The sequence below is a fragment of the Narcine bancroftii genome, chromosome 1, assembly GCF_036971445.1.
Source record: "Narcine bancroftii isolate sNarBan1 chromosome 1, sNarBan1.hap1, whole genome shotgun sequence".
Classification (NCBI taxonomy): Eukaryota; Metazoa; Chordata; class Chondrichthyes; order Torpediniformes; family Narcinidae; genus Narcine; species Narcine bancroftii.
Genome location: NC_091469.1, coordinates 430,412,867 through 430,484,955, shown reverse-complemented (window position 1 = coordinate 430,484,955; position 72,089 = coordinate 430,412,867).

Genomic DNA, 72,089 nt, shown 5'->3' with positions numbered 1-72,089 from the left:
CATCATCTCCAGAGAGGCAGTAACACACTTGGTCACTTCCAGGTTTCAGTGAGTTGTTGACATCATCTCCACAGAGTCAGTCCCACACCTGGCCACTTCCCAGTTTCAGTGAACTGTTGAAACCATCTCCACAGAGCCAGTCCCACAACTGGTCACTTCCCAGTTTCAGTGAACTGTTGACACCATCTCCACAGAGCCAGTCCCACACCTGGTCACTTCCCAGTTTCAGTGAACTGTTGACACCATCTCCACAGAGCCAGTCCCACACCTGGTCACTTCCCAGTTTCAGTGAACTGTTGACACCATCTCCACAGAGCCAGTCCCACACCTGGTCACTTCCCAGTTTCAGTGAAATGTTGACACCATCTCCACAGAGCCAGTCACACACCTGGTCACTTCCCAGTATCAGTGAACTGTTGATACCATCTCCACAGAGCCAGTCCCACACCTGGTCACTTCCCAGTTTCATTGAACTGTTAACATCATCTCCACAGAGCCAGTCCCACACCTGGTCACTTCCCAGTTTCAGTGAACTGTTGACACCATCTCCACAGAGCCAGTCCCACACCTGGTCACTTCCCAGTTTCAGTGAACTGTTGACACCATCTCCACAGAGCCAGTCCCACACCTGGTCACTTCCCAGTTTCATTGAACTGTTGACATCATCTCCACAGAGCCAGTCCCACACCTGGTCACTTCCCAGTTTCAGTGAACTGTTAACGCCATCTCCACAGAGCCAGTCCTACACCTGGTCACTTCCCAGTTTCAGTGAACTGTTGAAACAATCTCCACAGAGGCAGTTCCACACCTGGTCACTTCCCAGTTTCAGTAAACTGTTGATACCATCTCCACAGAGCCAGTCCCACACCTGGTCACTTCCCAGTTTCAGTGAACTGTTGACACCATCTCCACAGAGCCAGTCCCACACCTGGTCACTTCTCAGTTTCAGTGAACTGTTGACACCATCTCCACAGAGCCAGTCCCACACCTGGTCACTTCCCAGTATCAGTGATCTGTTGACACAATCTCCACAGAGCAAGTCCCACACCTGGTCACTTCCCAGTTTCAGTGAACTGTTAACGCCATCTCCACAGAGCCAGTCCCACACCTGGCCACTTCCCAGTTTCAGTGAACTGTTGAAACCATCTCCACAGAGCCAGTCCCACAACTGATCACTTCCCAGTTTCAGTGAACTGTTGACACCATCTCCACAGAGCCAGTCCCACACCTGGTCACTTCCCAGTTATAGTGAACTGTTGACAAAATCTCCACAGAGCCAGTCCCACACCTGTTCACTTCCCAGTTTCAGTGAACTGTTGACACCATCTCCACAGAGCCAGTCCCACACATGGTCACTTCCCAGTTTCAGTGAACTGTTGACACTATCTCCACAGAGCCAGTCCCACACCTGTTCACTTCCCAGTTTCAGTGAACTGTGGACAACATCTTCACAGAGCCAGACCCACACCTGGTCACTTCCCAGTTTCAGTGAACTGTTGACACCATCTCCACAGAGCCAGTTCCACACCTGGTCACTTCCCAGTTTCAGTGAACTGTTGACACCATCTCCACAGAGCCAGTCCCACACCTGGTCACTTCCCAGTTTCAGTGATCTGTTGACACCATCTCCACAGAGTCAGTCCCACACCTGGTCACTTCCCAGTTTCAGTGAACTGTTGACACCATCTCCACAGAGCCAGTCACACACCTGGTCACTTTCCAGTTTCAGAGAACTGTTGACACCATCTCCACAGAGCCAGTCCCACACCTGGTCACTTCCCAGTTTCAGTGAGCTGTTGACATCATCTCCAGAGAGGCAGTCACACACCTGGTCACTTCCCAGTTTCAGTGAGCTGTTGACATCATCTCCAGAGAGGCAGTAACACACTTGGTCACTTCCAGGTTTCAGTGAGTTGTTGACATCATCTCCACAGAGTCAGTCACACACCTGGTCACTTCCCAGTTTCAGTGAGCTGTTGACATCATCTCCAGAGAGGCAGTAACACACTTGGTCACTTCCAGGTTTCAGTGAGTTGTTGACATCATCTCCACAGAGTCAGTCCCACACCTGGCCACTTCCCAGTTTCAGTGAACTGTTGAAACCATCTCCACAGAGCCAGTCCCACAACTGGTCACTTCCCAGTTTCAGTGAACTGTTGACACCATCTCCACAGAGCCAGTCCCACACCTGGTCACTTCCCAGTTTCAGTGAACTGTTGACACCATCTCCACAGAGCCAGTCCCAAACCTGGTCACTTCCCAGTATCAGTGAACTGTTGACACCATCTCCACAGAGCCAATCCCAAACCTGGTCACCTCCCAGTTTCAGTGAACTGTTGACACCATCTCCACAGAGCCAGTCCCACACATGGTCACTTCCCAGTTTCAGTGAACTGTTGACACCATCTCCACAGAGCCAGTCCCACATCTGGTAACTTCCCAGTTTCAGTGAACTGTTGACACCTACTCCACAGAGCCAGTCCCACACCTGGTCACTTCCCAGTTTCAGAGAACTGTTGACACCATCTCCACAGAGCCGGTCCCACACCTGGTCACTTCCCAGTTTCAGTGAACTGTTGACACCATCTCCACAGAGCCAGTCCCACACCTGGTCACTTCTCAGTTTCAGTGAACTGTTGACACCATCTCCACAGAGCCAGTCACACACCTGGTCACTTCCCAGTATCAGTGAACTGTTGACACCATCTCCACAGAGCCAGTCACACACCTGGTCACTTCCCAGTTTCATTGAACTGTTGATATCATCTCCACAGAGCCAGTCCCACACCTGGTCACTTCCCAGTTTCAGTGAACTGTTGACACCATCTCCACAGAGCAAGTCCCACACCTGGTCACTTCCCAGTTTCAGTGAACTGTTAACGCCATCTCCACAGAGCCAGTCCCACACCTGGCCACTTCCCAGTTTCAGTGAACTGTTGAAACCATCTCCACAGAGCCAGTCCCACCACTGGTCACTTCCCAGTTTCAGTGAACTGTTGACACCATCTCCACAGAGCCAGTCCCACACCTGGTCACTTCCCAGTTATAGTGAACTGTTGACAAAATCTCCACAGAGCCAGTCCCACACCTGTTCACTTCCCAGTTTCAGTGAACTGTTGACACCATCTCCACAGAGCCAGTCCCACACATGGTCACTTCCCAGTTTCAGTGAACTGTTGACACTATCTCCACAGAGCCAGTCCCACACCTGTTCACTTCCCAGTTTCAGTGAACTGTGGACAACATCTTCACAGAGCCAGACCCACACCTGGTCACTTCCCAGTTTCAGTGAACTGTTGACACCATCTCCACAGAGCCAGTTCCACACCTGGTCACTTCCCAGTTTCAGTGAACTGTTGACACCATCTCCACAGAGCCAGTCCCACACCTGGTCACTTCCCAGTTTCAGTGATCTGTTGACACCATCTCCACAGAGTCAGTCCCACACCTGGTCACTTCCCAGTTTCAGTGAACTGTTGACACCATCTCCACAGAGCCAGTCCCACACCTGGTCACTTCCCAGTTTCAGTGAGCTGTTGACATCATCTCCAGAGAGGCAGTCACACACCTGGTCACTTCCCAGTTTCAGTGAGCTGTTGACATCATCTCCAGAGAGGCAGTAACACACTTGGTCACTTCCAGGTTTCAGTGAGTTGTTGACATCATCTCCACAGAGTCAGTCACACACCTGGTCACTTCCCAGTTTCAGTGAGCTGTTGACATCATCTCCAGAGAGGCAGTAACACACTTGGTCACTTCCAGGTTTCAGTGAGTTGTTGACATCATCTCCACAGAGTCAGTCCCACACCTGGCCACTTCCCAGTTTCAGTGAACTGTTGAAACCATCTCCACAGAGCCAGTCCCACAACTGGTCACTTCCCAGTTTCAGTGAACTGTTGACACCATCTCCACAGAGCCAGTCCCACACCTGGTCACTTCCCAGTTTCAGTGAACTGTTGACACCATCTCCACAGAGCCAGTCCCACACCTGGTCACTTCCCAGTTTCAGTGAACTGTTGACACCATCTCCACAGAGCCAGTCCCACACCTGGTCACTTCCCAGTTTCAGTGAAATGTTGACACCATCTCCACAGAGCCAGTCACACACCTGGTCACTTCCCAGTATCAGTGAACTGTTGATACCATCTCCACAGAGCCAGTCCCACACCTGGTCACTTCCCAGTTTCATTGAACTGTTAACATCATCTCCACAGAGCCAGTCCCACACCTGGTCACTTCCCAGTTTCAGTGAACTGTTGACACCATCTCCACAGAGCCAGTCCCACACCTGGTCACTTCCCAGTTTAAGTGAACTGTTGACACCATCTCCACAGAGCCAGTCCCACACCTGGTCACTTCCCAGTTTCATTGAACTGTTGACATCATCTCCACAGAGCCAGTCCCACACCTGGTCACTTCCCAGTTTCAGTGAACTGTTAACGCCATCTCCACAGAGCCAGTCCTACACCTGGTCACTTCCCAGTTTCAGTGAACTGTTGAAACAATCTCCACAGAGGCAGTTCCACACCTGGTCACTTCCCAGTTTCAGTAAACTGTTGATACCATCTCCACAGAGCCAGTCCCACACCTGGTCACTTCCCAGTTTCAGTGAACTGTTGACACCATCTCCACAGAGCCAGTCCCACACCTGGTCACTTCTCAGTTTCAGTGAACTGTTGACACCATCTCCACAGAGCCAGTCCCACACCTGGTCACTTCCCAGTATCAGTGATCTGTTGACACAATCTCCACAGAGCAAGTCCCACACCTGGTCACTTCCCAGTTTCAGTGAACTGTTAACGCCATCTCCACAGAGCCAGTCCCACACCTGGCCACTTCCCAGTTTCAGTGAACTGTTGAAACCATCTCCACAGAGCCAGTCCCACAACTGATCACTTCCCAGTTTCAGTGAACTGTTGACACCATCTCCACAGAGCCAGTCCCACACCTGGTCACTTCCCAGTTATAGTGAACTGTTGACAAAATCTCCACAGAGCCAGTCCCACACCTGTTCACTTCCCAGTTTCAGTGAACTGTTGACACCATCTCCACAGAGCCAGTCCCACACATGGTCACTTCCCAGTTTCAGTGAACTGTTGACACTATCTCCACAGAGCCAGTCCCACACCTGTTCACTTCCCAGTTTCAGTGAACTGTGGACAACATCTTCACAGAGCCAGACCCACACCTGGTCACTTCCCAGTTTCAGTGAACTGTTGACACCATCTCCACAGAGCCAGTTCCACACCTGGTCACTTCCCAGTTTCAGTGAACTGTTGACACCATCTCCACAGAGCCAGTCCCACACCTGGTCACTTCCCAGTTTCAGTGATCTGTTGACACCATCTCCACAGAGTCAGTCCCACACCTGGTCACTTCCCAGTTTCAGTGAACTGTTGACACCATCTCCACAGAGCCAGTCACACACCTGGTCACTTTCCAGTTTCAGAGAACTGTTGACACCATCTCCACAGAGCCAGTCCCACACCTGGTCACTTCCCAGTTTCAGTGAGCTGTTGACATCATCTCCAGAGAGGCAGTCACACACCTGGTCACTTCCCAGTTTCAGTGAGCTGTTGACATCATCTCCAGAGAGGCAGTAACACACTTGGTCACTTCCAGGTTTCAGTGAGTTGTTGACATCATCTCCACAGAGTCAGTCACACACCTGGTCACTTCCCAGTTTCAGTGAGCTGTTGACATCATCTCCAGAGAGGCAGTAACACACTTGGTCACTTCCAGGTTTCAGTGAGTTGTTGACATCATCTCCACAGAGTCAGTCCCACACCTGGCCACTTCCCAGTTTCAGTGAACTGTTGAAACCATCTCCACAGAGCCAGTCCCACAACTGGTCACTTCCCAGTTTCAGTGAACTGTTGACACCATCTCCACAGAGCCAGTCCCACACCTGGTCACTTCCCAGTTTCAGTGAACTGTTGACACCATCTCCACAGAGCCAGTCCCACACCTGGTCACTTCCCAGTTTCAGTGAACTGTTGACACCTACTCCACAGAGCCAGTCCCACACCTGGTCACTTCCCAGTTTCAGAGAACTGTTGACACCATCTCCACAGAGCCAGTCCCACACCTGGTCACTTCCCAGTTTCAGTGAAATGTTGACACCATCTCCACAGAACCAGTCACACACCTGGTCACTTCCCAGTATCAGTGAACTGTTGATACCATCTCCACAGAGCCAGTCCCACACATGGTCACTTCCCAGTTTCATTGAACTGTTAACATCATCTCCACAGAGCCAGTCCCGCACCTGGTCACTTCCCAGTTTCAGTGAACTGTTGACACCATCTCCACAGAGCCAGTCCCACACCTGGTCACTTCCCAGTTTCAGTGAACTGTTGACACCATCTAAACAGAGCCAGTCCCACACCTGGTCACTTCCCAGTTTCATTGAACTGTTGACATCATCTCCACAGAGCCAGTCCCACACCTGGTCACTTCCCAGTTTCAGTGAACTGTTAACGCCATCTCCACAGAGCCAGTCCTACACCTGGTCACTTCCCAGTTTCAGTGAACTGTTGAAACAATCTCCACAGAGGCAGTTCCACACCTGGTCACTTCCCAGTTTCAGTAAACTGTTGATACCATCTCCACAGAGCCAGTCCCACACCTGGTCACTTCCCAGTTTCAGTGAACTGTTGACACCATCTCCACAGAGCCAGTCCCACACCTGGTCACTTCTCAGTTTCAGTGAACTGTTGACACCATCTCCACAGAGCCAGTCCCACACCTGGTCACTTCCCAGTATCAGTGATCTGTTGACACAATCTCCACAGAGGCAGTCCCACACCTGGTCACTTTCAAGTTTCAGTGAACTGTTGACACCATCTCCACAGAGCCAGTCCCACACCTGGTCACTTCCCAGTTTCAGTGAACGGTTGACACCATCTCCACAGAGCCAGTCCCACACCTGGTCACTTCTCAGTTTCAGTGAACTGTTGACACCATCTCCACAGAGCCAGTGCCACACCTGGTCACTTCCCAGTTTCAGTGAACTGTTGACACCATCTCCACAGAGCCAGTCCCACACCTGGTCACTTCCCAGTTTCAGTGAACTGTTGACACCATCTCCACAGAGCCAGTCCCACACCTGGTCACTTCCCAGTTTCAGAGAACTGTTGACACCATCTCCACAGAGCCAGTCACACACCTGGTCACTTCCCAGTTTCAGTGAAATGTTGACACCATCTCCACAGAGTCAGTCCCACACCTGGTCACTTCCCAGTTTCAGAGAACTGTTGACACCTACTCCACAGAGCCAGTCCCACACCTGGTCACTTCCCAGTTTCAGAGAACTGTTGACACCATCTCAACAGAGCCAGTCCCACACCTGGTCACTTCCCAGTTTCAGTGAACTGTTGACAACATCTCCACAGAGCCAGTTCCACACCTGGTCACTTCCCAGTTTCAGAGAACTGATGACAACATCTCCACAGAGCCAGTCCCACACCTGTTCACTTCCCATTTTCAGTGAACTGTTGACACCATCTCCACAGAGCCAGTCCCACACCTGGTCACTTCCCAGTTTCAGTGAACTGTTGACACTATCTCCACAGAGCCAGTCCCACACCTGTTCACTTCCCAGTTTCAGTGAACTGTGGACAACATCTCCACAGAGCCAGACCCACACCTGGTCACTTCCCAGTTTCAGTGAACTGTTGACACCATCTCCACGGAGCCAGTTCCACACCTGGTCACTTCCCAGTTTCAGTGAACTGTTGACACCATCTCCACAGAGCCAGTCACACACCTGGTCACTTCCCAGTTTCAGTGATCTGTTGACACCATCTCCACAGAGTCAGTCCCACACCTGGTCACTTCCCAGTTTCAGTGAACTGTTGACACCATCTCCAGAGAGCCAGTCCCACACCTGGTCACTTCCCAGTATCAGTGAACTGTTGACACCATCTCCACAGAGCCAGTCCCAAACCTGGTCACTTCCCAGTATCAGTGAACTGTTGACACCATCTCCACAGAGCCAATCCCAAACCTGGTCACCTCCCAGTTTCAGTGAACTGTTGACACCATCTCCACAGAGCCAGTCCCACACATGGTCACTTCCCAGTTTCAGTGAACTGTTGACACCATCTCCACAGAGCCAGTCCCACATCTGGTAACTTCCCAGTTTCAGTGAACTGTTGACACCTACTCCACAGAGCCAGTCCCACACCTGGTCACTTCCCAGTTTCAGAGAACTGTTGACACCATCTCCACAGAGCCGGTCCCACACCTGGTCACTTCCCAGTTTCAGTGAACTGTTGACACCATCTCCACAGAGCCAGTCCCACACCTGGTCACTTCTCAGTTTCAGTGAACTGTTGACACCATCTCCACAGAGCCAGTCACACACCTGGTCACTTCCCAGTATCAGTGAACTGTTGACACCATCTCCACAGAGCCAGTCACACACCTGGTCACTTCCCAGTTTCATTGAACTGTTGATATCATCTCCACAGAGCCAGTCCCACACCTGGTCACTTCCCAGTTTCAGTGAACTGTTGACACCATCTCCACAGAGCAAGTCCCACACCTGGTCACTTCCCAGTTTCAGTAAACTGTTAACGCCATCTCCACAGAGCCAGTCCCACACCTGGCCACTTCCCAGTTTCAGTGAACTGTTGAAACCATCTCCACAGAGCCAGTCCCACAACTGGTCACTTCCCAGTTTCAGTGAACTGTTGACACCATCTCCACAGAGCCAGTCCCACACCTGGTCACTTCCCAGTTATAGTGAACTGTTGACACAATCTCCACAGAGCCAGTCCCACACCTGTTCACTTCCCAGTTTCAGTGAACTGTTGACACCATCTCCACAGAGCCAGTCCCACACCTGGTCACTTCCCAGTTTCAGTGAACTGTTGACACTATCTCCACAGAGCCAGTCCCACACCGGTTCACTTCCCAGTTTCAGTGAACTGTGGACAACATCTTCACAGAGCCAGACCCACACCTGGTCACTTCCCAGTTTCAGTGAACTGTTGACACCATCTCCACAGAGCCAGTTCCACACCTGGTCACTTCCCAGTTTCAGTGAACTGTTGACACCATCTCCACAGAGCCAGTCCCACACCTGGTCACTTCCCAGTTTCAGTGATCTGTTGACACCATCTCCACAGAGTCAGTCCCACACCTGGTCACTTCCCAGTTTCAGTGAACTGTTGACACCATCTCCACAGAGCCAGTCACACACCTGGTCACTTTCCAGTTTCAGAGAACTGTTGAAACCATCTCCACAGAGCCAGTCCCACACCTGGTCACTTCCCAGTTTCAGTGAGCTGTTGACATCATCTCCAGAGAGGCAGTCACACACCTGGTCACTTCCCAGTTTCAGTGAGCTGTTGACATCATCTCCAGAGAGGCAGTAACACACTTGGTCACTTCCAGGTTTCAGTGAGTTGTTGACATCATCTCCACAGAGTCAGTCACACACCTGGTCACTTCCCAGTTTCAGTGAACTGTTGACACCATCTCCACAGAGCCAGTTCCACACCTGGTCACTTCCCAGTTTCAGTGATCTGTTGACACCATCTCCACAGAGCCAGTCCCATAACCTGGTCACTTCCCAGTTTCACTGAACTGTTGACACCATCTCCACAGAGCCAGTCCCACACATGGTCACTTCTCAGTTACAGTGAACTGTTGACACCATCTCCACAGAGCCAGTCCCACACCTGGTCACTTCCCAGTGTCAGTGAACTGTTGACACCATCTCCACAGAGCCAGTCACACGCCTGGTCACTTCTCAGTTACAGTGAACTGTTGACACTATCTCCACAGAGGCAGTTCCACACCTGGTCACTTCGCAGTTTCAGTGAACTGTTGACACCATCTCCACACAGCCAGTCCCACACCTGGTCACTTCTCAGTTTCAGTGAACTGCTGACACCATCTCCACAGAGCCAGTCCCACACCTGGTCACTTCCCAGTTTCATTGAACTGTTGACATCATCTCCACAGAGCCAGTCCCACACCTGGTCACTTCCCAGTTTCATTGAACTTTTGACATCATCTCCACAGAGCCAGTCCCACACCTGGTCACTTCCCAGTTTCAGTGAACTGTTAACGCCATCTCCACAGAGCCAGTCCCACACCTGGTCACTTCCCAGTTTCAGAGAACTGTTGACATCATCTCCACAGAGGCAGTCCCACACCTGGTCACTTCCCAGTTTCAGTGAACTGTTGACACCATCTCCACAGAGCCAGTCCCACGCCTGGTCACTTCTCAGTTTCAGTGAACTGTTGACACCATCTCCACAGAGCCAGTCCCACACCTGGTCACTTCCCAGTTTCAGTGAACTGTTGACACCATCTCCACAGAGCCAGTCCCACATCTGGTCAATTCCCAGTTTCAGTGAACTGTTGACACCTACTCCACAGAGCCAGTCCCACACCTGGTCACTTCCCAGTTTCAGAGAACTGTTGACACCATCTCCACAGAGCCAGTCCCACACCTGGTCACTTCCCAGTTTCAGTGAACTTTTGACACCATCTCCACAGAGCCAGTCCCACACCTGGTCACTTCTCAGTTTCAGTGAACTGTTGACACCATCTCCACAGAGCCAGTCACACACCTGGTCACTTCCCAGTATCAGTGAACTGTTGACACCATCTCCACAGAGCGAGTCCGACACCTGGTCACTTCCCAGTTTCATTGAATTGTTGAAATCATCTCCACAGAGCCAGTCCCACACCTGGTCACTTCCCAGTTTCAGTGAACTGTTGACACCATCTCCACAGAACCAGTCCCACACCTGGTCACTTCCCAGTTTCAGTGAACTGTTAACGCCATCTCCAAAGAGCCAGTCCCACACCTGGTCACTTCCCAGTTTCAGTGAACAGATGAAACCATCTCCACAGAGCCAGTCCCACAACTAGTCACTTCCCAGTTTCAGTGAACTGTTGACACCATCTCCACAGAGCCAGTCCCACACTTGGTCACTTCTCAGATTCAGTGAACTGTTGACACCATCTCCAGAGAGCCAGTCACACACCTGGTCGCTTCCCAGTTTCAGTGAACTGTTGACACCATCTCCACAGAGCCAGTCCCACACCTGGTCACTTCCCAGTATCAGTGAACTGTTGACACCATCTCCACAGAGCCAATCCCAAACCTGGTCACCTCCCAGTTTCAGTGAACTGTTGACACCATCTCCACAGAGCCAGTCCCACACATGGTCACTTCCCAGTTTCAGTGAACTGTTGACACCATCTCCACAGAGCCAGTCCCACATCTGGTAACTTCCCAGTTTCAGTGAACTGTTGACACCTACTCCACAGAGCCAGTCCCACACCTGGTCACTTCCCAGTTTCAGAGAACTGTTGACACAATCTCCACAGAGCCGGTCCCACACCTGGTCACTTCCCAGTTTCAGTGAATTGTTGACACCATCTCCACAGAGCCAGTCCCACACCTGGTCACTTCTCAGTTTCAGTGAACTGTTGACACCATCTCCACAGAGCCAGTCACACACCTGGTCACTTCCCAGTATCAGTGAACTGTTGACACCATCTCCACAGAGCGAGTCCCACACCTGGTCACTTCCCAGTTTCATTGAACTGTTGATATCATCTCCACAGAGCCAGTCCCACACCTGGTCACTTCCCAGTTTCAGTGAACTGTTGACACCATCTCCACAGAGCCAGTCCCACACCTGGTCACTTCCCAGTTTCAGTGAACTGTTGACACCATCTCCACAGAGCCAGTCCCACACCTGGCCACTTCCCAGTTTCAGTGAACTGTTGAAACCATCTCCACAGAGCCAGTCCCACAACTGGTCACTTCACAGTTTCAGTGAACTGTTCACACCATCTCCACAGATCCAGTCCCACACATGGTCACTTCCCAGTTTCAGTGAACTGTTGACACCATCTCCACAGAGCCAGTCCCACATCTGGTAACTTCCCAGTTTCAGTGAAGTGTTGACACCTACTCCACAGAGCCAGTCCCACACCTGGTCACTTCCCAGTTTCAGAGAACTGTTGACACCATCTCCACAGAGCCGGTCCCACACCTGGTCACTTCCCAGTTTCAGTGAACTGTTGACACCATCTCCACAGAGCCAGTCCCACACCTGGTCACTTCTCAGTTTCAGTGAACTGTTGACACCATCTCCACAGAGCCAGTCACACACCTGGTCACTTCCCAGTATCAGTGAACTGTTGACACCATCTCCACAGAGCCAGTCACACACCTGGTCACTTCCCAGTTTCATTGAACTGTTGATATCATCTCCACAGAGCAAGTCCCACACCTGGTCACTTCCCAGTTTCAGTGAACTGTTGACACCATCTCCACAGAGCAAGTCCCACACCTGGTCACTTCCAAGTTTCATTGAACTGTTGATATCATCTCCACAGAGCCAGTCCCACACCTGGTCACTTCCCAGTTTCAGTGAACTGTTGACACCATCTCCACAGAGCAAGTCCCACACCTGGTCACTTCCCAGTTTCAGTGAACTGTTAACGCCATCTCCACAGAGCCAGTCCCACACCTGGCCACTTCCCAGTTTCAGTGAACTGTTGAAACCATCTCCACAGAGCCAGTCCCACAACTGGTCACTTCCCAGTTTCAGTGAACTGTTGACACCATCTCCACAGAGCCAGTCCCACACCTGGTCACTTCCCAGTTATAGTGAACTGTTGACACAATCTCCACAGAGCCAGTCCCACACCTGTTCACTTCCCAGTTTCAGTGAACTGTTGACACCATCTCCACAGAGCCAGTCCCACACCTGGTCACTTCCCAGTTTCAGTGAACTGTTGACACTATCTCCACAGAGCCAGTCCCACACCTGTTCACTTCCCAGTTTCAGTGAACTGTGGACAACATCTTCACAGAGCCAGACCCACACCTGGTCACTTCCCAGTTTCAGTGAACTGTTGACACCATCTCCACAGAGCCAGTTCCACACCTGGTCACTTCCCAGTTTCAGTGAACTGTTGACACCATCTCCACAGAGCCAGTCCCACACCTGGTCACTTCCCAGTTTCAGTGATCTGTTGACACCATCTCCACAGAGTCAGTCCCACACCTGGTCACTTCCCAGTTTCAGTGAACTGTTGACACCATCTCCACAGAGCCAGTCACACACCTGGTCACTTTCCAGTTTCAGAGAACTGTTGACACCATCTCCACAGAGCCAGTCCCACACCTGGTCACTTCCCAGTTTCAGTGAGCTGTTGACATCATCTCCAGAGAGGCAGTCCTACACCTGGTCACTTCCCAGTTTCAGAGAACTGTTGACACCATCTCCACAGAGCCAGTCACACACCTGGTCACTTCCCAGTTTCAGTGAACTGTTGACACCATCTCCACAGAGTCAGTCCCACACCTGGTCACTTCCCAGTTTCAGAGAACTGTTGACACCTACTCCACAGAGCCAGTCCCACACCTGGTCACTTCCCAGTTTCAGAGAACTGTTGACACCATCTCAACAGAGCCAGTCCCACACCTGGTCACTTCCCAGTTTCAGTGAACTGTTGACAACATCTCCACAGAGCCAGTTCCACACCTGGTCACTTCCCAGTTTCAGAGAACTGATGACAACATCTCCACAGAGCCAGTCCCACACCTGTTCACTTCCCAGTTTCAGTGAACTGTTGACACCATCTCCACAGAGCCAGTCCCACACCTGGTCACTTCCCAGTTTCAGTGAACTGTTGACACTATCTCCACAGAGCCAGTCCCACACCTGTTCACTTCCCAGTTTCAGTGAACTGTGGACAACATCTCCACAGAGCCAGACCCACACCTGGTCACTTCCCAGTTTCAGTGAACTGTTGACACCATCTCCACGGAGCCAGTTCCACACCTGGTCACTTCCCAGTTTCAGTGAACTGTTGACACCATCTCCACAGAGCCAGTCACACACCTGGTCACTTCCCAGTTTCAGTGATCTGTTGACACCATCTCCACAGAGTCAGTCCCACACCTGGTCACTTCCCAGTTTCAGTGAACTGTTGACACCATCTCCAGAGAGCCAGTCCCACACCTGGTCACTTCCCAGTATCAGTGAACTGTTGACACCATCTCCACAGAGCCAGTCCCAAACCTGGTCACTTCCCAGTATCAGTGAACTGTTGACACCATCTCCACAGAGCCAATCCCAAACCTGGTCACCTCCCAGTTTCAGTGAACTGTTGACACCATCTCCACAGAGCCAGTCCCACACATGGTCACTTCCCAGTTTCAGTGAACTGTTGACACCATCTCCACAGAGCCAGTCCCACATCTGGTAACTTCCCAGTTTCAGTGAACTGTTGACACCTACTCCACAGAGCCAGTCCCACACCTGGTCACTTCCCAGTTTCAGAGAACTGTTGACACCATCTCCACAGAGCCGGTCCCACACCTGGTCACTTCCCAGTTTCAGTGAACTGTTGACACCTTCTCCACAGAGCCAGTCCCACACCTGGTCACTTCTCAGTTTCAGTGAACTGTTGACACCATCTCCACAGAGCCAGTCACACACCTGGTCACTTCCCAGTATCAGTGAACTGTTGACACCATCTCCACAGAGCCAGTCACACACCTGGTCACTTCCCAGTTTCATTGAACTGTTGATATCATCTCCACAGAGCCAGTCCCACACCTGGTCACTTCCCAGTTTCAGTGAACTGTTGACACCATCTCCACAGAGCAAGTCCCACACCTGGTCACTTCCCAGTTTCAGTGAACTGTTAACGCCATCTCCACAGAGCCAGTCCCACACCTGGCCACTTCCCAGTTTCAGTGAACTGTTGAAACCATCTCCACAGAGCCAGTCCCACAACTGGTCACTTCCCAGTTTCAGTGAACTGTTGACACCATCTCCACAGAGCCAGTCCCACACCTGGTCACTTCCCAGTTATAGTGAACTGTTGACACAATCTCCACAGAGCCAGTCCCACACCTGTTCACTTCCCAGTTTCAGTGAACTGTTGACACCATCTCCACAGAGCCAGTCCCACACCTGGTCACTTCCCAGTTTCAGTGAACTGTTGACACTATCTCCACAGAGCCAGTCCCACACCGGTTCACTTCCCAGTTTCAGTGAACTGTGGACAACATCTTCACAGAGCCAGACCCACACCTGGTCACTTCCCAGTTTCAGTGAACTGTTGACACCATCTCCACAGAGCCAGTTCCACACCTGGTCACTTCCCAGTTTCAGTGAACTGTTGACACCATCTCCACAGAGCCAGTCCCACACCTGGTCACTTCCCAGTTTCAGTGATCTGTTGACACCATCTCCACAGAGTCAGTCCCACACCTGGTCACTTCCCAGTTTCAGTGAACTGTTGACACCATCTCCACAGAGCCAGTCACACACCTGGTCACTTTCCAGTTTCAGAGAACTGTTGAAACCATCTCCACAGAGCCAGTCCCACATCTGGTCACTTCCCAGTTTCAGTGAGCTGTTGACATCATCTCCAGAGAGGCAGTCACACACCTGGTCACTTCCCAGTTTCAGTGAGCTGTTGACATCATCTCCAGAGAGGCAGTAACACACTTGGTCACTTCCAGGTTTCAGTGAGTTGTTGACATCATCTCCACAGAGTCAGTCACACACCTGGTCACTTCCCAGTTTCAGTGAACTGTTGACACCATCTCCACAGAGCCAGTTCCACACCTGGTCACTTCCCAGTTTCAGTGATCTGTTGACACCATCTCCACAGAGCCAGTCCCATAACCTGGTCACTTCCCAGTTTCACTGAACTGTTGACACCATCTCCACAGAGCCAGTCCCACACATGGTCACTTCTCAGTTACAGTGAACTGTTGACACCATCTCCACAGAGCCAGTCCCACACCTGGTCACTTCCCAGTGTCAGTGAACTGTTGACACCATCTCCACAGAGCCAGTCACACGCCTGGTCACTTCTCAGTTACAGTGAACTGTTGACACTATCTCCACAGAGGCAGTTCCACACCTGGTCACTTCGCAGTTTCAGTGAACTGTTTACACCATCTCCACACAGCCAGTCCCACACCTGGTCACTTCTCAGTTTCAGTGAACTGCTGACACCATCTCCACAGAGCCAGTCCCACACCTGGTCACTTCCCAGTTTCATTGAACTGTTGACATCATCTCCACAGAGCCAGACCCACACCTGGTCACTTCCCAGTTTCATTGAACTGTTGACATCATCTCCACAGAGCCAGTCCCACACCTGGTCACTTCCCAGTTTCAGTGAACTGTTAACGCCATCTCCACAGAGCCAGTCCCACACCTGGTCACTTCCCAGTTTCAGAGAACTGTTGACATCATCTCCACAGAGGCAGTCCCACACCTGGTCACTTCCCAGTTTCAGTGAACTGTTGACACCATCTCCACAGAGCCAGTCCCACGCCTGGTCACTTCTCAGTTTCAGTGAACTGTTGACACCATCTCCACAGAGCCAGTCCCACACCTGGTCACTTCCCAGTTTCAGTGAACTGTTGACACCATCTCCACAGAGCCAGTCCCACATCTGGTCAATTCCCAGTTTCAGTGAACTGTTGACACCTACTCCACAGAGCCAGTCCCACACCTGGTCACTTCCCAGTTTCAGAGAACTGTTGACACCATCTCCACAGAGCCAGTCCCACACCTGGTCACTTCCCAGTTTCAGTGAACTTTTGACACCATCTCCACAGAGCCAGTCCCACACCTGGTCACTTCTCAGTTTCAGTGAACTGTTGACACCATCTCCACAGAGCCAGTCACACACCTGGTCACTTCCCAGTATCAGTGAACTGTTGACACCATCTCCACAGAGCGAGTCCGACACCTGGTCACTTCCCAGTTTCATTGAATTGTTGAAATCATCTCCACAGAGCCAGTCCCACACCTGGTCACTTCCCAGTTTCAGTGAACTGTTGACACCATCTCCACAGAACCAGTCCCACACCTGGTCACTTCCCAGTTTCAGTGAACTGTTAACGCCATCTCCACAGAGCCAGTCCCACACCTGGTCACTTCCCAGTTTCAGTGAACAGTTGAAACCATCTCCACAGAGCCAGTCCCACAACTAGTCACTTCCCAGTTTCAGTGAACTGTTGACACCATCTCCACAGAGCCAGTCCCACACTTGGTCACTTCTCAGATTCAGTGAACTGTTGACACCATCTCCAGAGAGCCAGTCACACACCTGGTCGCTTCCCAGTTTCAGTGAACTGTTGACACCATCTCCACAGAGCCAGTCCCACACCTGGTCACTTCCCAGTATCAGTGAACTGTTGACACCATCTCCACAGAGCCAATCCCAAACCTGGTCACCTCCCAGTTTCAGTGAACTGTTGACACCATCTCCACAGAGCCAGTCCCACACATGGTCACTTCCCAGTTTCAGTGAACTGTTGACACCATCTCCACAGAGCCAGTCCCACATCTGGTAACTTCCCAGTTTCAGTGAACTGTTGACACCTACTCCACAGAGCCAGTCCCACACCTGGTCACTTCCCAGTTTCAGAGAACTGTTGACACAATCTCCACAGAGCCGGTCCCACACCTGGTCACTTCCCAGTTTCAGTGAATTGTTGACACCATCTCCACAGAGCCAGTCCCACACCTGGTCACTTCTCAGTTTCAGTGAACTGTTGACACCATCTCCACAGAGCCAGTCACACACCTGGTCACTTCCCAGTATCAGTGAACTGTTGACACCATCTCCACAGAGCGAGTCCCACACCTGGTCACTTCCCAGTTTCATTGAACTGTTGATATCATCTCCACAGAGCCAGTCCCACACCTGGTCACTTCCCAGTTTCAGTGAACTGTTGACACCATCTCCACAGAGCCAGTCCCACACCTGGTCACTTCCCAGTTTCAGTGAACTGTTGACACCATCTCCACAGAGCCAGTCCCACACCTGGCCACTTCCCAGTTTCAGTGAACTGTTGAAACCATCTCCACAGAGCCAGTCCCACAACTGGTCACTTCACAGTTTCAGTGAACTGTTCACACCATCTCCACAGATCCAGTCCCACACATGGTCACTTCCCAGTTTCAGTGAACTGTTGACACCATCTCCACAGAGCCAGTCCCACATCTGGTAACTTCCCAGTTTCAGTGAAGTGTTGACACCTACTCCACAGAGCCAGTCCCACACCTGGTCACTTCCCAGTTTCAGAGAACTGTTGACACCATCTCCACAGAGCCGGTCCCACACCTGGTCACTTCCCAGTTTCAGTGAACTGTTGACACCATCTCCACAGAGCCAGTCCCACACCTGGTCACTTCTCAGTTTCAGTGAACTGTTGACACCATCTCCACAGAGCCAGTCACACACCTGGTCACTTCCCAGTATCAGTGAACTGTTGACACCATCTCCACAGAGCCAGTCACACACCTGGTCACTTCCCAGTTTCATTGAACTGTTGATATCATCTCCACAGAGCCAGTCCCACACCTGGTCACTTCCCAGTTTCAGTGAACTGTTGACACCATCTCCACAGAGCAAGTCCCACACCTGGTCACTTCCAAGTTTCATTGAACTGTTGATATCATCTCCACAGAGCCAGTCCCACACCTAATCACTTCCCAGTTTCAGTGAACTGTTGACACCATCTCCACAGAGCAAGTCCCACACCTGGTCACTTCCCAGTTTCAGTGAACTGTTAACGCCAACTCCACAGAGCCAGTCCCACACCTGGCCACTTCCCAGTTTCAGTGAACTGTTGAAACCATCTCCACAGAGCCAGTCCCACAACTGGTCACTTCCCAGTTTCAGTGAACTGTTGACACCATCTCCACAGAGCCAGTCCCACACCTGGTCACTTCCCAGTTATAGTGAACTGTTGACACAATCTCCACAGAGCCAGTCCCACACCTGTTCACTTCCCAGTTTCAGTGAACTGTTGACACCATCTCCACAGAGCCAGTCCCACACCTGGTCACTTCCCAGTTTCAGTGAACTGTTGACACTATCTCCACAGAGCCAGTCCCACACCTGTTCACTTCCCAGTTTCAGTGAACTGTGGACAACATCTTCACAGAGCCAGACCCACACCTGGTCACTTCCCAGTTTCAGTGAACTGTTGACACCATCTCCACAGAGCCAGTTCCACACCTGGTCACTTCCCAGTTTCAGTGAACTGTTGACACCATCTCCACAGAGCCAGTCCCACACCTGGTCACTTCCCAGTTTCAGTGATCTGTTGACACCATCTCCACAGAGTCAGTCCCACACCTGGTCACTTCCCAGTTTCAGTGAACTGTTGACACCATCTCCACAGAGCCAGTCACACACCTGGTCACTTTCCAGTTTCAGAGAACAGTTGACACCATCTCCACAGAGCCAGTCCCACACCTGGTCACTTCCCAGTTTCAGTGAGCTGTTGACATCATCTCCAGAGAGGCAGTCACACACCTGGTCACTTCCCAGTTTCAGTGAGCTGTTGACATCATCTCCAGAGAGGCAGTAACACACTTGGTCACTTCCAGGTTTCAGTGAGTTGTTGACATCATCTCCACAGAGTCAGTCACACACCTGGTCACTTCCCAGTTTCAGTGAACTGTTGACACCATCTCCACAGAGCCAGTTCCACACCTGGTCACTTCCCAGTTTCAGTGATCTGTTGACACCATCTCCACAGAGCCAGTCCCATACCTGGTCACTTCCCAGTTTCACTGAACTGTTGACACCATCTCCACAGAGCCAGTCCCACACATGGTCACTTCTCAGTTACAGTGAACTGTTGACACCATCTCCACAGAGCCAGTCCCACACCTGGTCACTTCCCAGTGTCTGTGAACTGTTGACACCATCTCCACAGAGCCAGTCCCACGCCTGGTCACTTCTCAGTTACAGTGAACTGTTGACACTATCTCCACAGAGGCAGTCCCACACCTGGTCACTACTCAGTTTCAGTGAACTGTTGACACCATCTCCACAGAGCCAGTCCCACACCTGGTCACTTCTCAGTTTCAGTGTACAGTTGACACCATCTCCACAGAGCCAGTCACACACCTGGTCACTTCCCAGTATCAATGAACTGTTGACACCATCTCCACAGAGCGAGTCCCACACCTGGTCACTTCCAAGTTTCATTGAACTGTTGACATCATCTCCACAGAGCCAGTCCCACACCTGGTCACTTCCCAGTTTCAGTGAACTGTTGACACCATCTCCACAGAGCCAATCCCAAACCTGGTCACCTCCCAGTTTCAGTGAACTGTTGACACCATCTCCACAGAGCCAGTCCCACACATGGTCACTTCCCAGTTTCAGTGAACTGTTGACACCATCTCCACAGAGCGAGTCCGACACCTGGTCACTTCCCAGTTTCATTGAATTGTTGAAATCATCTCCACAGAGCCAGTCCCACACCTGGTCACTTCCCAGTTTCAGTGAACTGTTGACACCATCTCCACAGAACCAGTCCCACACCTGGTCACTTCCCAGTTTCAGTGAACTGTTAACGCCATCTCCACAGAGCCAGTCCCACACCTGGTCACTTCCCAGTTTCAGTGAACAGTTGAAACCATCTCCACAGAGCAAGTCCCACAACTAGTCACTTCCCAGTTTCAGTGAACTGTTGACACCATCTCCACAGAGCCAGTCCCACACTTGGTCACTTCTCAGATTCAGTGAACTGTTGACACCATCTCCAGAGAGCCAGTCACACACCTGGTCGCTTCCCAGTTTCAGTGAACTGTTGACACCATCTCCACAGAGCCAGTCCCACACCTGGTCACTTCCCAGTATCAGTGAACTGTTGACACCATCTCCACAGATCCAATCCCAAACCTGGTCACCTCCCAGTTTCAGTGAACTGTTGACACCATCTCCACAGAGCCAGTCCCACACATGGTCACTTCCCAGTTTCAGTGAACTGTTGACACCATCTCCACAGAGCCAGTCCCACATCTGGTAACTTCCCAGTTTCAGTGAACTGTTGACACCTACTCCACAGAGCCAGTCCCACACCTGGTCACTTCCCAGTTTCAGAGAACTGTTGACACAATCTCCACAGAGCCGGTCCCACACCTGGTCACTTCCCAGTTTCAGTGAACTGTTGACACCATCTCCACAGAGCCAGTCCCACACCTGGTCACTTCTCAGTTTCAGTGAACTGTTGACACCATCTCCACAGAGCCAGTCACACACCTGGTCACTTCCCAGTATCAGTGAACTGTTGACACCATCTCCAGAGAGCGAGTCCCACACCTGGTCACTTCCCAGTTTCATTGAACTGTTGATATCATCTCCACAGAGCCAGTCCCACACCTGGTCACTTCCCAGTTTCAGTGAACTGTTGACACCATCTCCACAGAGCCAGTCCCACACCTGGTCACTTCCCAGTTTCAGTGAACTGTTGACACCATCTCCACAGAGCCAGTCCCACACCTGGCCACTTCCCAGTTTCAGTGAACTGTTGAAACCATCTCCACAGAGCTAGTCCCACAACTGGTCACTTCCCAGTTTCAGTGAACTGTTGACACCATCTCCACAGAGCCAGTCCCACACCTGGTCACTTCCCAGTTTCAGTGAACTGTTGACACCATCTCCACAGAGCCAGTCCCACACCTGGTCACTTCCCAGTTTCAGTGAACTGTTGACACCTACTCCACAGAGCCAGTCCCACACCTGGTCACTTCCCAGTTTCAGTGAACTGTTGACACCATCTCCACAGAGCCAGTCCCACACCTGGTCAGTTCCCAGCTTCAGTGAACTGTTGACACCATCTCCACAGAGCCAGTCCCACACCTGGTCACTTCTCAGTTTCAGTGTACAGTTGACACCATCTCCACAGAGCCAGTCCCACACCTGGTCACTTCCAAGTTTCATTGAACTGTTGACATCATCTCCACAGAGCCAGTCCCACACCTGGTCACTTCCCAGTTTCAGTGAACTGTTGACACCATCTCCATAGAGCCAGTCCCACACCTGGTCACTTCCCAGTTTAAGTGAACTGTTGACACCATCTCCACAGAGCCAGTCTCACACCTGGTCACTTCCCAGTTTCAGTGAACTGTTAACGCCATCTCCACAGAGCCAGTCCTACACCTGGTCACTTCCCAGTTTCAGTGAACTGTTGAAACAATCTCCACAGAGGCAGTTCCACACCTGGTCACTTCCCAGTTTCAATAAACTGTTGATACCATCTCCACAGAGCCAGTCCCACACCTGGTCACTTCCCAGTTTCAGTGAACTGTTGACACCATCTCCACAGAGCCAGTCCCACACCTGGTCACTTCTCAGTTTCAGTGAACTGTTGACACCATCTCCACAGAGCCAGTCCCACACCTGGTCACTTCCCAGTATCAGTGATCTGTTGACACAATCTCCACAGAGTCAGTCCCACACCTGGTCACTTTCAAGTTTCAGTGAACTGTTGACACCATCTCCACAGAGCCAGTCCCACACCTGGTCACTTCCCAGTTTCAGTGAACGGTTGACACCATCTCCACAGAGCCAGTCCCACACCTGGTCACTTCTCAGTTTCAGTGAACTGTTGACACCATCTCCACAGAGCCAGTGCCACACCTGGTCACTTCCCAGTTTCAGTGAACTGTTGACACCATCTCCACAGAGCCAGTCCCACACCTGGTCACTTCCCAGTTTCAGTGAACTGTTGACACCATCTCCACAGAGCCAGTCCCACACCTGGTCACTTCCCAGTTTCAGAGAACTGTTGACACCATCTCCACAGAGCCAGTCACACACCTGGTCACTTCCCAGTTTCAGTGAACTGTTGACACCATCTCCACAGAGTCAGTCCCACACCTGGTCACTTCCCAGTTTCAGAGAACTGTTGACACCTACTCCACAGAGCCAGTCCCACACCTGGTCACTTCCCAGTTTCAGAGAACTGTTGACACCATCTCAACAGAGCCAGTCCCACACCTGGTCACTTCCCAGTTTCAGTGAACTGTTGACACCATCTCCACAGAGCCAGTTCCACACCTGGTCACTTCCCAGTTTCAGAGAACTGATGACAACATCTCCACAGAGCCAGTCCCACACCTGTTCACTTCCCAGTTTCAGTGAACTGTTGACACCATCTCCACAGAGCCAGTCCCACACCTGGTCACTTCCCAGTTTCAGTGAAATGTTGACACTATCTCCACAGAGCCAGTCCCACACCTGTTCACTTCCCAGTTTCAGTGAACTGTGGACAACATCTCCACAGAGCCAGACCCACACCTGGTCACTTCCCAGTTTCAGTGAACTGTTGACACCATCTCCACGGAGCCAGTTCCACACCTGGTCACTTCCCAGTTTCAGTGAACTGTTGACACCATCTCCACAGAGCCAGTCACACACCTGGTCACTTCCCAGTTTCAGTGATCTGTTGACACCATCTCCACAGAGTCAGTCCCACACCTGGTCACTTCCCAGTTTCAGTGAACTGTTGACACCATCTCCAGAGAGCCAGTCCCACACCTGGTCACTTCCCAGTATCAGTGAACTGTTGACACCATCTCCACAGAGCCAGTCCCAAACCTGGTCACTTCCCAGTATCAGTGAACTGTTGACACCATCTCCACAGAGCCAATCCCAAACCTGGTCACCTCCCAGTTTCAGTGAACTGTTGACACCATCTCCACAGAGCCAGTCCCACACATGGTCACTTCCCAGTTTCAGTGAACTGTTGACACCATCTCCACAGAGCCAGTCCCACATCTGGTAACTTCCCAGTTTCAGTGAACTGTTGACACCTACTCCACAGAGCCAGTCCCACACCTGGTCACTTCCCAGTTTCAGAGAACTGTTGACACCATCTCCACAGAGCCGGTCCCACACCTGGTCACTTCCCAGTTTCAGTGAACTGTTGACACCATCTCCACAGAGCCAGTCCCACACCTGGTCACTTCTCAGTTTCAGTGAACTGTTGACACCATCTCCACAGAGCCAGTCACACACCTGGTCACTTCCCAGTATCAGTGAACTGTTGACACCATCTCCACAGAGCCAGTCACACACCTGGTCACTTCCCAGTTTCATTGAACTGTTGATATCATCTCCACAGAGCCAGTCCCACACCTGGTCACTTCCCAGTTTAAGTGAACTGTTGACACCATCTCCACAGAGCAAGTCCCACACCTGGTCACTTCCCAGTTTCAGTGAACTGTTAACGCCATCTCCACAGAGCCAGTCCCACACCTGGCCACTTCCCAGTTTCAGTGAACTGTTGAAACCATCTCCACAGAGCCAGTCCCACCACTGGTCACTTCCCAGTTTCAGTGAACTGTTGACACCATCTCCACAGAGCCAGTCCCACACCTGGTCACTTCCCAGTTATAGTGAACTGTTGACAAAATCTCCACAGAGCCAGTCCCACACCTGTTCACTTCCCAGTTTCAGTGAACTGTTGACACCTTCTCCACAGAGCCAGTCCCACACATGGTCACTTCCCAGTTTCAGTGAACTGTTGACACTATCTCCACAGAGCCAGTCCCACACCTGTTCACTTCCCAGTTTCAGTGAACTGTGGACAACATCTTCACAGAGCCAGACCCACACCTGGTCACTTCCCAGTTTCAGTGAACTGTTGACACCATCTCCACAGAGCCAGTTCCACACCTGGTCACTTCCCAGTTTCAGTGAACTGTTGACACCATCTCCACAGAGCCAGTCCCACACCTGGTCACTTCCCAGTTTCAGTGATCTGTTGACACCATCTCCACAGAGTCAGTCCCACACCTGGTCACTTCCCAGTTTCAGTGAACTGTTGACACCATCTCCACAGAGCCAGTCCCACACCTGGTCACTTCCCAGTTTCAGTGAGCTGTTGACATCATCTCCAGAGAGGCAGTCACACACCTGGTCACTTCCCAGTTTCAGTGAGCTGTTGACATCATCTCCAGAGAGGCAGTAACACACTTGGTCACTTCCAGGTTTCAGTGAGTTGTTGACATCATCTCCACAGAGTCAGTCACACACCTGGTCACTTCCCAGTTTCAGTGAGCTGTTGACATCATCTCCAGAGAGGCAGTAACACACTTGGTCACTTCCAGGTTTCAGTGAGTTGTTGACATCATCTCCACAGAGTCAGTCCCACACCTGGCCACTTCCCAGTTTCAGTGAACTGTTGAAACCATCTCCACAGAGCCAGTCCCACAACTGGTCACTTCCCAGTTTCAGTGAACTGTTGACACCATCTCCACAGAGCCAGTCCCACACCTGGTCACTTCCCAGTTTCAGTGAACTGTTGACACCATCTCCACAGAGCCAGTCCCACACCTGGTCACTTCCCAGTTTCAGTGAACTGTTGACACCATCTCCACAGAGCCAGTCCCACACCTGGTCACTTCCCAGTTTCAGTGAAATGTTGACACCATCTCCACAGAGCCAGTCACACACCTGGTCACTTCCCAGTATCAGTGAACTGTTGATACCATCTCCACAGAGCCAGTCCCACACCTGGTCACTTCCCAGTTTCATTGAACTGTTAACATCATCTCCACAGAGCCAGTCCCACACCTGGTCACTTCCCAGTTTCAGTGAACTGTTGACACCATCTCCACAGAGCCAGTCCCACACCTGGTCACTTCCCAGTTTCAGTGAACTGTTGACACCATCTCCACAGAGCCAGTCCCACACCTGGTCACTTCCCAGTTTCATTGAACTGTTGACATCATCTCCACAGAGCCAGTCCCACACCTGGTCACTTCCCAGTTTCAGTGAACTGTTAACGCCATCTCCACAGAGCCAGTCCTACACCTGGTCACTTCCCAGTTTCAGTGAACTGTTGAAACAATCTCCACAGAGGCAGTTCCACACCTGGTCACTTCCCAGTTTCAGTAAACTGTTGATACCATCTCCACAGAGCCAGTCCCACACCTGGTCACTTCCCAGTTTCAGTGAACTGTTGACACCATCTCCACAGAGCCAGTCCCACACCTGGTCACTTCTCAGTTTCAGTGAACTGTTGACACCATCTCCACAGAGCCAGTCCCACACCTGGTCACTTCCCAGTATCAGTGATCTGTTGACACAATCTCCACAGAGCAAGTCCCACACCTGGTCACTTCCCAGTTTCAGTGAACTGTTAACGCCATCTCCACAGAGCCAGTCCCACACCTGGCCACTTCCCAGTTTCAGTGAACTGTTGAAACCATCTCCACAGAGCCAGTCCCACAACTGATCACTTCCCAGTTTCAGTGAACTGTTGACACCATCTCCACAGAGCCAGTCCCACACCTGGTCACTTCCCAGTTATAGTGAACTGTTGACAAAATCTCCACAGAGCCAGTCCCACACCTGTTCACTTCCCAGTTTCAGTGAACTGTTGACACCATCTCCACAGAGCCAGTCCCACACATGGTCACTTCCCAGTTTCAGTGAACTGTTGACACTATCTCCACAGAGCCAGTCCCACACCTGTTCACTTCCCAGTTTCAGTGAACTGTGGACAACATCTTCACAGAGCCAGACCCACACCTGGTCACTTCCCAGTTTCAGTGAACTGTTGACACCATCTCCACAGAGCCAGTTCCACACCTGGTCACTTCCCAGTTTCAGTGAACTGTTGACACCATCTCCACAGAGCCAGTCCCACACCTGGTCACTTCCCAGTTTCAGTGATCTGTTGACACCATCTCCACAGAGTCAGTCCCACACCTGGTCACTTCCCAGTTTCAGTGAACTGTTGACACCATCTCCACAGAGCCAGTCACACACCTGGTCACTTTCCAGTTTCAGAGAACTGTTGACACCATCTCCACAGAGCCAGTCCCACACCTGGTCACTTCCCAGTTTCAGTGAGCTGTTGACATCATCTCCAGAGAGGCAGTCACACACCTGGTCACTTCCCAGTTTCAGTGAGCTGTTGACATCATCTCCAGAGAGGCAGTAACACACTTGGTCACTTCCAGGTTTCAGTGAGTTGTTGACATCATCTCCACAGAGTCAGTCACACACCTGGTCACTTCCCAGTTTCAGTGAGCTGTTGACATCATCTCCAGAGAGGCAGTAACACACTTGGTCACTTCCAGGTTTCAGTGAGTTGTTGACATCATCTCCACAGAGTCAGTCCCACACCTGGTCACTTCCCAGTTTCAGTGAACTGTTGACACCATCTCCACAGAGCCAGTTCCACACCTGGTCACTTCCCAGTTTCAGAGAACTGATGACAACATCTCCACAGAGCCAGTCCCACACCTGTTCACTTCCCAGTTTCAGTGAACTGTTGACACCATCTCCACAGAGCCAGTCCCACACCTGGTCACTTCCCAGTTTCAGTGAAATGTTGACACTATCTCCACAGAGCCAGTCCCACACCTGTTCACTTCCCAGTTTCAGTGAACTGTGGACAACATCTCCACAGAGCCAGACCCACACCTGGTCACTTCCCAGTTTCAGTGAACTGTTGACACCATCTCCACGGAGCCAGTTCCACACCTGGTCACTTCCCAGTTTCAGTGAACTGTTGACACCATCTCCACAGAGCCAGTCACACACCTGGTCACTTCCCAGTTTCAGTGATCTGTTGACACCATCTCCACAGAGTCAGTCCCACACCTGGTCACTTCCCAGTTTCAGTGAACTGTTGACACCATCTCCAGAGAGCCAGTCCCACACCTGGTCACTTCCCAGTATCAGTGAACTGTTGACACCATCTCCACAGAGCCAGTCCCAAACCTGGTCACTTCCCAGTATCAGTGAACTGTTGACACCATCTCCACAGAGCCAATCCCAAACCTGGTCACCTCCCAGTTTCAGTGAACTGTTGACACCATCTCCACAGAGCCAGTCCCACACATGGTCACTTCCCAGTTTCAGTGAACTGTTGACACCATCTCCACAGAGCCAGTCCCACATCTGGTAACTTCCCAGTTTCAGTGAACTGTTGACACCTACTCCACAGAGCCAGTCCCACACCTGGTCACTTCCCAGTTTCAGAGAACTGTTGACACCATCTCCACAGAGCCGGTCCCACACCTGGTCACTTCCCAGTTTCAGTGAACTGTTGACACCATCTCCACAGAGCCAGTCCCACACCTGGTCACTTCTCAGTTTCAGTGAACTGTTGACACCATCTCCACAGAGCCAGTCACACACCTGGTCACTTCCCAGTATCAGTGAACTGTTGACACCATCTCCACAGAGCCAGTCACACACCTGGTCACTTCCCAGTTTCATTGAACTGTTGATATCATCTCCACAGAGCCAGTCCCACACCTGGTCACTTCCCAGTTTAAGTGAACTGTTGACACCATCTCCACAGAGCAAGTCCCACACCTGGTCACTTCCCAGTTTCAGTGAACTGTTAACGCCATCTCCACAGAGCCAGTCCCACACCTGGCCACTTCCCAGTTTCAGTGAACTGTTGAAACCATCTCCACAGAGCCAGTCCCACCACTGGTCACTTCCCAGTTTCAGTGAACTGTTGACACCATCTCCACAGAGCCAGTCCCACACCTGGTCACTTCCCAGTTATAGTGAACTGTTGACAAAATCTCCACAGAGCCAGTCCCACACCTGTTCACTTCCCAGTTTCAGTGAACTGTTGACACCATCTCCACAGAGCCAGTCCCACACATGGTCACTTCCCAGTTTCAGTGAACTGTTGACACTATCTCCACAGAGCCAGTCCCACACCTGTTCACTTCCCAGTTTCAGTGAACTGTGGACAACATCTTCACAGAGCCAGACCCACACCTGGTCACTTCCCAGTTTCAGTGAACTGTTGACACCATCTCCACAGAGCCAGTTCCACACCTGGTCACTTCCCAGTTTCAGTGAACTGTTGACACCATCTCCACAGAGCCAGTCCCACACCTGGTCACTTCCCAGTTTCAGTGATCTGTTGACACCATCTCCACAGAGTCAGTCCCACACCTGGTCACTTCCCAGTTTCAGTGAACTGTTGACACCATCTCCACAGAGCCAGTCCCACACCTGGTCACTTCCCAGTTTCAGTGAGCTGTTGACATCATCTCCAGAGAGGCAGTCACACACCTGGTCACTTCCCAGTTTCAGTGAGCTGTTGACATCATCTCCAGAGAGGCAGTAACACACTTGGTCACTTCCAGGTTTCAGTGAGTTGTTGACATCATCTCCACAGAGTCAGTCACACACCTGGTCACTTCCCAGTTTCAGTGAGCTGTTGACATCATCTCCAGAGAGGCAGTAACACACTTGGTCACTTCCAGGTTTCAGTGAGTTGTTGACATCATCTCCACAGAGTCAGTCCCACACCTGGCCACTTCCCAGTTTCAGTGAACTGTTGAAACCATCTCCACAGAGCCAGTCCCACAACTGGTCACTTCCCAGTTTCAGTGAACTGTTGACACCATCTCCACAGAGCCAGTCCCACACCTGGTCACTTCCCAGTTTCAGTGAACTGTTGACACCATCTCCACAGAGCCAGTCCCACACCTGGTCACTTCCCAGTTTCAGTGAACTGTTGACACCATCTCCACAGAGCCAGTCCCACACCTGGTCACTTCCCAGTTTCAGTGAAATGTTGACACCATCTCCACAGAGCCAGTCACACACCTGGTCACTTCCCAGTATCAGTGAACTGTTGATACCATCTCCACAGAGCCAGTCCCACACCTGGTCACTTCCCAGTTTCATTGAACTGTTAACATCATCTCCACAGAGCCAGTCCCACACCTGGTCACTTCCCAGTTTCAGTGAACTGTTGACACCATCTCCACAGAGCCAGTCCCACACCTGGTCACTTCCCAGTTTCAGTGAACTGTTGACACCATCTCCACAGAGCCAGTCCCACACCTGGTCACTTCCCAGTTTCATTGAACTGTTGACATCATCTCCACAGAGCCAGTCCCACACCTGGTCACTTCCCAGTTTCAGTGAACTGTTAACGCCATCTCCACAGAGCCAGTCCTACACCTGGTCACTTCCCAGTTTCAGTGAACTGTTGAAACAATCTCCACAGAGGCAGTTCCACACCTGGTCACTTCCCAGTTTCAGTAAACTGTTGATACCATCTCCACAGAGCCAGTCCCACACCTGGTCACTTCCCAGTTTCAGTGAACTGTTGACACCATCTCCACAGAGCCAGTCCCACACCTGGTCACTTCTCAGTTTCAGTGAACTGTTGACACCATCTCCACAGAGCCAGTCCCACACCTGGTCACTTCCCAGTATCAGTGATCTGTTGACACAATCTCCACAGAGCAAGTCCCACACCTGGTCACTTCCCAGTTTCAGTGAACTGTTAACGCCATCTCCACAGAGCCAGTCCCACACCTGGCCACTTCCCAGTTTCAGTGAACTGTTGAAACCATCTCCACAGAGCCAGTCCCACAACTGATCACTTCCCAGTTTCAGTGAACTGTTGACACCATCTCCACAGAGCCAGTCCCACACCTGGTCACTTCCCAGTTATAGTGAACTGTTGACAAAATCTCCACAGAGCCAGTCCCACACCTGTTCACTTCCCAGTTTCAGTGAACTGTTGACACCATCTCCACAGAGCCAGTCCCACACATGGTCACTTCCCAGTTTCAGTGAACTGTTGACACTATCTCCACAGAGCCAGTCCCACACCTGTTCACTTCCCAGTTTCAGTGAACTGTGGACAACATCTTCACAGAGCCAGACCCACACCTGGTCACTTCCCAGTTTCAGTGAACTGTTGACACCATCTCCACAGAGCCAGTTCCACACCTGGTCACTTCCCAGTTTCAGTGAACTGTTGACACCATCTCCACAGAGCCAGTCCCACACCTGGTCACTTCCCAGTTTCAGTGATCTGTTGACACCATCTCCACAGAGTCAGTCCCACACCTGGTCACTTCCCAGTTTCAGTGAACTGTTGACACCATCTCCACAGAGCCAGTCACACACCTGGTCACTTTCCAGTTTCAGAGAACTGTTGACACCATCTCCACAGAGCCAGTCCCACACCTGGTCACTTCCCAGTTTCAGTGAGCTGTTGACATCATCTCCAGAGAGGCAGTCACACACCTGGTCACTTCCCAGTTTCAGTGAGCTGTTGACATCATCTCCAGAGAGGCAGTAACACACTTGGTCACTTCCAGGTTTCAGTGAGTTGTTGACATCATCTCCACAGAGTCAGTCACACACCTGGTCACTTCCCAGTTTCAGTGAGCTGTTGACATCATCTCCAGAGAGGCAGTAACACACTTGGTCACTTCCAGGTTTCAGTGAGTTGTTGACATCATCTCCACAGAGTCAGTCCCACACCTGGCCACTTCCCAGTTTCAGTGAACTGTTGAAACCATCTCCACAGAGCCAGTCCCACAACTGGTCACTTCCCAGTTTCAGTGAACTGTTGACACCATCTCCACAGAGCCAGTCCCACACCTGGTCACTTCCCAGTTTCAGTGAACTGTTGACACCATCTCCACAGAGCCAGTCCCACACCTGGTCACTTCCCAGTTTCAGTGAACTGTTGACACCTACTCCACAGAGCCAGTCCCACACCTGGTCACTTCCCAGTTTCAGAGAACTGTTGACACCATCTCCACAGAGCATGTCCCACACCTGGTCACTTCCCAGTTTCAGTGAAATGTTGACACCATCTCCACAGAGCCAGTCACACACCTGGTCACTTCCCAGTATCAGTGAACTGTTGATACCATCTCCACAGAGCCAGTCCCACACCTGGTCACTTCCCAGTTTCATTGAACTGTTAACATCATCTCCACAGAGCCAGTCCCACACCTGGTCACTTCCCAGTTTCAGTGAACTGTTGACACCATCTCCACAGAGCCAGTCCCACACCTGGTCACTTCCCAGTTTCAGTGAACTGTTGACACCATCTAAACAGAGCCAGTCCCACACCTGGTCACTTCCCAGTTTCATTGAACTGTTGACATCATCTCCACAGAGCCAGTCCCACACCTGGTCACTTCCCAGTTTCAGTGAACTGTAAACGCCATCTCCACAGAGCCAGTCCTACACCTGGTCACTTCCCAGTTTCAGTGAACTGTTGAAACAATCTCCACAGAGGCAGTTCCACACCTGGTCACTTCCCAGTTTCAGTAAACTGTTGATACCATCTCCACAGAGCCAGTCCCACACCTGGTCACTTCCCAGTTTCAGTGAACTGTTGACACCATCTCCACAGAGCCAGTCCCACACCTGGTCACTTCTCAGTTTCAGTGAACTGTTGACACCATCTCCACAGAGCCAGTCCCACACCTGGTCACTTCCCAGTATCAGTGATCTGTTGACACAATCTCCACAGAGTCAGTCCCACACCTGGTCACTTTCAAGTTTCAGTGAACTGTTGACACCATCTCCACAGAGCCAGTCCCACACCTGGTCACTTCCCAGTTTCAGTGAACGGTTGACACCATATCCACAGAGCCAGTCCCACACCTGGTCACTTCTCAGTTTCAGTGAACTGTTGACACCATCTCCACAGAGCCAGTGCCACACCTGGTCACTTCCCAGTTTCAGTGAACTGTTGACACCATCTCCACAGAGCCAGTCCCACACCTGGTCACTTCCCAGTTTCAGTGAACTGTTGACACCATCTCCACAGAGCCAGTCCCAAACCTGGTCACTTCCCAGTTTCAGAGAACTGTTGACACCATCTCCACAGAGCCAGTCACACACCTGGTCACATCCCAGTTTCAGTGAACTGTTGACACCATCTCCACAGAGTCAGTCCCACACCTGGTCACTTCCCAGTTTCAGAGAACTGTTGACACCTACTCCACAGAGCCAGTCCCACACCTGGTCACTTCCCAGTTTCAGAGAACTGTTGACACCATCTCAACAGAGCCAGTCCCACACCTGGTCACTTCCCAGTTTCAGTGAACTGTTGACACCATCTCCACAGAGCCAGTTCCACACCTGGTCACTTCCCAGTTTCAGAGAACTGATGACAACATCTCCACAGAGCCAGTCCCACACCTGTTCACTTCCCAGTTTCAGTGAACTGTTGACACCATCTCCACAGAGCCAGTCCCACACCTGGTCACTTCCCAGTTTCAGTGAACTGTTGACACTATCTCCACAGAGCCAGTCCCACACCTGTTCACTTCCCAGTTTCAGTGAACTGTGGACAACATCTCCACAGAGCCAGACCCACACCTGGTCACTTCCCAGTTTCAGTGAACTGTTGACACCATCTCCACGGAGCCAGTTCCACACCTGGTCACTTCCCAGTTTCAGTGAACTGTTGACACCATCTCCACAGAGCCAGTCACACACCTGGTCACTTCCCAGTTTCAGTGATCTGTTGACACCATCTCCACAGAGTCAGTCCCACACCTGGTCACTTCCCAGTTTCAGTGAACTGTTGACACCATCTCCAGAGAGCCAGTCCCACACCTGGTCACTTCCCAGTATCAGTGAACTGTTGACACCATCTCCACCGAGCCAGTCCCAAACCTGGTCACTTCCCAGTATCAGTGAACTGTTGACACCATCTCCACAGAGCCAATCCCAAACCTGGTCACCTCCCAGTTTCAGTGAACTGTTGACACCATCTCCACAGAGCCAGTCCCACACATGGTCACTTCCCAGTTTCAGTGAACTGTTGACACCATCTCCACAGAGCCAGTCCCACATCTGGTAACTTCCCAGTTTCAGTGAACTGTTGACACCTACTCCACAGAGCCAGTCCCACACCTGGTCACTTCCCAGTTTCAGAGAACTGTTGACACCATCTCCACAGAGCCGGTCCCACACCTGGTCACTTCCCAGTTTCAGTGAACTGTTGACACCATCTCCACAGAGCCAGTCCCACACCTGGTCACTTCTCAGTTTCAGTGAACTGTTGACACCATCTCCACAGAGCCAGTCACACACCTGGTCACTTCCCAGTATCAGTGAACTGTTGACACCATCTCCACAGAGCCAGTCACACACCTGGTCACTTCCCAGTTTCATTGAACTGTTGATATCATCTCCACAGAGCCAGTCCCACACCTGGTCACTTCCCAGTTTCAGTGAACTGTTGACACCATCTCCACAGAGCAATTCCCACACCTGGTCACTTCCCAGTTTCAGTGAACTGTTAACGCCATCTCCACAGAGCCAGTCCCACACCTGGCCACTTCCCAGTTTCAGTGAACTGTTGAAACCATCTCCACAGAGCCAGTCCCACAACTGGTCACTTCCCAGTTTCAGTGAACTGTTGACACCATCTCCACAGAGCCAGTCCCACACCTGGTCACTTCCCAGTTATAGTGAACTGTTGACACAATCTCCACAGAGCCAGTCCCACACCTGTTCACTTCCCAGTTTCAGTGAACTGTTGACACCATCTCCACAGAGCCAGTCCCACACCTGGTCACTTCCCAGTTTCAGTGAACTGTTGACACTATCTCCACAGAGCCAGTCCCACACCGGTTCACTTCCCAGTTTCAGTGAACTGTGGACAACATCTTCACAGAGCCAGACCCACACCTGGTCACTTCCCAGTTTCAGTGAACTGTTGACACCATCTCCACAGAGCCAGTTCCACACCTGGTCACTTCCCAGTTTCAGTGAACTGTTGACACCATCTCCACAGAGCCAGTCCCACACCTGGTCACTTCCCAGTTTCAGTGATCTGTTGACACCATCTCCACAGAGTCAGTCCCACACCTGGTCACTTCCCAGTTTCAGTGAACTGTTGACACCATCTCCACAGAGCCAGTCACACACCTGGTCACTTTCCAGTTTCAGAGAACTGTTGAAACCATCTCCACAGAGCCAGTCCCACACCTGGTCACTTCCCAGTTTCAGTGAGCTGTTGACATCATCTCCAGAGAGGCAGTCACACACCTGGTCACTTCCCAGTTTCAGTGAGCTGTTGACATCATCTCCAGAGAGGCAGTAACACACTTGGTCACTTCCAGGTTTCAGTGAGTTGTTGACATCATCTCCACAGAGTCAGTCACACACCTGGTCACTTCCCAGTTTCAGTGAACTGTTGACACCATCTCCACAGAGCCAGTTCCACACCTGGTCACTTCCCAGTTTCAGTGATCTGTTGACACCATCTCCACAGAGCCAGTCCCATAACCTGGTCACTTCCCAGTTTCACTGAACTGTTGACACCATCTCCACAGAGCCAGTCCCACACATGGTCACTTCTCAGTTACAGTGAACTGTTGACACCATCTCCACAGAGCCAGTCCCACACCTGGTCACTTCCCAGTGTCAGTGAACTGTTGACACCATCTCCACAGAGCCAGTCACACGCCTGGTCACTTCTCAGTTACAGTGAACTGTTGACACTATCTCCACAGAGGCAGTTCCACACCTGGTCACTTCGCAGTTTCAGTGAACTGTTGACACCATCTCCACACAGCCAGTCCCACACCTGGTCACTTCTCAGTTTCAGTGAACTGCTGACACCATCTCCACAGAGCCAGTCCCACACCTGGTCACTTCCCAGTTTCATTGAACTGTTGACATCATCTCCACAGAGCCAGTCCCACACCTGGTCACTTCCCAGTTTCATTGAACTGTTGACATCATCTCCACAGAGCCAGTCCCACACCTGGTCACTTCCCAGTTTCAGTGAACTGTTAACGCCATCTCCACAGAGCCAGTCCCACACCTGGTCACTTCCCAGTTTCAGAGAACTGTTGACATCATCTCCACAGAGGCAGTCCCACACCTGGTCACTTCCCAGTTTCAGTGAACTGTTGACACCATCTCCACAGAGCCAGTCCCACGCCTGGTCACTTCTCAGTTTCAGTGAACTGTTGACACCATCTCCACAGAGCCAGTCCCACACCTGGTCACTTCCCAGTTTCAGTGAACTGTTGACACCATCTACACAGAGCCAGTCCCACATCTGGTCAATTCCCAGTTTCAGTGAACTGTTGACACCTACTCCACAGAGCCAGTCCCACACCTGGTCACTTCCCAGTTTCAGAGAACTGTTGACACCATCTCCACAGAGCCAGTCCCACACCTGGTCACTTCCCAGTTTCAGTGAACTTTTGACACCATCTCCACAGAGCCAGTCCCACACCTGGTCACTTCTCAGTTTCAGTGAACTGTTGACACCATCTCCACAGAGCCAGTCACACACCTGGTCACTTCCCAGTATCAGTGAACTGTTGACACCATCTCCACAGAGCGAGTCCGACACCTGGTCACTTCCCAGTTTCATTGAATTGTTGAAATCATCTCCACAGAGCCAGTCCCACACCTGGTCACTTCCCAGTTTCAGTGAACTGTTGACACCATCTCCACAGAACCAGTCCCACACCTGGTCACTTCCCAGTTTCAGTGAACTGTTAACGCCATCTCCACAGAGCCAGTCCCACACCTGGTCACTTCCCAGTTTCAGTGAACAGTTGAAACCATCTCCACAGAGCCAGTCCCACAACTAGTCACTTCCCAGTTTCAGTGAACTGTTGACACCATCTCCACAGAGCCAGTCCCACACTTGGTCACTTCTCAGATTCAGTGAACTGTTGACACCATCTCCAGAGAGCCAGTCACACACCTGGTCGCTTCCCAGTTTCAGTGAACTGTTGACACCATCTCCACAGAGCCAGTCCCACACCTGGTCACTTCCCAGTATCAGTGAACTGTTGACACCATCTCCACAGAGCCAATCCCAAACCTGGTCACCTCCCAGTTTCAGTGAACTGTTGAAACCATCTCCACAGAGCCAGTCCCACACATGGTCACTTCCCAGTTTCAGTGAACTGTTGACACAATCTCCACAGAGCCAGTCCCACATCTGGTAACTTCCCAGTTTCAGTGAACTGTTGACACCTACTCCACAGAGCCAGTCCCACACCTGGTCACTTCCCAGTTTCAGAGAACTGTTGACACAATCTCCACAGAGCCGGTCCCACACCTGGTCACTTCCCAGTTTCAGTGAATTGTTGACACCATCTCCACAGAGCCAGTCCCACACCTGGTCACTTCTCAGTTTCAGTGAACTGTTGACACCATCTCCACAGAGCCAGTCACACACCTGGTCACTTCCCAGTATCAGTGAACTGTTGACACCATCTCCACAGAGCGAGTCCCACACCTGGTCACTTCCCAGTTTCATTGAACTGTTGATATCATCTCCACAGAGCCAGTCCCACACCTGGTCACTTCCCAGTTTCAGTGAACTGTTGACACCATCTCCACAGAGCCAGTCCCACACCTGGTCACTTCCCAGTTTCAGTGAACTGTTGACACCATCTCCACAGAGCCAGTCCCACACCTGGCCACTTCCCAGTTTCAGTGAACTGTTGAAACCATCTCCACAGAGCCAGTCCCACAACTGGTCACTTCACAGTTTCAGTGAACTGTTCACACCATCTCCACAGATCCAGTCCCACACATGGTCACTTCCCAGTTTCAGTGAACTGTTGACACCATCTCCACAGAGCCAGTCCCACATCTGGTAACTTCCCAGTTTCAGTGAAGTGTTGACACCTACTCCACAGAGCCAGTCCCACACCTGGTCACTTCCCAGTTTCAGAGAACTGTTGACACCATCTCCACAGAGCCGGTCCCACACCTGGTCACTTCCCAGTTTCAGTGAACTGTTGACACCATCTCCACAGAGCCAGTCCCACACCTGGTCACTTCTCAGTTTCAGTGAACTGTTGACACCATCTCCACAGAGCCAGTCACACACCTGGTCACTTCCCAGTATCAGTGAACTGTTGACACCATCTCCACAGAGCCAGTCACACACCTGGTCACTTCCCAGTTTCATTGAACTGTTGATATCATCTCCACAGAGCCAGTCCCACACCTGGTCACTTCCCAGTTTCAGTGAACTGTTGACACCATCTCCACAGAGCAAGTCCCACACCTGGTCACTTCCAAGTTTCATTGAACTGTTGATATCATCTCCACAGAGCCAGTCCCACACCTGGTCACTTCCCAGTTTCAGTGAACTGTTGACACCATCTCCACAGAGCAAGTCCCACACCTGGTCACTTCCCAGTTTCAGTGAACTGTTAACGCCATCTCCACAGAGCCAGTCCCACACCTGGCCACTTCCCAGTTTCAGTGAACTGTTGAAACCATCTCCACAGAGCCAGTCCCACAACTGGTCACTTCCCAGTTTCAGTGAACTGTTGACACCATCTCCACAGAGCCAGTCCCACACCTGGTCACTTCCCAGTTATAGTGAACTGTTGACACAATCTCCACAGAGCCAGTCCCACACCTGTTCACTTCCCAGTTTCAGTGAACTGTTGACACCATCTCCACAGAGCCAGTCCCACACCTGGTCACTTCCCAGTTTCAGTGAACTGTTGACACTATCTCCACAGAGCCAGTCCCACACCTGTTCACTTCCCAGTTTCAGTGAACTGTGGACAACATCTTCACAGAGCCAGACCCACACCTGGTCACTTCCCAGTTTCAGTGAACTGTTGACACCATCTCCACAGAGCCAGTTCCACACCTGGTCACTTCCCAGTTTCAGTGAACTGTTGACACCATCTCCACAGAGCCAGTCCCACACCTGGTCACTTCCCAGTTTCAGTGATCTGTTGACACCATCTCCACAGAGTCAGTCCCACACCTGGTCACTTCCCAGTTTCAGTGAACTGTTGACACCATCTCCACAGAGCCAGTCACACACCTGGTCACTTTCCAGTTTCGGAGAACTGTTGACACCATCTCCACAGAGCCAGTCCCACACCTGGTCACTTCCCAGTTTCAGTGAGCTGTTGACATCATCTCCAGAGAGGCAGTCACACACCTGGTCACTTCCCAGTTTCAGTGAGCTGTTGACATCATCTCCAGAGAGGCAGTAACACACTTGGTCACTTCCAGGTTTCAGTGAGTTGTTGACATCATCTCCACAGAGTCAGTCACACACCTGGTCACTTCCCAGTTTCAGTGAACTGTTGACACCATCTCCACAGAGCCAGTTCCACACCTGGTCACTTCCCAGTTTCAGTGATCTGTTGACACCATCTCCACAGAGCCAGTCCCATACCTGGTCACTTCCCAGTTTCACTGAACTGTTGACACCATCTCCACAGAGCCAGTCCCACACATGGTCACTTCTCAGTTACAGTGAACTGTTGACACCATCTCCACAGAGCCAGTCCCACACCTGGTCACTTCCCAGTGTCTGTGAACTGTTGACACCATCTCCACAGAGCCAGTCCCACGCCTGGTCACTTCTCAGTTACAGTGAACTGTTGACACTATCTCCACAGAGGCAGTCCCACACCTGGTCACTACTCAGTTTCAGTGAACTGTTGACACCATCTCCACAGAGCCAGTCCCACACCTGGTCACTTCTCAGTTTCAGTGTACAGTTGACACCATCTCCACAGAGCCAGTCACACACCTGGTCACTTCCCAGTATCAATGAACTGTTGACACCATCTCCACAGAGCGAGTCCCACACCTGGTCACTTCCAAGTTTCATTGAACTGTTGACATCATCTCCACAGAGCCAGTCCCACACCTGGTCACTTCCCAGTTTCAGTGAACTGTTGACACCATCTCCACAGAGCCAATCCCAAACCTGGTCACCTCCCAGTTTCAGTGAACTGTTGACACCATCTCCACAGAGCCAGTCCCACACATGGTCACTTCCCAGTTTCAGTGAACTGTTGACACCATCTCCACAGAGCGAGTCCGACACCTGGTCACTTCCCAGTTTCATTGAATTGTTGAAATCATCTCCACAGAGCCAGTCCCACACCTGGTCACTTCCCAGTTTCAGTGAACTGTTGACACCATCTCCACAGAACCAGTCCCACACCTGGTCACTTCCCAGTTTCAGTGAACTGTTAACGCCATCTCCACAGAGCCAGTCCCACACCTGGTCACTTCCCAGTTTCAGTGAACAGTTGAAACCATCTCCACAGAGCAAGTCCCACAACTAGTCACTTCCCAGTTTCAGTGAACTGTTGACACCATCTCCACAGAGCCAGTCCCACACTTGGTCACTTCTCAGATTCAGTGAACTGTTGACACCATCTCCAGAGAGCCAGTCACACACCTGGTCGCTTCCCAGTTTCAGTGAACTGTTGACACCATCTCCACAGAGCCAGTCCCACACCTGGTCACTTCCCAGTATCAGTGAACTGTTGACACCATCTCCACAGATCCAATCCCAAACCTGGTCACCTCCCAGTTTCAGTGAACTGTTGACACCATCTCCACAGAGCCAGTCCCACACATGGTCACTTCCCAGTTTCAGTGAACTGTTGACACCATCTCCACAGAGCCAGTCCCACATCTGGTAACTTCCCAGTTTCAGTGAACTGTTGACACCTACTCCACAGAGCCAGTCCCACACCTGGTCACTTCCCAGTTTCAGAGAACTGTTGACACAATCTCCACAGAGCCGGTCCCACACCTGGTCACTTCCCAGTTTCAGTGAACTGTTGACACCATCTCCACAGAGCCAGTCCCACACCTGGTCACTTCTCAGTTTCAGTGAACTGTTGACACCATCTCCACAGAGCCAGTCACACACCTGGTCACTTCCCAGTATCAGTGAACTGTTGACACCATCTCCACAGAGCGAGTCCCACACCTGGTCACTTCCCAGTTTCATTGAACTGTTGATATCATCTCCACAGAGCCAGTCCCACACCTGGTCACTTCCCAGTTTCAGTGAACTGTTGACACCATCTCCACAGAGCCAGTCCCACACCTGGTCACTTCCCAGTTTCAGTGAACTGTTGACACCATCTCCACAGAGCCAGTCCCACACCTGGCCACTTCCCAGTTTCAGTGAACTGTTGAAACCATCTCCACAGAGCTAGTCCCACAACTGGTCACTTCCCAGTTTCAGTGAACTGTTGACACCATCTCCACAGAGCCAGTCCCACACCTGGTCACTTCCCAGTTTCAGTGAACTGTTGACACCATCTCCACAGAGCCAGTCCCACACCTGGTCACTTCCCAGTTTCAGTGAACTGTTGACACCTACTCCACAGAGCCAGTCCCACACCTGGTCACTTCCCAGTTTCAGAGAACTGTTGACACCATCTCCACAGAGCCAGTCCCACACCTGGTCACTTCCCAGTATCAGTGAACTGTTAACATCATCTCCACAGAGCCAGTCCCACACCTGGTCACTTCCCAGTTTCATTGAACTGTTAACATCATCTCCACAGAGCCAGTCCCACACCTGGTCACTTCCCAGTTTCAGTGAACTGTTGACACCATCTCCACAGAGCCAGTCCCACACCTGGTCACTTCCCAGTTTCAGTGAACTGTTAACGCCATCTCCACAGAGCCAGTCCCACACCTGGTCACTTCCCAGTTTCAGTGAACTGTTGACACCATCTCCACAGAGCCAGTCCCACACCTGGTCACTTCCCAGTTTCATTGAACTGTTGACATCATCTCCACAGAGCCAGTCCCACACCTGGTCACTTCCCAGTTTCAGTGAACTGTTGACACCATCTCCACAGAGCCAGTCCCACACCTGGTCACTTCCCAGTTTCAGTGAACTGTTAACGCCATCTCCACAGAGCCAGTCCCACACCTGGTCACTTCCCAGTATCAGTGAACTGTTAACATCATCTCCACAGAGCCAGTCCCACACCTGGTCACTTCCCAGTTTCATTGAACTGTTAACATCATCTCCACAGAGCCAGTCCCACACCTGGTCACTTCCCAGTTTCAGTGAACTGTTGACACCATCTCCACAGAGCCAGTCCCACACCTGGTCACTTCCCAGTTTCAGTGAACTGTTGACACCATCTCCACAGAGCCAGTCCCACACATGGTCACTTCCCAGTTTCAGTGAACTGTTGACACCATCTCCACAGAGCCAGTCCCACATCTGGTAACTTCCCAGTTTCAGTGAACTGTTGACACCTACTCCACAGAGCCAGTCCCACACCTGGTCACTTCCCAGTTTCAGAGAACTGTTGACACAATCTCCACAGAGCCGGTCCCACACCTGGTCACTTCCCAGTTTCAGTGAACTGTTGACACCATCTCCACAGAGCCAGTCCCACACCTGGTCACTTCTCAGTTTCAGTGAACTGTTGACACCATCTCCACAGAGCCAGTCACACACCTGGTCACTTCCCAGTATCAGTGAACTGTTGACACCATCTCCACAGAGCGAGTCCCACACCTGGTCACTTCCCAGTTTCATTGAACTGTTGATATCATCTCCACAGAGCCAGTCCCACACCTGGTCACTTCCCAGTTTCAGTGAACTGTTAACGCCATCTCCACAGAGCCAGTCCCACACCTGGTCACTTCCCAGTTTCAGTGAACTGTTGACACCATCTCCACAGAGCCAGTCCCACACCTGGTCACTTCCCAGTTTCAGTGAACTGTTGAAACCATCTCCACAGAGCTAGTCCCACAACTGGTCACTTCCCAGTTTCAGTGAACTGTTGACACCATCTCCACAGAGCCAGTCCCACACCTGGTCACTTCCCAGTTTCAGTGAACTGTTGACACCATCTCCACAGAGCCAGTCCCACACCTGGTCACTTCCCAGTTTCAGTGAACTGTTGACACCTACTCCACAGAGCCAGTCCCACACCTGGTCACTTCCCAGTTTCAGAGAACTGTTGACACCATCTCCACAGAGCCAGTCCCACACCTGGTCACTTCCCAGTATCAGTGAACTGTTAACATCATCTCCACAGAGCCAGTCCCACACCTGGTCACTTCCCAGTTTCATTGAACTGTTAACATCATCTCCACAGAGCCAGTCCCACACCTGGTCACTTCCCAGTTTCAGTGAACTGTTGACACCATCTCCACAGAGCCAGTCCCACACCTGGTCACTTCCCAGTTTCAGTGAACTGTTAACGCCATCTCCACAGAGCCAGTCCCACACCTGGTCACTTCCCAGTTTCAGTGAACTGTTGACACCATCTCCACAGAGCCAGTCCCACACCTGGTCACTTCCCAGTTTCATTGAACTGTTGACATCATCTCCACAGAGCCAGTCCCACACCTGGTCACTTCCCAGTTTCAGTGAACTGTTGACACCATCTCCACAGAGCCAGTCCCACACCTGGTCAGTTCCCAGCTTCAGTGAACTGTTAACGGCATCTCCACAGAGCCAGTCCCACACCTGGTCACTACTCAGTTTCAGTGAACTGTTGACACCATCTCCACAGAGCCAGTCCCACACCTGGTCACTTCTCAGTTTCAGTGTACAGTTGACACCATCTCCACAGAGCCAGTCACACACCTGGTCACTTCCCAGTATCAATGAACTGTTGACACCATCTCCACAGAGCGAGTCCCACACCTGGTCACTTCCAAGTTTCAGTGAACTGTTGACATCATCTCCACAGAGCCAGTCCCACACCTGGTCACTTCCCAGTTTCAGTGAACTGTTGACACCATCTCCACAGAGCCAGTCCCACACCTGGCCACTTCCCAGTTTCAGTGAACTGTTGAAACCATCTCCACAGAGCTAGTCCCACAACTGGTCACTTCCCAGTTTCAGTGAACTGTTGACACCATCTCCACAGAGCCAGTCCCACACCTGGTCACTTCCCAGTTTCAGTGAACTGTTGACACCATCTCCACAGAGCCAGTCCCACACCTGGTCACTTCCCAGTTTCAGTGAACTGTTGACACCTACTCCACAGAGCCAGTCCCACACCTGGTCACTTCCCAGTTTCAGAGAACTGTTGACACCATCTCCACAGAGCCAGTCCCACACCTGGTCACTTCCCAGTATCAGTGAACTGTTAACATCATCTCCACAGAGCCAGTCCCACACCTGGTCACTTCCCAGTTTCATTGAACTGTTAACATCATCTCCACAGAGCCAGTCCCACACCTGGTCACTTCCCAGTTTCAGTGAACTGTTGACACCATCTCCACAGAGCCAGTCCCACACCTGGTCACTTCCCAGTTTCAGTGAACTGTTAACGCCATCTCCACAGAGCCAGTCCCACACCTGGTCACTTCCCAGTTTCAGTGAACTGTTGACACCATCTCCACAGAGCCAGTCCCACACCTGGTCACTTCCCAGTTTCATTGAACTGTTGACATCATCTCCACAGAGCCAGTCCCACACCTGGTCACTTCCCAGTTTCAGTGAACTGTTGACACCATCTCCACAGAGCCAGTCCCACACCTGGTCAGTTCCCAGCTTCAGTGAACTGTTAACGGCATCTCCACAGAGCCAGTCCCACACCTGGTCACTACTCAGTTTCAGTGAACTGTTGACACCATCTCCACAGAGCCAGTCCCACACCTGGTCACTTCTCAGTTTCAGTGTACAGTTGACACCATCTCCACAGAGCCAGTCACACACCTGGTCACTTCCCAGTATCAATGAACTGTTGACACCATCTCCACAGAGCGAGTCCCACACCTGGTCACTTCCAAGTTTCATTGAACTGTTGACATCATCTCCACAGAGCCAGTCCCACACCTGGTCACTTCCCAGTTTCAGTGAACTGTTGACACCATCTCCACAGAGCCAGTCCCACACCTGGTCACTTCCCAGTTTAAGTGAACTGTTGACACCATCTCCACAGAGCCAGTCTCACACCTGGTCACTTCCCAGTTTCAGTGAACTGTTAACGCCATCTCCACAGAGCCAGTCCTACACCTGGTCACTTCCCAGTTTCAGTGAACTTTTGAAACAATCTCCACAGAGGCAGTTCCACACCTGGTCACTTCCCAGTTTCAGTGAACTGTTAACGCCATCTCCACAGAGCCAGTCCTACACCTGGTCACTTCCCAGTTTCAGTGAACTGTTGATACCATCTCCACAGAGCCAGTCCCACACCTGGTCACTTCCCAGTTTCAGTGAACTGTTGACACCATCTCCACAGAGCCAGTCCCACACCTGGTCATTTCTCAGTTACAGTGAACTGTTGACATCATCTCCACAGAGTCAGTCCCACACCTGGTCACTTCCCAGTTTCAGTGAAATGTTGACACCATCTCCACAGAGCCAGTCCCACACCTGGTCACTTCCCAGTTTCAGTGAACTGTTGACACCATCACCACAGAGCCAGTCCCACACCTGGTCACTTCCCAGTTTCAGTGAACTGTTGACACCATCTCCACAGAGCCAGTCCCACACCTGGTCAGTTCCCAGTTTCGGTGAACTGTTGACACCATCTCTACAGAGCCAGTCCCACACATGATCACTTCCCAGTTTCAGAGAACTGTTGACACAATCTCCACAGAGCCAGTCCCACACCTGGTCACTTCACAGTTTCAGAGAACCGTTGACATCATCTCCACAGAGCCAGTCCCACATCTGGTCACTTCCCAGTTTCAGTGAACTGTTGACACCTACTCCAAGGAGCCAGTCCCACACCTGGTCACTTCCCAGTTTCAGTGAACTGTTGACACCATCTCCACAGAGCCAGTCCCACACCTGGTCACTTCCCAGTTTCAGTGAACTGTTGACACCATCTCCACAGAGCCAGTCCCACACCTGGTCACTTCTCAGTTTCAGTGAACTTTTGACACCATCTCCACAGAGCCAGTCACACACCTGGTCACTTCCCAGTATCAGTGAACTGTTGACACCATCTCCACAGAGCGAGTCCCACACCTGGTCACTTCCCAGTTTCAGTGAACTGTTGAAACCATCTCCACAGAGCCAGTCCCACAACTGGTCACTTCCCAGTTTCAGTGAACTGTTGACACCATTTCCACAGAGCCAGTCCCACACCTGGTCACTTCTCAGTTTCAGTGAACTATTAACGCCATCTCCACAGAGCCAGTCCAACACCTGGTCACTTCCCAGTTTCAGCGAACTGTTTAAACCATCTCCACAGAGCCAGTCCCACAACTGGTCACTTCCCAGTTTCAGTGAACTGTTGACACCATCTCCACAGAGCCAGTCCCACACCTGGTCACTTCTCAGATTCAGTGAACTGTTGACACCATCTCCACAGAGCCAGTCACACACCTGGTCACTTCCCAGTTTCAGTGAAATGTTGACACCATCTCCACAGAGCCAATCCCACACCTGGTCACCTCCCAGTTTCAGTGAACTGTTGACACCATCTCCACAGAGCCAGTCCCACACCTGGTCACTTCCCAGTATCAGTGAACTGTTGACACCATCTCCACAGAGCCAATCCCACACCTGGTCACCTCCCAGTTTCAGTGAACTGTTGACACCATCTCCACAGAGCCAGTCCCACACCTGGTCACTTCCCAGTTTCAGTGAACTGTTGACACCATCTCCACAGAGCCAGTCCCACATCTGGTCACTTCCAAGTTTCAGTGAACTGTTGACACCATCTCCACAGAGCCAGTCCCACACCTGGTCACTTCCCAGTTTCAGAGAACTGTTGACACCATCTCCACAGAGCCAGTCCAACACCTGGTCACTTCCCAGTTTCAGTGAACTGTTGACACCATCTCCACAGAGCCAGGACCACACCTGGTCACTTCCCAGTATCAGTGAACTGTTGACACCATCTCCACAGAGCCAGTCCCACGCCTGGTCACTTCTCAGTTACAGTGAACTGTTGACACCATCTCCACAGAGCCAGTCCCACACCTGGTCACTTCCCAGTGTCAGTGAACTGTTGACACCATCTCCACAGAGCCAGTCCCACGCCTGGTCACTTCCCAGTTTCAGAGAACTGTTGACATCATCTCCACAGAGGCAGTCCCACACCTGGTCACTTCCCAGTTTCAGTGAACTGTTGACACCATCTCCACAGAGCCAGTCCCACACCTGGTCACTTCCCAGTTTCAGTGAACTGTTAACGCCATCTCCACAGAGCCAGTCCCACACCTGGTCACTTCCCAGTTTCAGAGAACTGTTGACATCATCTCCACAGAGGCAGTCCCACACCTGGTCACTTCCCAGTTTCAGTGAACTGTTGACACCATCTCCACAGAGCCAGTCCCACGCCTGGTCACTTCTCAGTTTCAGTGAACTGTTGACACCATCTCCACAGAGCCAGTCCCACACCTGGTCACTTCCCAGTTTCAGTGAACTGTTGACACCATCTCCACAGAGCCAGTCCAACACCTGGTCACTTCCCAGTTTCAGTGAACTGTTGACACCATCTCCACAGAGCCAGGACCACACCTGGTCACTTCCCAGTATCAGTGAACTGTTGACACCATCTCCACAGAGCCAGTCCCACGCCTGGTCACTTCTCAGTTACAGTGAACTGTTGACACCATCTCCACAGAGCCAGTCCCACACCTGGTCACTTCCCAGTGTCAGTGAACTGTTGACACCATCTCCACAGAGCCAGTCCCACGCCTGGTCACTTCCCAGTTTCAGAGAACTGTTGACATCATCTCCACAGAGGCAGTCCCACACCTGGTCACTTCCCAGTTTCAGTGAACTGTTGACACCATCTCCACAGAGCCAGTCCCACACCTGGTCACTTCCCAGTTTCAGTGAACTGTTAACGCCATCTCCACAGAGCCAGTCCCACACCTGGTCACTTCCCAGTTTCAGAGAACTGTTGACATCATCTCCACAGAGGCAGTCCCACACCTGGTCACTTCCCAGTTTCAGTGAACTGTTGACACCATCTCCACAGAGCCAGTCCCACGCCTGGTCACTTCTCAGTTTCAGTGAACTGTTGACACCATCTCCACAGAGCCAGTCCCACACCTGGTCACTTCCCAGTTTCAGTGAACTGTTGACACCATCTCCACAGAGCCAGTCCCACATCTGGTCAATTCCCAGTTTCAGTGAACTGTTGACACCTACTCCACAGAGCCAGTCCCACACCTGGTCACTTCCCAGTTTCAGAGAACTGTTGACACCATCTCCACAGAGCCAGTCCCACACCTGGTCACTTCCCAGTTTCAGTGAACTGTTGACACCATCTCCACAGAGCCAGTCCCACACCTGGTCACTTCTCAGTTTCAGTGAACTGTTGACACCATCTCCACAGAGCCAGTCACACACCTGGTCACTTCCCAGTATCAGTGAACTGTTGACACCATCTCCACAGAGCGAGTCCGACACCTGGTCACTTCCCAGTTTCATTGAATTGTTGACATCATCTCCACAGAGCCAGTCCCACACCTGGTCACTTCCCAGTTTCAGTGAACTGTTGACACCATCTCCACAGAACCAGTCCCACACCTGGTCACTTCCCAGTTTCAGTGAACTGTTAACGCCATCTCCACAGAGCCAGTCCCACACCTGGTCACTTCCCAGTTTCAGTGAACAGTTGAAACCATCTCCACAGAGCCAGTCCCACAACTAGTCACTTCCCAGTTTCAGTGAACTGTTGACACCATCTCCACAGTGCCAGTCCCACACTTGGTCACTTCTCAGATTCAGTGAACTGTTGACACCATCTCCAGAGAGCCAGTCACACACCTGGTCGCTTCCCAGTTTCAGTGAACTGTTGACACCATCTCCACAGAGCCAGTCCCACACCTGGTCACTTCCCATTATCAGTGAACTGTTGACACCATCTCCACAGAGCCAATCCCAAACCTGGTCACCTCCCAGTTTCAGTGAACTGTTGACACCATCTCCACAGAGCCAGTCCCACACATGGTCACTTCCCAGTTTCAGTGAACTGTTGACACCATCTCCACAGAGCCAGTCCCACATCTGGTAACTTCCCAGTTTCAGTGAACTGTTGACACCTACTCCACAGAGCCAGTCCCACACCTGGTCACTTCCCAGTTTCAGAGAACTGTTGACACAATCTCCACAGAGCCGGTCCCACACCTGGTCACTTCCCAGTTTCAGTGAACTGTTGACACCATCTCCACAGAGCCAGTCCCACACCTGGTCACTTCTCAGTTTCAGTGAACTGTTGACACCATCTCCACAGAGCCAGTCACACACCTGGTCACTTCCCAGTATCAGTGAACTGTTGACACCATCTCCACAGAGCGAGTCCCACACCTGGTCACTTCCCAGTTTCATTGAACTGTTGATATCATCTCCACAGAGCCAGTCCCACACCTGGTCACTTCCCAGTTTCAGTGAACTGTTGACACCATCTCCACAGAGCCAGTCCCACACCTGGTCACTTCCCAGTTTCAGTGAACTGTTGACACCATCTCCACAGAGCCAGTCCCACAACTGGTCACTTCCCAGTTTCAGTGAACTGTTGACACCATCTCCACAGAGCCAGTCCCACACCTGGTCACTTCCCAGTTTCAGTGAACTGTTGACACCATCTCCAAAGAGCCAGTCCCACACCTGGTCACTTCCCAGTTTCAGTGAACTGTTGACACCTACTCCACAGAGCCAGTCCCACACCTGGTCACTTCCCAGTTTCAGAGAACTGTTGAGACCATCTCCACAGAGCCAGTCCCACACCTGGTCACTTCCCAGTTTCAGTGAAATGTTGACACCATCTCCACAGAGCCAGTCACACACCTGGTCACTTCCCAGTATCAGTGAACTGTTGATACCATCTCCACAGAGCCAGTCCCACACCTGGTCACTTCCCAGTTTCATTGAACTGTTAACATCATCTCCACAGAGCCAGTCCCACACCTGGTCACTTCCCAGTTTCAGTGAACTGTTGACACCATCTCCACAGAGCCAGTCCCACACCTGGTCACTTCCCAGTTTCAGTGAACTGTTAACGCCATCTCCACAGAGCCAGTCCCACACCTGGTCACTTCCCAGTTTCATTGAACTGTTGACATCATCTCCACAGAGCCAGTCCCACACCTGGTCACTTCCCAGTTTCAGTGAACTGTTGACACCATCTCCACAGAGCCAGTCCCACACCTGGTCACTTCCCAGTTTAAGTGAACTGTTGACACCATCTCCACAGAGCCAGTCTCACACCTGGTCACTTCCCAGTTTCAGTGAACTGTTAACGCCATCTCCACAGAGCCAGTCCTACACCTGGTCACTTCCCAGTTTCAGTGAACTGTTGAAACAATCTCCACAGAGGCAGTTCCACACCTGGTCACTTCCCAGTTTCAGTAAACTGTTGATACCATCTCCACAGAGCCAGTCCCACTCCTGGTCACTTCCCAGTTTCAGTGAACTGTTGACACCATCTCCACAGAGCCAGTCCCACACCTGGTCATTTCTCAGTTACAGTGAACTGTTGACATCATCTCCACAGAGTCAGTCCCACACCTGGTCACTTCCCAGTTTCAGTGAAATGTTGACACCATCTCCACAGAGCCAGTCCCACACCTGGTCACTTCCCAGTTTCAGTGAACTGTTGACACCATCACCACAGAGCCAGTCCCACACCTGGTCACTTCCCAGTTTCAGTGAACTGTTGACACCATCTCCACAGAGCCAGTCCCACACCTGGTCAGTTCCCAGTTTCGGTGAACTGTTGACACCATCTCCACAGAGCCAGTCCCACACATGATCACTTCCCAGTTTCAGAGAACTGTTGACACAATCTCCACAGAGCCAGTCCCACACCTGGTCACTTCACAGTTTCAGAGAACCGTTGACATCTCCACAGAGCCAGTCCCACATCTGGTCACTTCCCAGTTTCAGTGAACTGTTGACACCTACTCCAAGGAGCCAGTCCCACACCTGGTCACTTCCCAGTTTCAGTGAACTGTTGACACCATCTCCACAGAGCCAGTCCCACACCTGGTCACTTCCCAGTTTCAGTGAACTGTTGACACCATCTCCACAGAGCCAGTCCCACACCTGGTCACTTCTCAGATTCAGTGAACTGTTGACACCATCTCCACAGAGCCAGTCACACACCTGGTCACTTCCCAGTATCAGTGAACTGTTGACACCATCTCCACAGAGCGAGTCCCACACCTGGTCACTTCCCAGTTTCATTGAACTGTTGACATCATCTCCACAGAGCCAGTCCCACACCTGGTCACTTCCCAGTTTCAGTGAACTGTTGACACCATCTCCACAGAGCCAGTCCCACACCTGGTCACTTCCCAGTTTCAGTGAACTGTTGAAACCATCTCCACAGAGCCAGTCCCACAACTGGTCACTTCCCAGTTTCAGTGAACTGTTGACACCATCTCCACAGAGCCAGTCCCACACCTGGTCACTTCTCAGTTTCAGTGAACTGTTAACGCCATCTCCACAGAGCCAGTCCAACACCTGGTCACTTCCCAGTTTCAGCGAACTGTTTAAACCATCTCCACAGAGCCAGTCCCACAACTGGTCACTTCCCAGTTTCAGTGAACTGTTGACACCATCTCCACAGAGCCAGTCCCACACCTGGTCACTTCTCAGATTCAGTGAACTGTTGACACCATCTCCACAGAGCCAGTCACACACCTGGTCACTTCCCAGTTTCAGTGAACTGTTGACACCATCTCCACAGAGCCAGTCCCACACCTGGTCACTTCCCAGTATCAGTGAACTGTTGACACCATCTCCACAGAGCCAATCCCACAACTGGTCACCTCCCAGTTTCAGTGAACTGTTGACACCATCTCCACAGAGCCAGTCCCACACCTGGTCACTTCCCAGTTTCAGTGAACTGTTGACACCATCTCCACAGAGCCAGTCCCACATCTGGTCACTTCCAAGTTTCAGTGAACTGTTGACACATACTCCACAGAGCCAGTCCCACACCTGGTCACTTCCCAGTTTCAGAGAACTGTTGACAACATCTCCACAGAGCCAGTCCAACACCTGGTCACTTCCCAGTTTCAGTGAACTGTTGACACCATCTCCACAGAGCCAGTCCCACGGCTGGTCACTTCCCAGTATCAGTGAACTGTTGACATCATCTCCACAGAGCCAGTCCCACGCCTGGTCACTTCTCAGTTACAGTGAACTGTTGACACCATCTCCACAGAGCCAGTCCCACACCTGGTCACTTCCCAGTGTCAGTGAACTGTTGACACCATCTCCACAGAGCCAGTCCCACGCCTGGTCACTTCTCAGTTACAGTGAACTGTTGACACTATCTCCACTGAGGCAGTTCCACACCTGGTCACTTCGCAGTTTCAGTGAACTGTTGACACCATCTCCACACAGCCAGTCCCACACCTGGTCACTTCTCAGTTTCAGTGAACTGCTGACACCATCTCCACAGAGCCAGTCCCACACTTGGTCACTTCCCAGTTTCATTGAACTGTTGACATCATCTCCACAGAGCCAGTCCCACACCTGGTCACTTCCCAGTTTCATTGAACTGTTGACATCATCTCCACAGAGCCAGTCCCACACCTGGTCACTTCCCAGTTTCAGTGAACTGTTGACATCATCTCCACAGAGCCAGTCCCACACCTGGTCATTTCTCAGTTACAGTGAACTGTTGACATCATCTCCACAGAGTCAGTCCCACACCTGGCCACTTCCCAGTTTCAGTGAAATGTTGACACCATCTCCACAGAGCCAGTCCCACACCTGGTCATTTCTCAGTTACAGTGAACTGTTGACATCATCTCCACAGAGTCAGTCCCACACCTGGCCACTTCCCAGTTTCAGTGAAATGTTGACACCATCTCCACAGAGCAAGTCCCACACCTGGTCTCTTACCAGTTTCAGTGAACTGTTGACACAATCACCACAGAGTCAGTCCCACACCTGGTCACTTCCCAGTTTCAGTGAACTGTTGACACCATCTCCACAGAGCCAGTCCCACACCTGGTCACTTCCCAGTTTCGGTGAACTGTTGACACCATCACCACAGAGCCAGTCCCACACCTGGTCACTTCACAGTTTCAGAGAACTGTTGACATCATCTCCACAGAGTCAGTCCCACACCTGGTCACTTCCCAGTTTCAGTGAACTGTTGACACCATCTCCACAGAGCCAGTCCCACACCTGGTCACTTCCCAGTTTCGGTGAACTGTTGACACCATCACCACAGAGCCAGTCCCACACCTGGTCACTTCCCAGTTTCAGTGAACTGTTGACACCATCTCCACAGAGCCAGTCCCACATCTAGTCAATTCCCAGTTTCAGTGAACTGTTGACACCTACTCCACAGAGCCAGTCCCACACCTGGTCACTTCCCAGTTTCGGTGAACTGTTGACACCATCTCCACAGAGCCAGTCCCACACATGATCACTTCCCAGTTTTAGAGAACTGTTGACACAATCTCCACAGAGCCAGTCCCACACCTGGTCACTTCACAGTTTCAGAGAACCGTTGACATAATCTCCACAGAGCCAGTCCCACATCTGGTCACTTCCCAGTTTCAGTGAACTGTTGACACCTACTCCAAGGAGCCAGTCCCACACCTGGTCACTTCCCAGTTTCAGTGAACTGTTGACACCATCTCCACAGAGCCAGTCCCACACCTGGTCACTTCCCTGTTTCAGTGAACTGTTGACACCATCTCCACAGAGCCAGTCCCACACCTGGTCACTTCTCAGATTCAGTGAACTGTTGACACCATCTCCACAGAGCCAGTCACACACCTGGTCACTTCCCAGTATCAGTGAACTGTTGACACCATCTCCACAGAGCGAGTCCCACACCTGGTCACTTCCCAGTTTCATTGAACTGTTGACATCATCTCCACAGAGCCAGTCCCACACCTGGTCACTTCCCAGTTTCAGTGAACTGTTGACACCATCTCCACAGAGCCAGTCCCACACCTGGTCACTTCCCAGTTTCAGTGAACTGTTGAAACCATCTCCACAGAGCCAGTCCCACAACTGGTCACTTCCCAGTTTCAGTGAACTGTTGACACCATCTCCACAGAGCCAGTCCCACACCTGGTCACTTCTCAGTTTCAGTGAACTGTTAACGCCATCTCCACAGAGCCAGTCCAACACCTGGTCACTTCCCAGTTTCAGCGAACTGTTTAAACCATCTCCACAGAGCCAGTCCCACAACTGGTCACTTCCCAGTTTCAGTGAACTGTTGACACCATCTCCACAGAGCCAGTCCCACACCTGGTCACTTCCCAGTTTCAGTGAACTGTTGACACCATCTCCACAGAGCCAGTCCCACATCTGGTCACTTCCAAGTTTCAGTGAACTGTTGACACATACTCCACAGAGCCAGTCCCACACCTGGTCACTTCCCAGTTTCAGAGAACTGTTGACACCATCTCCACAGAGCCAGTCCAACACCTGGTCACTTCCCAGTTTCAGTGAACTGTTGACACCATCTCCACAGAGCCAGTCCCACGGCTGGTCACTTCCCAGTATCAGTGAACTGTTGACATCATCTCCACAGAGCCAGTCCCACGCCTGGTCACTTCTCAGTTACAGTGAACTGTTGACACCATCTCCACAGAGCCAGTCCCACACCTGGTCACTTCCCAGTGTCAGTGAACTGTTGACACCATCTCCACAGAGCCAGTCCCACGCCTGGTCACTTCTCAGTTACAGTGAACTGTTGACACTATCTCCACTGAGGCAGTTCCACACCTGGTCACTTCGCAGTTTCAGTGAACTGTTGACACCATCTCCACACAGCCAGTCCCACACCTGGTCACTTCTCAGTTTCAGTGAACTGCTGACACCATCTCCACAGAGCCAGTCCCACACTTGGTCACTTCCCAGTTTCATTGAACTGTTGACATCATCTCCACAGAGCCAGTCCCACACCTGGTCACTTCCCAGTTTCATTGAACGGTTGACATCATCTCCACAGAGCCAGTCCCACACCTGGTCACTTCCCAGTTTCAGTGAACTGTTGACATCATCTCCACAGAGCCAGTCCCACACCTGGTCATTTCTCAGTTACAGTGAACTGTTGACATCATCTCCACAGAGTCAGTCCCACACCTGGCCACTTCCCAGTTTCAGTGAAATGTTGACACCATCTCCACAGAGCCAGTCCCACACCTGGTCATTTCTCAGTTACAGTGAACTGTTGACATCATCTCCACAGAGTCAGTCCCACACCTGGCCACTTCCCAGTTTCAGTGAAATGTTGACACCATCTCCACAGAGCCAGTCCCACACCTGGTCTCTTACCAGTTTCAGTGAACTGTTGACACCATCACCACAGAGTCAGTCCCACACCTGGTCACTTCCCAGTTTCAGTGAACTGTTGACACCATCTCCACAGAGCCAGTCCCACACCTGGTCACTTCCCAGTTTCGGTGAACTGTTGACACCATCACCACAGAGCCAGTCCCACACCTGGTCACTTCACAGTTTCAGAGAACTGTTGACATCATCTCCACAGAGTCAGTCCCACACCTGGTCACTTCCCAGTTTCAGTGAACTGTTGACACCATCTCCACAGAGCCAGTCCCACACCTGGTCACTTCCCAGTTTCGGTGAACTGTTGACACCATCACCACAGAGCCAGTCCCACACCTGGTCACTTCCCAGTTTCAGTGAACTGTTGACACCATCTCCACAGAGCCAGTCCCACATCTAGTCAATTCCCAGTTTCAGTGAACTGTTGACACCTACTCCACAGAGCCAGTCCCACACCTGGTCACTTCCCAGTTTCAGAGAACTGTTGACACCATCTCCACAGAGCCAGTCCCACACCTGGTCACTTCCCAGTTTCAGTGAACTGTTGACACCATCTCCACAGAGCCAGTCCCACACCTGGTCACTTCTCAGTTTCAGTGAACTGTTGACACCATCTCCACAGAACCAGTCCCACACCTGGTCACTTCCCAGTTTCATTGATTTGTTGACATCATCTCCACAGAGCCAGTCCCACACCTGGTCACTTCCCAGTTTCAGTGAATTGTTGACACCATCTCCACAGAACCAGTCCCACACCTGGTCACTTCCCAGTTTCAGTGAACTGTTAACGCCATCTCCACAGAGCCAGTCCCACACCTGGTCACTTCCCAGTTTCAGTGAACAGTTGAAACCATCTCCACAGAGCCAATCCCACACTTGGTCACTTCTCAGATTCAGTGAACTGTTGACACCATCTCCAGAGAGCCAGTCACACACCTGGTCGCTTCCCAGTTTCAGTGATCTGTTGACACCATCTCCACAGAGCCAGTCCCACACCTGGTCACTTCCCAGTATCAGTGAACTGTTGACACCATCTCCACAGAGCCAATCCCAAACCTGGTCACCTCCCAGTTTCAGTGAACTGTTGACACCATCTCCACAGAGCCAGTCCCACACATGGTCACTTCCCAGTTTCAGTGAACTGTTGACACCATCTCCACAGAGCCAGTCCCACATCTGGTAACTTCCCAGTTTCAGTGAACTGTTGACACCTACTCCACAGAGCCAGTCCCACACCTGGTCACTTCCCAGTTTCAGAGAACTGTTGACACCATCTCCACAGAGCCGGTCCCACACCTGGTCACTTCCCAGTTTCAGTGAACTGTTGACACCATCTCCACAGAGCCAGTCCCACACCTGGTCACTTCTCAGTTTCAGTGAACTGTTGACACCATCTCCACAGAGCCAGTCACACACCTGGTCACTTCCCAGTATCAGTGAACTGTTGACGCCATCTCCACAGAGCGAGTCCCACACCTGGTCACTTCCCAGTTTCATTGAACTGTTGATATCATCTCCACAGAGCCAGTCCCACACCTGGTCACTTCCCAGTTTCAGTGAACTGTTGACACCATCTCCACAGAGCCAGTCCCACACCTGGTCACTTCCCAGTTTCAGTGAACTGTTAACGCCATCTCCACAGAGCCAGTCCCACACCTGGCCACTTCCCAGTTTCAGTGAACTGTTGAAACCATCTCCACAGAGCCAGTCCCACAACTGGTCACTTCCCAGTTTCAGTGAACTGTTGACACCATCTCCACAGAGCCAGTCCCACACCTGGTCACTTCCCAGTTTCAGTGAACTGTTGACACCATCTCCACAGAGCCAGTCCCACACCTGGTCACTTCCCAGTTTCAGTGAACTGTTGACACCTACTCCACAGAGCCAGTCCCACACCTGGTCACTTCCCAGTTTCAGAGAACTGTTGACACCATCTCCACAGAGCCAGTCCCACACCTGGACACTTCCCAGTTTCAGTGAGATGTTGACACCATCTCCACAGAGCCAGACGTACACCTGGTCACTTCTCAGTTTCAGTGAACTGTTGACACCATCTCCACAGAGCCAGTCACACACCTGGTCACTTCCCAGTATCAGTGAACTGTTGATACCATCTCCACAGAGCCAGTCCCACACCTGGTCACTTCCCAGTTTCATTGAACTGTTAACATCATCTCCACAGAGCCAGTCCCACACCTGGTCACTTCCCAGTTTCAGTGAACTGTTGACACCATCTCCACAGAGCCAGTCCCACACCTGGTCACTTCCCAGTTTCAGTGAACTGTTGACATCATCTCCACAGAGCCAGTCCCACACCTGGTCATTTCTCAGTTACAGTGAACTGTTGACATCATCTCCACAGAGTCAGTCCCACACCTGGCCACTTCCCAGTTTCAGTGAAATGTTGACACCATCTCCACAGAGCCAGTCCCACACCTGGTCTCTTACCAGTTTCAGTGAACTGTTGACACCATCACCACAGAGTCAGTCCCACACCTGGTCACTTCCCAGTTTCAGTGAACTGTTGACACCATCTCCACAGAGCCAGTCCCACACCTGGTCACTTCCCAGTTTCGGTGAACTGTTGACACCATCACCACAGAGCCAGTCCCACACCTGGTCACTTCACAGTTTCAGAGAACTGTTGACATCATCTCCACAGAGGCAGTCCCACACCTGGTCACTTCCCAGTTTCAGTGAACTGTTGACACCATCTCCACAGAGCCAGTCCCACGCCTGGTCACTTCTCAGTTTCAGTGAACTGTTGACATCATCTCCACAGAGCCAATCCCACACCTGGTCACCTCCCATTTTCAGTGAACTGTTGACACCATCTCCACAGAGCCAGTCCCACACCTGGTCACTTCCCAGTTTCAGTGAACTGTTGACACCATCTCCACAGAGCCAGTCCCACATCTGGTCAATTCCCAGTTTCAGTGAACTGTTGACACCTACTCCACAGAGCCAGTCCCACACCTGGTCACTTCCCAGTTTCAGAGAACTGTTGACACCTTCTCCACAGAGCCAGTCCCACGCCTGGTCACTTCTCAGTTTCAGTGAACTGTTGACATCATCTCCACAGAGCCAGTCCCACATCTGGTCACTTCCCAGTTTCAGTGAACTGTTGACACCATCTCCACAGAGCCAGTCCCACACCTGGTCACTTCTCAGTTTCAGTGAACTGTTGACACCATCTCCACAGAGCCAGTCACACACCTGGTCACTTCCCAGTATCAGTGAACTGTTGACACCATCTCCACAGAGCGAGTCCGACACCTGGTCACTTCCCAGTTTCATTGAATTGTTGACATCATCTCCACAGAGCCAGTCCCACACCTGGTCACTTCCCAGTTTCAGTGAACTGTTGACACCATCTCCACAGAACCAGTCCCACACCTGGTCACTTCCCAGTTTCAGTGAACTGTTAACGCCATCTCCACAGAGCCAGTCCCACACCTGGTCACTTCCCAGTTTCAGTGAACAGTTGAAACCATCTCCACAGAGCCAGTCCCACAACTATTCACTTCCCAGTTTCAGTGAACTGTTGACACCATCTCCACAGAGCCAGTCCCACACTTGGTCACTTCTCAGATTCAGTGAACTGTTGACACCATCTCCAGAGAGCCAGTCACACACCTGGTCGCTTCCCAGTTTCAGTGAACTGTTGACACCATCTTCACAGAGCCAGTCCCACACCTGGTCACTTCCCAGTATCAGTGAACTGTTGACACCATCTCCACAGAGCCAATCCCAAACCTGGTCACCTCCCAGTTTCAGTGAACTGTTGACACCATCTCCACAGAGCCAGTCCCACACATGGTCACTTCCCAGTTTCAGTGAACTGTTGACACCATCTCCACAGAGCCAGTCCCACATCTGGTAACTTCCCAGTTTCAGTGAACTGTTGACACCTACTCTTGAGAGCCAGTCCCACACCTGGTCACTTCCCAGTTTCAGAGAACTGTTGACACCATCTCCACAGAGCCGGTCCCACACCTGGTCACTTCCCAGTTTCAGTGAACTGTTGACACCATCTCCACAGAGCCAGTCCCACACCTGGTCACTTCTCAGTTTCAATGAACTGTTGACACCATCTCCACAGAGCCAGTCACACACCTGGTCACTTCCCAGTATCAGTGAACAGTTGACACCATCTCCACAGAGCGAGTCCCACACCTGGTCACTTCCCAGTTTCATTGAACTGTTGATATCATCTCCACAGAGCCAGTCCCACACCTGGTCACTTCCCAGTTTCAGTGAACTGTTGACACCATCTCCACAGAGCCAGTCCCACACCTGGTCACTTCCCAGTTTCAGTGAACTGTTAACGCCATCTCCACAGAGCCAGTCCCACACCTGGCCACTTCCCAGTTTCAGTGAACTGTTGAAACTATCTCCACAGAGCCAGTCCCACAACTGGTCACTTCCCAGTTTCAGTGAACTGTTGACACCATCTCCACAGAGCCAGTCCCACACCTGGTCACTTCCCAGTTTCAGTGAACTGTTGACACCATCTCCACAGAGCCAGTCCCACACCTGGTCACTTCCCAGTTTCGGTGAACTGTTGACACCATCACCACAGAGCCAGTCCCACACCTGGTCACTTCACAGTTTCAGAGAACTGTTGACATCATCTCCACAGAGGCAGTCCCACACCTGGTCACTTCCCAGTTTCAGTGAACTGTTGACACCATCTCCACAGAGCCAGTCCCACGCCTGGTCACTTCTCAGTTTCAATGAACTGTTGACATCATCTCCACAGAGCCAATCCCACACCTGGTCACTTCCCAGTTTCAGTGAACTGTTGACACCATCTCCACAGAGCCAGTCCCACACCTGGTCACTTCCCAGTTTCAGTGAACTGTTGACACCATCTCCACAGAGCCAGTCCCACTTCTGGTCAATTCCCAGTTTCAGTGAACTGTTGACACCTACTCCACAGAGCCAGTCCCACACCTGGTCACTTCCCAGTTTCAGAGAACTGTTGACACCATCTCCACAGAGCCAGTCCCACGCCTGGTCACTTCTCAGTTTCAGTGAACTGTTGACATCATCTACACAGAGCCAGTCCCACATCTGGTCACTTCCCAGTTTCAGTGAACTGTTGACACCATCTCCACAGAGCCAGTCCCACACCTGGTCACTTCTCAGTTTCAGTGAACTGTTGACACCATCTCCACAGAGCCAGTCACACACCTGGTCACTTCCCAGTATCAGTGAACTGTTGACACCATCTCCACAGAGCGAGTCCGACACCTGGTCACTTCCCAGTTTCATTGAATTGTTGACATCATCTCCACAGAGCCAGTCCCACACCTGGTCACTTCCCAGTTTCAGTGAACTGTTGACACCATCTCCACAGAACCAGTCCCACACCTGGTCACTTCCCAGTTTCAGTGAACTGTTAACGCCATCTCCACAGAGCCAGTCCCACACCTGGTCACTTCCCAGTTTCAGTGAACAGTTGAAACCATCTCCACAGAGCCAGTCCCACAACTATTCACTTCCCAGTTTCAGTGAACTGTTGACACCATCTCCACAGAGCCAGTCCCACACTTGGTCACTTCTCAGATTCAGTGAACTGTTGACACCATCTCCAGAGAGCCAGTCACACACCTGGTCGCTTCCCAGTTTCAGTGAACTGTTGACACCATCTTCACAGAGCCAGTCCCACACCTGGTCACTTCCCAGTATCAGTGAACTGTTGACACTATCTCCACAGAGCCAATCCCAAACCTGGTCACCTCCCAGTTTCAGTGAACTGTTGACACCATCTCCACAGAGCCAGTCCCACACATGGTCACTTCCCAGTTTCAGTGAACTGTTGACACCATCTCCACAGAGCCAGTCCCACATCTGGTAACTTCCCAGTTTCAGTGAACTGTTGACACCTACTCCACAGAGCCAGTCCCACACCTGGTCACTTTCCAGTTTCAGAGAACTGTTGACACCATCTCCACAGAGCCGGTCCCACACCTGGTCACTTCCCAGTTTCAGTGAACTGTTGACACCATCTCCACAGAGCCAGTCCCACACCTGGTCACTTCTCAGTTTCAATGAACTGTTGACACCATCTCCACAGAGCCAGTCACACACCTGGTCACTTCCCAGTATCAGTGAACTGTTGACACCATCTCCACAGAGCGAGTCCCACACCTGGTCACTTCCCAGTTTCATTGAACTGTTGATATCATCTCCACAGAGCCAGTCCCACACCTGGTCACTTCCCAGTTTCAGTGAACTGTTGACACCATCTCCACAGAGCCAGTCCCACACCTGGTCACTTCCCAGTTTCAGTGAACTGTTAACGCCATCTCCACAGAGCCAGTCCCACACCTGGCCACTTCCCAGTTTCAGTGAACTGTTGAAACCATCTCCACAGAGCCAGTCCCACAACTGGTCACTTCCCAGTTTCAGTGAACTGTTGACACCATCTCCACAGAGCCAGTCCCACACCTGGTCACTTCCCAGTTTCAGTGAACTGTTGACACCATCTCCACAGAACCAGTCCCACACCTGGTCACTTCCCAGTTTCAGTGAACTGTTAACGCCATCTCCACAGAGCCAGTCCCACACCTGGTCACTTCCCAGTTTCAGTGAACAGTTGAAACCATCTCCACAGAGCCAGTCCCACACTTGGTCACTTCTCAGATTCAGTGAACTGTTGACACCATCTCCAGAGAGCCAGTCACACACCTGGTCGCTTCCCAGTTTCAGTGAACTGTTGACACCATCTCCACAGAGCCAGTCCCACACCTGGTCACTTCCCAGTATCAGTGAACTGTTGACACCATCTCCACAGAGCCAATCCCAAACCTGGTCACCTCCCAGTTTCAGTGAACTGTTGACACCATCTCCACAGAGCCAGTCCCACACATGGTCACTTCCCAGTTTCAGTGAACTGTTGACACCATCTCCACAGAGCCAGTCCCACATCTGGTAACTTCCCAGTTTCAGTGAACTGTTGACACCTACTCCACAGAGCCAGTCCCACACCTGGTCACTTCCCAGTTTCAGAGAACTGTTGACACCATCTCCACAGAGCCGGTCCCACACCTGGTCACTTCCCAGTTTCAGTGAACTGTTGACACCATCTCCACAGAGCCAGTCCCACACCTGGTCACTTCTCAGTTTCAGTGAACTGTTGACACCATCTCCACAGAGCCAGTCACACACCTGGTCACTTCCCAGTATCAGTGAACTGTTGACACCATCTCCACAGAGCGAGTCCCACACCTGGTCATTTCCCAGTTTCATTGAACTGTTGATATCATCTCCACAGAGCCAGTCCCACACCTGGTCACTTCCCAGTTTCAGTGAACTGTTGACACCATCTCCACAGAGCCAGTCCCACACCTGGTCACTTCCCAGTTTCAGTGAACTGTTAACGCCATCTCCACAGAGCCAGTCCCACACCTGGCCACTTCCCAGTTTCAGTGAACTGTTGAAACCATCTCCACAGAGCCAGTCCCACAACTGGTCACTTCCCAGTTTCAGTGAACTGTTGACACCATCTCCACAGAGCCAGTCCCACACCTGGTCACTTCCCAGTTTCAGTGAACTGTTGACACCATCTCCACAGAGCCAGTCCCACACCTGGTCTCTTCCCAGTTTCAGTGAACTGTTGACACCTACTCCACAGAGCCAGTCCCACACCTGGTCACTTCCCAGTTTCAGAGAACTGTTGACACCATCTCCACAGAGCCAGTCCCACACCTGGACACTTCCCAGTTTCAGTGAAATGTTGACACCATCTCCACAGAGCCAGACCTACACCTGGTCACTTCTCAGTTTCAGTGAACTGTTGACACCATCTCCACAGAGCCAGTCACACACCTGGTCACTTCCCAGTATCAGTGAACTGTTGATACCATCTCCACAGAGCCAGTCCCACACCTGGTCACTTCCCAGTTTCATTGAACTGTTAACATCATCTCCACAGAGCCAGTCCCACACATGGTCACTTCCCAGTTTCAGTGAACTGTTGACACCATCTCCACAGAGCCAGTCCCACACCTGGTCACTTCCCAGTTTCAGTGAACTGTTGACATCATCTCCACAGAGCCAGTCCCACACCTGGTCATTTCTCAGTTACAGTGAACTGTTGACATCATCTCCACAGAGTCAGTCCCACACCTGGCCACTTCCCAGTTTCAGTGAAATGTTGACACCATCTCCACAGAGCCAGTCCCACACCTGGTCTCTTACCAGTTTCAGTGAACTGTTGACACCATCACCACAGAGTCAGTCCCACACCTGGTCACTTCCCAGTTTCAGTGAACTGTTGACACCATCTCCACAGAGCCAGTCCCACACCTGGTCACTTCCCAGTTTCGGTGAACTGTTGACACCATCACCACAGAGCCAGTCCCACACCTGGTCACTTCACAGTTTCAGAGAACTGTTGACATCATCTCCACAGAGGCAGTCCCACACCTGGTCACTTCCCAGTTTCAGTGAACTGTTGACACCATCTCCACAGAGCCAGTCCCACGCCTGGTCACTTCTCAGTTTCAGTGAACTGTTGACATCATCTCCACAGAGCCAATCCCACACCTGGTCATCTCCCAGTTTCAGTGAACTGTTGACACCATCTCCACAGAGCCAGTCCCACACCTGGTCACTTCCCAGTTTCAGTGAACTGTTGACACCATCTCCACAGAGCCAGTCCCACATCTGGTCAATTCCTAGTTTCAGTGAACTGTTGACACCTACTCCACAGAGCCAGTCCCACACCTGGTCACTTCCCAGTTTCAGAGAACTGTTGACACCATCTCCACAGAGACAGTCCCACGCCTGGTCACTTCCCAGTTTCAGTGAACTGTTGACATCATCTCCACAGAGCCAGTCCCACATCTGGTCACTTCCCAGTTTCAGTGAACTGTTGACACCATCTCCACAGAGCCAGTCCCACACCTGGTCACTTCTCAGTTTCTGTGAACTGTTGACACCATCTCCACAGAGCCAGTCACACACCTGGTCACTTCCCAGTATCAGTGAACTGTTGACACCATCTCCACAGAGCGAGTCCGACACCTGGTCACTTCCAAGTTTCATTGAATTGTTGACATCATCTCCACAGAGCCAGTCCCACACCTGGTCACTTCCCAGTTTCAGTGAACTGTTGACACCATCTCCACAGAACCAGTCCCACACCTGGTCACTTCCCAGTTTCAGTGAACTGTTAACGCCATCTCCACAGAGACAGTCCCACACCTGGTCACTTCCCAGTTTCAGTGAACAGTTGAAACCATCTCCACAGAGCCAGTCCCACAACTATTCACTTCCCAGTTTCAGTGAACTGTTGACACCATCTCCACAGAGCCAGTCCCACACTTGGTCACTTCTCAGATTCAGTGAACTGTTGACACCATCTCCAGAGAGCCAGTCACACACCTGGTCGCTTCCCAGTTTCAGTGAACTGTTGACACCATCTTCACAGAGCCAGTCCCACACCTGGTCACTTCCCAGTATCAGTGAACTGTTGACACCATCTCCACAGAGCCAATCCCAAACCTGGTCACCTCCCAGTTTCAGTGAACTGTTGACACCATCTCCACAGAGCCAGTCCCACACATGGTCACTTCCCAGTTTCAGTGAACTGTTGACACCATCTCCACAGAGCAAGTCCCACATCTGGTAACTTCCCAGTTTCAGTGAACTGTTGACACCTACTCCACAGAGCCAGTCCCACACCTGGTCACTTCCCAGTTTCAGAGAACTGTTGACACCATCTCCACAGAGCCGGTCCCACACCTGGTCACTTCCCAGTTTCAGTGAACTGTTGACACCATCTCCACAGAGCCAGTCCCACACCTGGTCACTTCTCAGTTTCAATGAACTGTTGACACCATCTCCACAGAGCCAGTCACACACCTGGTCACTTCCCAGTATCAGTGAACTGTTGACACCATCTCCACAGAGCGAGTCCCACACCTGGTCACTTCCCAGTTTCATTGAACTGTTGATATCATCTCCACAGAGCCAGTCCCACACCTGGTCACTTCCCAGTTTCAGTGAACTGTTGACACCATCTCCACAGAGCCAGTCCCACACCTGGTCACTTCCCAGTTTCAGTGAACTGTTAACGCCATCTCCACAGAGCCAGTCCCACACCTGGCCACTTCCCAGTTTCAGTGAACTGTTGAAACCATCTCCACAGAGCCAGTCCCACAACTGGTCACTTCCCAGTTTCAGTGAACTGTTGACACCATCTCCACAGAGCCAGTCCCACACCTGGTCACTTCCCAGTTTCAGTGAACTGTTGACACCATCTCCACAGAGCCAGTCCCACACCTGGTCACTTCCCAGTTTCAGTGAACTGTTGACACCTACTCCACAGAGCCAGTCCCACACCTGGTCACTTCCCAGTTTCAGAGAACTGTTGACACCATCTCCACAGAGCCAGTCCCACACCTGGTCACTTCCCAGTTTCAGTGAAATGTTGACACCATCTCCACAGAGCCAGTCCCACACCTGGTCACTTCCCAGTTTCATTGAACTGTTAACATCATCTCCACAGAGCCAGTCCCACACCTGGTCACTTCCCAGTTTCAGTGAACTGTTGACACCCTCTCCACAGAGCCAGTCCCACACCTGGTCACTTCCCAGTTTCAGTGAACTGTTAACGCCATCTCCACAGAGCCAGTCCCACACCTGGTCAATTCCCAGTTTCAGTGAACTGTTGACACCATCTCCACAGAGCCAGTCCCACACCTGGTCACTTCCCAGTTTCATTGAACTGTTGACATCATCTCCACAGAGCCAGTCCCACACCTGGTCACTTCCCAGTTTCAGTGAACTGTTGACATCATCTCCAAAGAGCCAGTCCCACACCTGGTCAGTTCCCAGCTTCAGTGAACTGTTAACGGCATCTCCACAGAGCCAGTCCCACACCTGGTCACTACTCAGTTTCAGTGAACTGTTGACAACATCTCCACAGAGCCAGTCCCACACCTGGTCACTTCTCAGTTTCAGTGTACAGTTGACACCATCTCCACAGATCCAGTCACACACCTGGTCACTTCCCAGTATCAATGAACTGTTGACACCATCTCCACAGAGCGAGTCCCACACCTGGTCACTTCCAAGTTTCATTGAACTGTTGACATCATCTCCACAGAGCCAGTCCCACACCTGGTCACTTCCCAGTTTCAGTGAACTGTTAACGCCATCTCCACAGAGCCAGTCCTACACCTGGTCACTTCCCAGTTTCAGTGAACTGTTGAAACAATCTCCACAGAGGCAGTTCCACACCTGGTCACTTCCCAGTTTCAGTAAACTGTTGATACCATCTCCACAGAGCCAGTCCCACACCTGGTCATTTCTCAGTTACAGTGAACTGTTGACATCATCTCCACAGAGTCAGTCCCACACCTGGTCACTTCCCAGTTTCAGTGAAATGTTGACACCATCTCCACAGAGCCAGTCCCACACCTGGTCACTTCCCAGTTTCAGTGAAATGTTAACGCCATCTCCACAGAGCCAGTCCCACACCTGGTCACTTCACAGTTTCAGAGAACCGTTGACATCATCTCCACAGAGCCAGTCCCACATCTGGTCACTTCCCAGTTTCAGTGAACTGTTGACACCTACTCCAAGGAGCCAGTCCCACACCTGGTCACTTCCCAGTCTCAGTGAACTGTTGACACCATCTCCACAGAGCCAGTCCCACACCTGGTCACTTCCCAGTTTCAGTGAACTGTTGACACCATCTCCACAGAGCCAGTCCCACACCTGGTCACTTTTCAGTTTCAGTGAACTGTTGACACCATCTCCACAGAGCCAGTCACACACCTGGTCACTTCCCAGTATCAGTGAACTGTTGACACCATCTCCACAGAGCGAGTCCCACACCTGGTCACTTCCCAGTTTCATTGAACTGTTGACATCATCTCCACAGAGCCAGTCCCACACCTGGTCACTTCCCAGTTTCAGTGAACTGTTGACACCATCTCCACAGAGCCAGTCCCACAACTGGTCACTTCCCAGTTTCAGTGAACTGTTGACACCATCTCCACAGAGCCAGTCCCACACCTGGTCACTTCTCAGTTTCAGTGAACTGTTAACGCCATCTCCACAGAGCCAGTCCAACACCTGGTCATTTCCCAGTTTCAGCGAACTGTTGACACCATCTCCACAGAGCCAGTCCCACACCTGGTCACTTCCCAGTATCAGTGAACTGTTGACACCATCTCCACAGAGCCAATCCCACACCTGGTCACCTCCCAGTTTCAGTGAACTGTTGACACCATCTCCACAGAGCCAGTCCCACACCTGGTCACTTCCCAGTTTCAGTGAACTGTTGACACCATCTCCACAGAGCCAGTCCCACATCTGGTCACTTCCAAGTTTCAGTGAACTGTTGACACCTACTCCACAGAGCCAGTCCCACACCTGGTCACTTCCCAGTTTCAGAGAGCTGTTGACACCATCTCCACAGAGCCAGTCCAACACCTGGTCACTTCCCAGTTTCAGTGAACTGTTGACACCATCTCCACAGAGCCAGTCCCACACCTGGTCACTTCTCAGTTTCAGTGAAGTGTTGACACCATCTCCACCTAGCCAGTCACACACCTGGTCACTTCCCAGTATCAGTGAACTGTTGACACTATCTCCACAGAGCGAGTCCCACACGTGGTCACTTCCCATTTTCATTGAACTGTTGACATCATCTCCACAGAGCCACTCCCACACCTGGTCACTTCCCAGTTTCAGTGAACTGTTGACACAATCTCCACAGAGCCAGTCTCACACCTGGTCACTTCCCAGTTTCAGTGAACTGTTAACGCCATCTCCACAGAGCCAATCCCACACCTGGTCACTTCTCAGTTTCAGTGAACTGTTGACACCATCTCCACAGAGCCAGTCACACACCTGGTCACTTCCCAGTTTCAGTGAACTGTTGACACCATCTCCACAGAGCCAGTCCCACACCTGGTCACTTCTCAGTTTCAGTGAACTGTTGACACCATCTCCACAGAGCCAGTCCCACACCTGGTCACTTCCCAATTTCATTGAACTGTTGACATCATCTACACAGAGCCAGGCCCACACCTGTTCACTTCCCAGTTTCAGTGAACTGTTGACACCATCTCCACAGAGCCAGTCCCACACCTGGTCACTTCCCAGTTTCAGTGAACTGTTGACATCATCTCCACAGAGGCACTTCCACACCTGGTCACTTCCCAGTTTCAGTGAACTGTTAACGCCATCTCCACAGAGCCAGTCCCACACCTGGTCAATTCCCAGTTTCAGTGAACTGTTGACACCATCTCCACAGAGCCAGTCCCACACCTGGTCACTTCCCAGTTTCATTGAACTGTTGACATCATCTCCACAGAGCCAGTCCCACACCTGGTCACTTCCCAGTTTCAGTGAACTGTTGACATCATCTCCAAAGAGCCAGTCCCACACCTGGTCAGTTCCCAGCTTCAGTGAACTGTTAACGGCATCTCCACAGAGCCAGTCCCACACCTGGTCACTACTCAGTTTCAGTGAACTGTTGACAACATCTCCACAGAGCCAGTCCCACACCTGGTCACTTCTCAGTTTCAGTGTACAGTTGACACCATCTCCACAGATCCAGTCACACACCTGGTCACTTCCCAGTATCAATGAACTGTTGACACCATCTCCACAGAGCGAGTCCCACACCTGGTCACTTCCAAGTTTCATTGAACTGTTGACATCATCTCCACAGAGCCAGTCCCACACCTGGTCACTTCCCAGTTTCAGTGAACTGTTAACGCCATCTCCACAGAGCCAGTCCTACACCTGGTCACTTCCCAGTTTCAGTGAACTGTTGAAACAATCTCCACAGAGGCAGTTACACACCTGGTCACTTCCCAGTTTCAGTAAACTGTTGATACCATCTCCACAGAGCCAGTCCCACACCTGGTCATTTCTCAGTTACAGTGAACTGTTGACATCATCTCCACAGAGTCAGTCCCACACCTGGTCACTTCCCAGTTTCAGTGAAATGTTGACACCATCTCCACAGAGCCAGTCCCACACCTGGTCACTTCCCAGTTTCAGTGAAATGTTAACGCCATCTCCACAGAGCCAGTCCCACACCTGGTCACTTCACAGTTTCAGAGAACCGTTGACATCATCTCCACAGAGCCAGTCCCACATCTGGTCACTTCCCAGTTTCAGTGAACTGTTGACACCTACTCCAAGGAGCCAGTCCCACACCTGGTCACTTCCCAGTCTCAGTGAACTGTTGACACCATCTCCACAGAGCCAGTCCCACACCTGGTCACTTCCCAGTTTCAGTGAACTGTTGACACCATCTCCACAGAGCCAGTCCCACACCTGGTCACTTTTCAGTTTCAGTGAACTGTTGACACCATCTCCACAGAGCCAGTCACACACCTGGTCACTTCCCAGTATCAGTGAACTGTTGACACCATCTCCACAGAGCGAGTCCCACACCTGGTCACTTCCCAGTTTCATTGAACTGTTGACATCATCTCCACAGAGCCAGTCCCACACCTGGTCACTTCCCAGTTTCAGTGAACTGTTGACACCATCTCCACAGAGCCAGTCCCACAACTGGTCACTTCCCAGTTTCAGTGAACTGTTGACACCATCTCCACAGAGCCAGTCCCACACCTGGTCACTTCTCAGTTTCAGTGAACTGTTAACGCCATCTCCACAGAGCCAGTCCAACACCTGGTCATTTCCCAGTTTCAGCGAACTGTTGACACCATCTCCACAGAGCCAGTCCCACACCTGGTCACTTCCCAGTATCAGTGAACTGTTGACACCATCTCCACAGAGCCAATCCCACACCTGGTCACCTCCCAGTTTCAGTGAACTGTTGACACCATCTCCACAGAGCCAGTCCCACACCTGGTCACTTCCCAGTTTCAGTGAACTGTTGACACCATCTCCACAGAGCCAGTCCCACATCTGGTCACTTCCAAGTTTCAGTGAACTGTTGACACCTACTCCACAGAGCCAGTCCCACACCTGGTCACTTCCCAGTTTCAGAGAGCTGTTGACACCATCTCCACAGAGCCAGTCCAACACCTGGTCACTTCCCAGTTTCAGTGAACTGTTGACACCATCTCCACAGAGCCAGTCCCACACCTGGTCACTTCTCAGTTTCAGTGAAGTGTTGACACCATCTCCACCTAGCCAGTCACACACCTGGTCACTTCCCAGTATCAGTGAACTGTTGACACTATCTCCACAGAGCGAGTCCCACACGTGGTCACTTCCCATTTTCATTGAACTGTTGACATCATCTCCACAGAGCCACTCCCACACCTGGTCACTTCCCAGTTTCAGTGAACTGTTGACACAATCTCCACAGAGCCAGTCTCACACCTGGTCACTTCCCAGTTTCAGTGAACTGTTAACGCCATCTCCACAGAGCCAATCCCACACCTGGTCACTTCTCAGTTTCAGTGAACTGTTGACACCATCTCCACAGAGCCAGTCACACACCTGGTCACTTCCCAGTTTCAGTGAACTGTTGACACCATCTCCACAGAGCCAGTCCCACACCTGGTCACTTCTCAGTTTCAGTGAACTGTTGACACCATCTCCACAGAGCCAGTCCCACACCTGGTCACTTCCCAATTTCATTGAACTGTTGACATCATCTACACAGAGCCAGGCCCACACCTGTTCACTTCCCAGTTTCAGTGAACTGTTGACACCATCTCCACAGAGCCAGTCCCACACCTGGTCACTTCCCAGTTTCAGTGAACTGTTGACATCATCTCCACAGAGGCACTTCCACACCTGGTCACTTCCCAGTTTCAGTGAACTGTTGACACCATCTCCACAGAGCCAGTCCCACACCTGGTCATTTCTCAGTTACAGTGAACTGTTGACATCATCTCCACAGAGTCAGTCCCACACCTGGCCACTTCCCAGTTTCAGTGAAATGTTGACACCTACTACCCAGAGCCAGTCCCACACCTGGTCACTTCACAGTTTCAGAGAACTGTTGACACCATCTCCACAGAGCCAGTCCAACACCTGGTCACTTCCCTGTTTCAGTGAACTGTTGAAACCATCTCCACAGAGCCAGTCCCACAACTGGTCACTTCCCAGTTTCAGTGAACTTTTGACACCATCTCCACAGAGCCAATCCCACACCTGGTCACGTCTCAGTTTCAGTGAAGTGTTGACACCATCTCCACCTAGCCAGTCACACACCTGGTCACTTCCCAGTATCAGTGAACTGTTGACACTATCTCCACAGAGCGAGTCCCACACGTGGTCACTTCCCAGTTTCATTGAACTGTTGACATCATCTCCACAGAGCCACTCCCACACCTGGTTACTTCCCAGTTTCAGTGAACTGTTGACACAATCTCCACAGAGCCAGTCTCACACCTGGTCACTTCCCAGTTTCAGTGAACTGTTAACGCCATCTCCACAGAGCCAGTCCCACACCTGGTCACTTCCCAGTTTCAGTGAACTTTTGACACCATCTCCACAGAGCCAATCCCACACCTGGTCACTTCTCAGTTTCAGTGAACTGTTGACACCATCTCCACAGAGCCAGTCACACACCTGGTCACTTCCCAGTTTCAGTGAACTGTTGACACCATCTCCACAGAGCCAGTCCCACACCTGGTCACTTCTCAGTTTCAGTGAACTGTTGACACCATCTCCACAGAGCCAGTCCCACACCTGGTCACTTCCCAATTTCATTGAACTGTTGACATCATCTACACAGAGCCAGGCCCACACCTGTTCACTTCCCAGTTTCAGTGAACTGTTGACACCATCTCCACAGAGCCAGTCCCACACCTGGTCACTTCCCAGTTTCAGTGAACTGTTGACATCATCTCCACAGAGGCACTTCCACACCTGGTCACTTCCCAGTTTAAGTGAACTGTTGACACCATCTCCACAGAGCCAGTCCCACACCTGGTCATTTCTCAGTTACAGTGAACTGTTGACATCATCTCCACAGAGTCAGTCCCACACCTGGCCACTTCCCAGTTTCAGTGAAATGTTGACACCTACTACACAGAGCCAGTCCCTCACCTGGTCACTTCCCAGTTTCAGAGAACTGTTGACACCATCTCCACAGAGCCAGTCCAACACCTGGTCACTTCCCTGTTTCAGTGAACTGTTGACACCATCTCCACAGTACCAGTCCAACACCTGGTCACTTCTCAGTTTCAGTGAAGTGTTGACACCATCTCCACCTAGCCAGTCACACACCTGGTCACTTCCCAGTATCAGTGAACTGTTGACACCATCTCCACAGAGCGAGTCCCACACGTGGTCACTTCCCAGTTTCATTGAACTGTTGACATCATCTCCACAGAGCCACTCCCACACCTGGTCACTTGCCAGTTTCAGTGAACTGTTGACACAATCTCCACAGAGCCAGTCTCACACCTGGTCACTTCCCAGTTTCAGTGAACTGTTAACGCCATCTCCACAGAGCCAGTCCCACACCTGGTCACTTCCCAGTTTCAGTGAACTGTTGAAACCATCTCCACAGAGCCAGTCCCACACC